Source organism: Lampetra planeri, chromosome 8 (genome assembly GCF_965212315.1).
Source record: "Lampetra planeri chromosome 8, kcLamPlan1.2.h2, whole genome shotgun sequence".
In the NCBI taxonomy this organism is placed as follows: Eukaryota; Metazoa; Chordata; class Hyperoartia; order Petromyzontiformes; family Petromyzontidae; genus Lampetra; species Lampetra planeri.
The window spans coordinates 7,623,251-7,684,198 of record NC_136114.1 but is presented as its reverse complement, the minus strand read 5'-3'; the positions used below and the strand labels follow the sequence as shown (position 1 = coordinate 7,684,198).

Here is a 60,948-nt window from a genome sequence, read left to right as displayed (position 1 = left end):
TGCTTCAAATCGCTTTAACCAATTGTGATTGTAGTGCGTATTTAATGTGGCGCTGCACTCTGATGTTGTAAGAGAAAACATTTATTAAAAAGTCTATTTAATTAAGTAGAACGTGTTGTCTATATTTATTTAAAATTGCGCATTTTGATGTGACGTCACATTTCTCACCCCGCCCCCCTCGTCACACATCGTCACAAATGTCTGACCCCCCCCCCCTAGGTGCGTGACGTCATTTATGGACGGCCCCCAACAAGCGAAAAGTTAACGCCACGCGGCTGACATTTTTGACATTGCTGCTGCTGCTAATGCTGTTGTGGAATTGCGACCTCCCCCTCCAATCGCCTGATTGACAGGAGACTCAACGGCGCCTATAATCGAGTGCATTAGATTTGTTACATTAATATTCTTTGCGTCTTTCGGTAAAGTCACGTAGATAGGTTTGTTATTTTCTTTGAACCTATCTACGTGACTTTATCGAAAGACCCAAAGAATATATCACTACCAAGTAACGTTTAATACATCAGATGATAACTAACAACAAGAAGCATTTATAATGACTCGTCAATTAAATCAATTAGGATTGTATTAAATTAATTACATATAAGACAATCGTACTCTTAGGTTTTTTCGGTAAAGTCGCGTAGGTAAAAATATTCAAAAAAAATAATAAATGAAAATAAATCATTTAAATAAATTTGTACTATTTTATTTTATTATTATTTTTTACCTACGTGACTTTACCGACAAAACCTCAGAATATGAATCCTTGCAGTCACGAAAGCTTCAAATCTAGAATTAAGCCAATCGTGTGATTTCGATTCCCAGATTTGGAATCTTTCTTGGGGCTGGAATCGACTCCATTCAGGAAGAGGGAATCTATTGTTCCGGGATCGACTCTCCATCCCTACTATTCATGTGCTATGAAGAAGGTCCATTGCCAGAAACGTCTTTTAATTTCTATGTAAATCCCAATACAAATGCAAATATGCGGACTTTTTTGTAATATAATTTGGGTATAATTCTTTTGTTTATATTTTAATGTTTTCCATAATAGAGGGTTTGGGTTAGATCGCGTAAATATATAAATGTGTCGTTAAAACCCACCACCACCCGACACAGCCAACTAGTAAGGGTTGTCACGTAAACAGAACATGCCAATTCGTCACTAGTACAAAAAAAACCTCTATTATGGATGATATTAGTCGCGAAAGCCTATGTGTTAAACTTTCATATGTTTATATCGTGTTTATTTATGTATGTGTCTGTCTGCTGGTCGAATCGCCCTTGAAGAAGAGCTGCATAGCTTAATGGGTAATTTAGTCGGACAATAAACTTCCGGTTATGAATCCTTTGAAGGTTACACACAGTGTTGTTGAATTATTTTAGTTGCGTTTTCTTGTCGTACGGCTGATGTAGACGCAGAACGACAGCTACAATTTCACATTCAGGTGGTCAGGCCAGACAACAGCGTCAAGAGCAGCGGAGTGGATCTCCCTGATGTCTCCTTTGCAAGGCCGTAGCCATGGAGTCAACATTGGGGGGGACCAAATCTTCCAGGGTGTCTGTGGGTCCCAACCCAGAAAAATATCGAAATTTGAAAACTTATTTCCTGCCTAAAATATTGAAAAATTCACTAACACATGGGATGGACTTTTTTTATTTTTCACAATAATGTTTAATAGTGTATTGTATTACATTGCTCTGTTTTTACTTTTTTACCATTTCTTGATGCATTGTATGTAATGGCAGAGATTATGGATTAATAAAGTACAACCATAACCACAATCATATAAACATAAATCTATGCATTGATTTATATGAATACAAGTCCAGATATTGTGGCCAAGGTCTGGCAAATAGTTGTTTTTATTTACATAGCATAGCACATTTATTATAGCAATATATTGGGGGGGGACATTTTGAACATATTTGAATATTGGAGGGGATGTGTCCCCCCCAATATATATTATAATTACGGCCTTGCTCCTTTATATTTGTGGATCAGCCATTGCGTCGTTATATGTTGTGCGGTCTGTTTTGGACTGACCACAGTTGCATACTGGATAGTTCTTAACTTTCCATATTTTTCTTCTTGGTTCTTTCGGTAAAGTCACGTAGAAGGGAAATAATAAAATAATAAAAATAAAACATAATAAAATACAATTCTCACGACGTTTCGGCCACAGGCCTGTTCTTCACCTGAGGATGGCTGCTTGCGTTGTGGCCGAAACGTCGTGAGAATTGTATTTTATTATGTTTTATTTTTATTATTTTATTATTCCCCTTCTACGTGACTTTACCGAAAGAACCAAGAAGATGAATCCCTGCAGTCACGAAAGCCTTAAATCGAAATTTCCATATTTTGTGCATCGGGTTTTCGCACCTGCCATAGAATGTTGTTCAGTGGATGCGATTTCGGCTGGAGCATGAGCTTCGTGGAAGATCAAACCCAGAGGCATCTTCTGCGTTGTGTCTTTCACATGGTGGCGTTATTTTGAGTTATTTTGAACTCCATTCAGCTCTCCAAGCGTCATCGAGGGTTGAAATCGCATTCTGATAAAGAGCTGTACATCGGAACCCCTCTTAACGACGGAAATTGATTTCAAGAAACCGGTCATTAAGTGATTCGGTCATTAAGCGAGTATAAGAAATACATGTTAATTGATTACTTTGTTTTGATAGCATAGAAAGTTACCCTTTTTCACCTAAAAAATATACTTTTAAATATTTAAACAATGGATATTAATGCATAAAGATACTAACAGCATTAAAAACAATATTAAAAGAAACAGCGATTAGTCGTTAACAGGGGTTGTCGTTAAGAGGGGTTCTACTTTACACAAGTTTACACTAGTATACATTACACTATACACTACTATACACTGCACTATACACTACACATTGGGCTCTCTGGAGGCCCCGTTGTTAAGCGATTAGTCGTTAACAGGGGTGGTCGTTAAGTGGGGTTCTACAGTATAGCTCAGTGGGCCTTAGCTGGTAACATTAAACAAATCGTAATCATAGAAGTTAAGCGCATGATGGGTCAAAGTGCTTTCAATTTTAGTGCTTTGCAACGAACCAATAGGCGCCGAGAGAGATGGGGGGGGGGGTGCAAGGGGGGAGGGGTGAGAGGGGGTGAAAGGGGGGAAGGGGGTGAGAGGGGTTGAAAGGGGGAGGGGTGAGAGGGGGTGAAAGGGGGGAGGGGGTGAGAGGGGGTGGGGGGGTGAAAGGGGGGAGGGGGTGAGAGGGGGGAGGGGATGAGAGGGGGGAGGGGATGAGAGGGGGGGGGGAGGGGTGAGAGGGGGTGAAAGGGGGAGGGGTGAGAGGGGGTGAAAGGGGGGAGGGGATTAGAGGGGGGGAAAGGGGGAGGGGGTGAGAGGGGGTGAAAGGGGGGAGGGATGAGAGGGGGAAGGGGTGAGAGGGGTAAGAAAGGGGTAAGAAAGGGGTAAGAAAGGGGGGAAGAGAAAAAGGGGGCGTGGTACTTGCATGCAAATGAGGCGAGGTCGTGGGCGTGGTTTCCCCGGACCCGGAAGCGCGTGTATTGCCGGCTCCGTGGCGACCCAGGGCGAGGTGAGGGCACTTGGTGAGCCGCTCCGCGCTTTGAGCGAGCGACAGACCGAGACGTTTGATTTTGCGCTCTTTCTACTTAGGCGATAATAATTAAACAAAACCCTACACAGATACAACGGCGAATGTCATCTCGAGAGTGCCAGTCTGCTCTTCAAATAGCCTGAAGTAACTTGAGTCTTCCACCACCCCCGTGTCTCTCCTTTTCTTTCTCTCTCTCTCTTAATGAACGAGATCTGTGCGAATTCGCGTGCGATGGTTAAATTGGCGAGGGCTTGGGTCGAGACGCCGCACACACGCTGCTGTTATTGTTATTGCTGCCTTTGTTTACGTTACATGCTTACGAATCCCGCTGTGATGCTCGGAGCGATATCGAGTGAAACAAGGCAGCAATGTCATCGTTTAGATGTTTTTCCTTGCGGTCGTAATTGTGCGTCGCCGAAAGCGACGTTGTTTGTCATTGTTGATGGGTTTGCAGACTGCGCGCCCCTTGACTCGAGGGCTCTGCGCTTTTGTTCCGTCTCCGACCGCTTTAATTCCGTCACCCTGGGCTGGAGTTTGGGTTCAATTTCGTGTGAAATTGACCGCGTTCAAGGCATTCTCGTTTGACGCAGTGCGCACCAGCGCATTGTGCCAGCCGGTTCGCAGTGGCCAGGAATGACAAAATGTAGAAGGAAACGGGACCCCGTTGGGAGAGAAATTCATCCAGCAGTGGATTGAGAATGGTTGATGACGGTGCCTTTTGGCCATTGTGAGTGGGTTTTTTTTAAAGCTGGTATTCTTCTTACACATGGCTGGATTAATAGCGACGTGGAAAGTCTTAAGTCCAGATTAGTTGGCCAGGAAAATGGCTTTCAGTTGATGTGCGGCGGTGGATTCATTGAATTCCGTTTTGAATTCAGAGATTCACTGCTGTGCAGTTAGTCCATGGTCTCGTGTTTTCACAATTGCTCACCACGCTTTCTTTGAATGTCCACTTGTGAAGGTTTTGTTTGGGAGCTGTCGTGAAAGTCGCGGATATTAATTCATGTGGACCATAGTTTTTTCAGGGTGGATTCAATCCTGAAGCCTGCTTCTTGGGATTCGTGATCAGACCCTTGTTACGGATATTGGTGTTCGCCAACGTTCTGGAGCTGCTGATTGTGGAGATGAGAGTTTTACTGTTGCTATAAACACACAGGTTCGACTCGACATCCACTAACCAAACGACCAGCAGCAGCAGCACCACCAAGGCAACGAGACGAAGCTCGCAGCAGCATGCATTCGGACAAGTCTTGCATCCGCCTGAGGGTCCTCACTCTTAACTGCTGGTAATATGAACCGTGAGCGTGATACGAAACAATGGCTTTGTGTGCTATGAAGAATATACATTGCCCGAAACGCCCCCTCATGTGTAATTTTTCGTTCAAGATAGTATTATTGACGAATGAGTTGAGGTTTGTTATTTATGAACAATGAAGTACTTGTATGTAAATAACAAAAGAGTGCATTTTAAATGGCTCTTTGGCACTTGCTTTGCTGTTTGCTTCGCTTTCTCCGCTCAACAAAGTCATGAGACCATGTCTTTGTTGAGTAATCTGGATGCTATCTAACCTTGTTTTTCTTAATTTATTTTTTATAAAGTTAATGCGTTGGCAGAATGTCTTGCTGACCTATTCAGAGATTTGGTGGGTGGAAGTGGTTTTTCACAACGGCACTCCAAAACAAGGCCACACAACCGACTGGTACGCGTGTATTTTTTGTGTTTTCCCATGTACCCAGGTCAGCCTGCGTCTTTTTTTGTAGTTGATAACATTTATTTATTATTTACGTCCATTCCTATTGTGTGAGATGAAAGAACAGGCTGTTTGTTTTTAATCTCTGAGATAAAAATTACATGAAAGGGGTGAATCGCGTGTTCCTTATCAAAACAGCTGTATATGTTTTTTTTTTAAATACCAGAGTGATTTTCAGTTTCATCCTTAATGGACTCAACTATAAATAGTTAACATTTACGTGCCTATCAGCAATCATCTGTGCATCGCATACAGAATTGCCTTCCAAATCAATAGCTGAGTTGCATGTAAGAGCGAAGGTTGAGGAACCACTGCCATAAAGCACCATCAGTGACCTTGTGACTACAATTACTCTGTACGTCATTGCATGTACAGCTATTCAATTTAATCATTCATATCAGCGTTTTTCATTTGACATTGTTCATAAGTGGGGGAGGACAATTTGTTGAGTTTTATCACTGTGTGTAACATCGTGCAGCAAATTAAAATGTAAATCTTGTGTCGAGGAGTACTATGGGGACCCAACGAGGGGCAACAGCGGGAAGGGGTCCAAGCAGAAAGGGGAGTGCCAGAAGGGAGAGAGAGTGGAGGGTAAGTAGAAAGACCCCAGGTAGGAGAGCCAGGTTAAAGGGAGGAGCCGGGCTAAGGGGATAAAAGGGGAACCTGGACGGAAGGGGAGGGGAGAGTGAGAAAGGGGAGTTGGGGAGAGAGAGAGGAGGCACGTTTCAGGGAGAAAGGCTCCTGGGCCGGAGAGACAAAGGAGGCTAGGGGTGGATGAGTAGGGGGGTAGCCTGGACGGAGGTCGAGGGAGTCCAGCGAGAGGGCGAGAGTCGGGGAGTAGGGGCTACTCGCGACAGGAAGAAGTGTGCGAACGTCGGTGTGAATAAACGGCAAGCAGCCCTGAATATTCGACCCTGGTCTCCATCTGTAATCACGAAGCACGGCTCGACACTTGTATGAAATCCATTCTTTCTCCGACAGGGGCATTCGGTACCTAAGCAAGCAGTGCAGCGAACGCTATGACCTCCTGCAGAAGCGCCTACTCGCCGAAAAGTACGACATCGTGATGCTGCAGGAGGCAAGTTCTTTGTTGTCCTTTAAGTCGGACGTCGAGCCTATCTAATGAAAGCACCGTGTGGGCACAAGACGGTCTGGGGCACCTTCGTCACTCTGAGTTAGCCTAAACTCTGCCTTCATTTCTGTACAACAGGTGTGGAGTGAGAAAGATTACTTGCAAATAAAGGACTGCACCAGGGAGACCTACCCACACTCGCATTACTTCAGGAGGTAACAATTACAAGGGTTTACTTTAACCGTAGCTTGCGTACAGTTGTGGTGGGAAACCTACATGTCATCTTTGTGTGTTTTTTTCCTATTGTATATATGTGGAACTTCTTTCGCACAGTACATCGCCAACCATGCTAATCGGAGGTGCTATTAATTGCTATAATGAGATTTACTGAAAACAAATTCTAGTTTCGGATACGTATGGAAAATGGCAGATGCATTTTGTATAATAGCGAGCAAAGTAGGAATGAGTTTCTATTAACTACCTCTCTCAATCAGTCTTATGTCTTGTGTTTAACACTCCGAGGCCCTGTATGACATAGTAAAACATGTTTATGATGCTACGATGTTTTTGCACAGTGGAGTCATTGGGAGTGGCCTGTGCATCCTCTCCAAACACCCGCTCGTGGACACCCTGCTCTTCAAGTATTCTGTCAACGGCTACCCATACATGGTAACCTGCATTTATCAATCACACTTTATGCAAAAATGGAAAAAGAAACTTGCTGATGTCAGCATCTGCACTGCTGCCAAGTTTTTAAGAAGCAGTTGCTCAGTGTGTGTCCGCTAAGGCAAAGTGCATTGCAGCATAGCACTTACCAAATTAAAATGACAAGGTCCAAGGACCTGCCTTTCAGTGCCCTGGGGATATGCATGATTATCACCAGCTGTGATTACCCCACTGCAGAGGTCGCAATCGGGTACCCGATACCCGTACCCTACCCGATACCCGATACCCGTACCCTACCCGATACCCGTACCCGTACCCGGCTGGGTACGGGTACCCGTTTGCGACCCTGGTGTGGCCGGGTACGGGTAGGCCGTGAGTCACTGGTGAGTAACCGTTTGTCACTCATTTCCCAACGTCTTGTCTCTTCTCACAATTCAAGTTCCTAGAATCAACCCACCCGCGCCTGCAACATGGCTTCATCCCAGAGGTCGCAATCGGGTACCCGATACCCGTACCCTACCCGGCCGGGTACGGGTACCCATTTGCGACCCTGGTGCGGCCGGGTACGGGTAAGGAATCAAAACCCGTTTGCGACCTTTGCCCCACTGCTAGAAGAAGGCTTTGCTAAGCTGGGGTCCCTTCCATGATCGTCTAGCTGCTGCACACGGGCTGGTTTCATCGTTACACCTCCGCGGTGAACATCTTCTCGGGCACGTTCTCTCCTTTGGCTGCCACTGTGCTTAGTGTCTAGGCCAGTAGCCCTTAATATTCCCCCGTGATGTTGATCTGCCCACGTGCACTTACTTCTCTTTACAGACAATATGAAACCTGGCTTGGGTATGTTATCTGATCCTATTTTAGTCACTTCATGCTGGTTGTCCATTTTTGTCATCATATTACATACAAAAACAATAAAAGATTTAGCAATTCTGGGGACATTCAATTAATCTCCTTTGCCAAATTTCATTGGGCATGACTGTTCGTGGCATTAACTATAATACACCCTTTATCTTGATTTATTCTTCAAATAAAAAGATTACATGTGTAGAAAATATATGCCATGCCATACCTTTCCTGTGCTTAATGCTGGGTGTGGGGTCACCAACAGGGAGCAATGCAGAAATTATTTCTTGGATTTACCTGGACAGAGCTTTGAGTGTCCTACCCCTTGTGATGCAGGTTCTGTCTTGCTCTTCCAGTTTTCCTCCCACAAGCCAAACTACTCACAAATAGAATTGGCCAAACAGGTCAATGCAGAACCCTCTTGCAAAGCAGTTGAGGCAGTGAGGCTTCGCCACATGATTGAAGGGCATTAGTAACATGCATTAAACTGTGCCAATGTGCACATGGTGTTGTGTTGCAGGTGAACCATGGAGACTGGTTTGGAGGCAAAGCCGTTGGCTTGGCTGTGATTGACATTGGAGGAATCACCGTCAACACTTACATCACACACGTAGGCACTTTGTTCATGTCGCGTTGTACAGTTCGAACGTTCCTTGAGTACTGCTGTTATGCAACTTTAAAAGTAATACATAGACATGGTATGTTTTATTCTATACGTTGAATTGCCGGGTTTTTGTCAACTAAAGGCACACTATGAAGGCTAAAAAGAATGCATCTCAGGTTGATGATAACCCACTTCCTTAGAACTGCTTTTTGTGTTTAGTTTGTTGTCCTTCCCCCGCTCCTCCAATTAGTACAGTCGGCTACGTATGGAACCAAAGAATTTTAATATACATACAGTAAAACCTTGGATTGCGAGCATAATTCGTTCCGGAAACGTGTTTGTAATCCAAAGCACTCATATATCAGTTGTGATCACGTGACGCTCGGCAGACAAAGCGTATACACGTACTACTCGTATTGCAAGACCTCGCTCGTTTATCAAATTAATATTTATTTAAAAAATGTGCTCGTCTTGCAAAACACTTGCAGACCAAGTTACTCGCAATCCAAGATTTTTCTGTAGAAAGAATAGCGTTTGTCTTTTAGATACTTATCCCAGGCTATCTGATACATGTTGGAAGCTTCATTAGTGAAGACTTTTGTCTTTTGAGTTTCCTCCCTTTAAATCTCCACATCTGCTATGGCATGGGCAACACGCATTCTATCGATATTTGAGAGAGTCCAATGTGTTTGCCATCATCTCGGCTGTGATGGTTTAAAATGCTTTTGTTATACGTTGTTGAAAACCATCGAAGCTTTTTGTTTGTTACCTTGTGCAGAAAGAATACGTCACGAACATTTCAACCACACTTAACGGTCTATAGTCTTAACTGATTATAATGCTTTAGTACGGTCATGAATTATACCGTTATAGACACCCCTGTAAGTAAGTTTAAAACTCATTTGAGACAGCCCAGGAGTCGAGGTATGTTTCTAAAAGAGCTGTTTGTTTTGAGTACGCATTTATTTTAAGTAGGCGTCTCAAATCTCCAAAATACTTGTACAGTTGAGTTTTCATTCTCACAGAAGACCGCTATCTGTGCAGTTCTTGTACTCTAATTTATGGCCATTTTTAAGTTCCTTTAGGTTCCTTTTGCCTAAGTGTAACTCACAAATCTAAAGCACAGGCTATCTTTGTCACTTGATGTAACAAGTCAACATGAACAGAGAAACAAAAAATGTTAATTCATCGTGAATTTCCCCAAAACGATGGTTGTACCTGAAGGGATAGATTAGTTACCTGGTGATGTATGTATTTATATTGAACTCCCTTGCTTTATTGTTGTCCCGGTGTTCTTGGTTGTCATAGCTGCATGCAGAGTACAACCGCGAGAAGGATGCCTACCACCCACACCGCGTGCTGCAGGCCTGGGAGCTTGCCCAAGTCATCCGGTACATGCCACACACCTGCTCCCCATCGCACACTGTCACACAACCTACGCAGTCACTAGCAAATAACAGGAAGATGCTAAGTTAGCAGCAGACTTTGGTGCAAAAGGTATAAAGACTTTCAAAACGCCTTTGATTTGGACGTGTGGAAATATAACAGGCCAAAAATGTACCATCAATATCCCTTGCACTGTCACATGGAATGAGCGAGAAGTAGAGACCATTCACACAAGAGGTGAAGTGGTAGAAAAAAGGACGACCTAAAATATAACAACGAAGGTGTATCGGAAGTAATCGCTGTGGCCAAGGACGAGCAGTGCAAGAATTATTGCAGCCTCATCGTCAGCCTCCATGTGGCAACTAATAGATGAGGTAGAAAAAAAGAAGTTGCTGACTATATACTGAACATCAGTCTGGGTTGCAGATGACAATCAATAAACATAACCTTTTGCGATATTCATTTGTACCTTGCTGCCCTTGTTTTAGTGTGTGTTGTAACGTAAAAATTATTGACGTGAATTGGCACATTTACCCTTTGTTGCCTAAAAGGCTGAAATGTGATGCTGCAAATGTTTGGGTAATTGTAATTTCACATTTGCAGAAGTCCTTTACATCAGTTTTTCTAGCCTGGTTAACAGTTACAAATTATCGATTTTAAGCATTTGCAGTTGTGCTTCTTCTTTGGATTTGTCAACTGGCTTTGTGTTTGCTGCTGAAGGAATTCCAGTCCTACAAGGTCTCGGCAATTCACTCCATTGCTAAGAGTTGGAGTTGAGGAGTTGTGGGGCCAATTAAGGCAAACATCCAAACAACACTGGATCTGGTCTCGTGCACATGTGGCTCTGCAATGAGAAGCGGTAACAGTAGCACTCACAGCCACAGTCATTACTTATCAATGAGCAAGTGATAGTTTCCCCATTACATAGGTTCGATTTCACCAACATGTCAAATAATTTATAAGTCTGTTGGCCAAAGTCCACTCAGGTGTTCATTGTGTTTAATCAAGGGATTTTAATTCCAGGCAATGTAATAGGATAAGTAACAGCATATTAAACAATCAGAGACTATGATCTAATCAACCAGAATGCACCCAATCTCAGCGGATCTTCGAAGCGGCGTTGAGCCTGGATAGTGCTTGGAAGGTTGACCACCATAAACAAACAGAGGTCATAGGAAGTGTAGGGCTATGTGGTGGGTATAAGAGTGAAATGTAGCCAAATCCATGTTGTACTGTACTTCTATGCTGCCACATCATGCTTCCCACATTCACAAGCCCGCACTTTCTAACATGATAAAGTATTATTAAGCAATGGATGAAAGTTGGGGTTTTTAAAGCTGAACCTTAAACGCCTGTAATGTGTAAGTCATTGCTTTAGCAACAGCACAGTAACTGCATATATAGTCATCATTTTGATAATATGCTCCATACACTTACAACCAACACACTAATGTAATAATTTCATACAAGTTGGGCCTGTTAACATATTTTTCACAGAGCTACCTTCACCCCCAAGTACATTCTGTATATAAAATGTACTAATTTTACCCCCCCCCCGTCACCGCCCACCGCAGTCACACGTCGCACGTGGCCAATGTGGTTCTCCTTGGAGGAGACCTCAACATGCACCCGGGGGACCTGGGAAATCGGTTGCTACGCTCGGTGGCCGGCCTCACCGACTCGTATGAGAAGGCCCAAAAATACGAGGCAAGGCGGCCATCTTCCCCCACAACGATTGTCTACTCCCCAGACTGGCCGCCATTTAAATAAAATACTCAGAACCCAAGTTAAATTCTATGTAAAGGTTCCCAAGATATCTGCATATCCGTGTAATCTACTGGGTTTACTTTATAATAGGCATGCAACAGTACATAGATTAATTGATGAAAAATGTTGTTACGCTTATGATACATGTAGAATATTTGGTAGTCAATTATTAATATTTTTTTTGCAAATTGTATGCTCACGTTATCTTAATGTTAATGAAGTGAACAACAAACATTGTGTTTGTATTGTTAAAATGAGACGTATATTTCTGCATTATATTGCCACGATGATTTATCACATCTCTGTGTGAGGGGTTCATTATTACATGCATAGTTTCTACTGATGTGGAACCAGTAAAGTTGTTTGCACATATCTGTAGATTTCTGCAGTACACGCTTAGGGGCGGAGAGTGGTTTGCATTCAGTAGCTTGATTTAGGTTTACCTGTATGCCAGGTAATGAAGAACTACAAATAATAAGAGTTGAAATGTTTGCAAAGGTGCTGTTGTTCAATGTGAAATGATAACTGTCTCATTGTGTGTTGTAGGGGCCACAGGATGGGTGCACGCTGCTGCCTCAGAACTGCTTTACCTGCAAAAATGAGCTGGCTGCCTTTCCAAATGGAATTCGCATCGACTACATTTTGTACAAGGTGTTGCCTGCCCGCATGACCACCCATTCAGCAGCCTGTCCTGAATTCCACATCGTTGCTCCAAGCTGTAATCATCCTTACTTAAATGCCTGCAGCAGAGCAGATTTTTAACAACTACTAATGTGGAAAGTATTAGCTGTGTCTGATCTGTCATATCTCTCGATGACTTTCATAAAAATTTACCAATATAAATCACAGTTTAGTTTAAAGTTCCATTCCTATGGGGAAATTGCCCTATAGAAAGCATTTAAATTGATCAAAGGGTTTCCCAAATTTGTCATTGTGTCATTTGTAAAAGCGTTTTTGGCCAAGGTGCCGTCACATTCCATATGCGCGACTCATCTCCCCACAAGGTTACGCGCCGTGTCACTAAATGCATCTCATTTTTAAAAGATGAAAATAAGTTCCATGGAATTTTAAAGGGACTTTTATTCAATATTTCATAATCCCCATTATGTGAACTTGAGTGGTAATGGAAAATAAATGTATTCTGGTATTTTATTTGGCATAAATTGTATTTTGTATAGTTGGGAAAATATTTTTAAAATATCACTTATCAATATGGCCCTTGCCATGTGAGTTAGAACCTCACCGTAGTTGCTCTTTCCTCTGGCACGGCACGGCAGGGTGTGGCCGGGTTTTCCATGAGCTGTGAAGCCGTCCACACGACCACAGGGATAAGCATCGATGGACAGGGGTTGCCTCTCTCGGACCACGAGTCTGTGACTGCCACCCTGCTCATAAAAATTCCCGATCCAAAACTCGCCAACCCATCTCCACCAGGTGAGTACAGGGGTTGGGCAAGGGCCAGGTTCAAAGTGGCCCGTGTCATCTTCTCCAATGGCTGCTGTTGCATTTTGACCACTTGTGCCTCTTGTTCTAAATTTAAGTCTCATAGATAGCCTATATTTACATTTTTTATTACAATATAGATATATATATCAATGTTAATGCACATTCTTCAGTCATATCTGCACAAGTGATAACTTATAAATGGCAAAGTAAAGATTATGCAGCTTAAATTTCGATTTAATGCTGTCGTGACTGCACGGATTCATATTCTTGGTTAAAAATAAAAAATAAATGTCATCGTTGTATTTTTACTAGTTTAGTATTTCTCTTGTACGTGACTTAACCGAAAGAACCAAGAATATTGTGCAGCTTGTTTCGATGAATATTGTGCAAAGTTTTCTTGTGACCAGTTTTCAAAGTTGTTAGACCACGAAATGGGCAGTTAATAAGTATAACCCGTAAAAACGAAGTTTTTCACTATAAATCCTTTATATGCGTGGCAGCGAACTTAATATAAAGGATTTAAAAATATATTCGCCTGTGGAGGACGCGGGGATCGATCCCGCGACCTTTGGCATGGGAAGCGAGGGCGCTACCAACTGCGCTACTCCGCCACGGCCTGTGGAGGGGTTACGCTCTGGGCTCTTACACTGTGACGTTCAGCCAAAGCCATGAATGCGTTCTATTTGAATATATGTAAAATAATGTTTTTTTGCCTAAAAAGTGTAAAATGTTGGGAATTTTTTTTCATGAACATTAATTGTCTCGCACAACGAGTCTGTGTGGAAAATGTCAGCTCGATTGGATCACGGGAAGTGGGTTAAAAAACGACCGAAAGATTTGCACGGTCGTAAGCAAGCAAGCAAGCACGCAAGCAAGCACGCAAGCAAGCAAGCGAACTTAATATATAGGATTTAAAAATGCAAAGTTCTGTCAATTGTGACAAGAATGGTCAAGCAAGCTTATTTAAAATTCGAATTTAATAATATTCAGAAAGTCAACTTGGGTTGCTAGAACATGTCATAAGAAGAGAGTAAAACTACAGAAGAAAGGTGGTGAACATGAAAGCAACAGGGTGGAGACCGAGTGAGAGACCTATAAGGAGGTGATGTTGGATTGTGGAGTGAACATGGAGATGGTGCAGGACAGGAATAATTTGAGAAAGAGGACCAGGATATATGGGGAAAATGCCAAGATGTAGAATTTTGACTTAAAGCTTTCGTGACTGCAGGAATTCATATTCTTTGGGTCTTTCGGTAAAGTCACGTAGATAGGTTCAAAGAAAATAACAAAAAGCTACGACGTTTCGATGGCAACACGGGCGGTCGAAACGTCGTAGTTTTTTGCTATTTTCTTTGAACCTATCTATGTGACTTTACCGAAAGACCCAGAGAATAGTTAGAATTTTATTAAATTCAATATGGTTTAAATCATGATTGCCGAGTACAGGGGTCCAATGGCCCAACAAATGGCCAGAAACAAACAGCACTTGAAGATTTGAGGGTATAATAGATAAAGAGTGAATACATTTCTTGAATTGAGCAAGGTTATACAGGTAGGAACAACAGGTTCCACACTGCCCACCAGGGATTATTTGTCTATCGTGCATATGGGGAGGGGAGGGTGGGGGGTGGGAGGGGAGGGTGGGGGGTGGGAGGGGAGGGGAGGGTGGGAGGGGTGGGGCTGGTTGGGGAGGTGCTGGGTGGGGTGGGGCCGGGTGGGGCCGGGTGGGAGGGGTGGGGAGGGGCTGGTCACCCCGTGGTGCCCTTATAAAACTCAACGTTTAACCTACACGCTACACTATACAGGAAACGATACACTGCACTTATACAGGTAGGAACAACAGCTTCCACACTGCCCACCAGGGATTATTTGTCTGTCGTGCACGAATGTGCTGTCCAACCAAGTTCCTACCTGCCCACTCCGAAGGAACGTGTTAAAATATTGGGAAGAGAGACGATGGGAGATAATTCCAAAGTCGAGGCGTGCGAGGAATGAAACAAAGTGAAATGTTTTAGCCTGAAGCATGGTGATTGAACACACTACGGATGTGATAAAACAGTCTGGTAGAGTCCTCGACATGGGTGGACAAATCGGTGAGTGAAGTTATCATCAATTGACCATGTAAGATTAAGCTTTTTGTATGTATATTGAACTTTTCCCACACCTTACGTAGGCCGACCGTGCTAATCAGAGGTGTGGGGGAAGGACAACAAACTAAACACAAAGCAGTTTGAAAGAAATTAGTTTTCAATATCGATTTAAAAGTCCATGGCTACAGTGGCTTCCTATTATCAGAAGGAAGAGCAGACACCAAACCGGCAAGATGTTACAGTTGTCTTATATTTGGAGTACTGTCGCACGTCCACACCTCACATCTTTCTCGCAGCCGAAAGCTCAGAGGAGCAGGAAGTGCTGGAGGAGGCGCGTGCAGAAGTGGCACGGGGCTTCCGCCACGCAGAGCGCCGCCGCACTCTGTCGGCGCAGCTGGGCTCGCTGTCCGGTGGGCTGCTGCTCCTCCAGGTGGTGGCGCTGGTGGCCTCCACCCTGCGGTGGATTCTCATCTCGGGCTCCCAGCCGGACGACCCTGGGCTCTCGTCAACGCTCTTTTGCTCGTCGGAGTTGGGCATGTGCGCGCTGGCCACCGCGGTCGTCGCGCTCGTCATGTACATTCTCTTCTCGGCCGAGAGCAAGGCCCTGCGCGGTGCCGAAGAGGAGATCAAGACCAAGATGAGTCGGAGGGGGGCTGATCCATAAGGCCTGAAATTTTGTGATGAAGTAAAAACACATTGCCGAACGATGTAGCGGGTTGCGTACTCGCGGCTGAACCTGCCTCGTATTTAAAACAAGCATCGCACATCATGAGTTAATAGAGTGGTACAAATTTAAGAGAATGATGACATTCCATAGGCAAGCAGCAGCAACATTAATTATGCACTGCTGTAACACATGCTAAAATATTGTGTTCTTCTGCTTACCCATCATACATATATAGTATACTTACGTAGAAAACGAACATTTTCCCCATTTTGCTATGACATGTACTATTGGCGAGCGCCTATTTAATGATGCCTTTGTCCGTGCTCTACCATTAACGTTGCATAACTCTGTGCTTGGCCGTCAAGGCTAGCTTGCCGAGGTTGTGGTGCAGGGAATTCACCACCATCGCCACTTGCCCAAAAGGGCTGTTGTCTGCAAGGGCGATTGCACATGTATAAATCTGCATGCACAGACTCTAATCTTAAGCAGCTAGAGATTATGGTGTACTTGTACATTTTATAAACCAGGAAAATAAGTCACCAAATATATACATTTCAGATATACGTATTCAGCTGTTGTGCATTCATATTTCATTCACATATAGACCTTTGACATGAAAATAGACGCAAAATGCATTGCGTATTTTTTGTGTGGAAGCTTATTAGTTGTTGGAGGCTTATCAATTACTGTATTCAGTTCAGACTGAAACTAGACAGAATATCTTGACTTCTTGATCTATAATTTTGCATTGACGAGCAAAAAAATATTTTAAACTATAATTGAGGTTCGGTATACTCAAATGATGTGACATAACTAAATTATTACACTCCATTAATGTGCAATAGCCTGAACCAACATTTAAATATACTCTTGGTTAGCTCAACATTAAGGAGCTTTCGACTGAAGGGTTTTAACGAAGGTACTTGAAATGGTTTAATTGCACTTGAAAAATCTGAATAATTGTCTCTGCTGAAGGTTTGCTGGTATATGTCTGTGTCTGTTCATATGGAAAGACTGCCTTTTAGAATAGTATCCTGTTTGAAGCATGTCGAGATTTATGAAATCATTTCTTAAAAACCCTTTGTCGACCCACCGATGAATGAAGGCCTTCTCATGCCATGTCGGTCCTGAGGATTGTTTGATTATACTTCACCATGCTGGTCAATGTGAGTTGATGAAGAGGATACCCAGGACCAATTCAGGTATCACTCCCCATGGATGTTAGCCATAGCTGGGAATCCACTTCATTTTGCCAGGTACATAGTGCAGTGCGCGAATTGCAACACAACGCTCCATCGATAAAACGTTTATCTGTATGGCGATGTATTTCAGATTGAATACATTTAGCTGCAACAAAAGACTTTGGGTGTGACCTGATAATACAAATTTGAAGCCCATTATGTATATTGAAAGTGTAGAAGAGCGTTTTAGATTTTCAATATTGGATTTAATTTCATGGAGGGGAAAAAAAACACCAAATGATGGGAGTTGTAAATATTTGGGGGTTGCACTACAAAACCCCGTTGAATTTTTCAGCTCTCGTTAAAAACTGAAGATGTACAGGATCCCTGAAGACTGCACCTGGTTTTGTTTAGGCCAGTAATTTGTCCCCAAAATATGTTTCTATCAGTGGAAATGTTAGGGTGGCAACAACAGCGTTTGAATTATTACATTCAACAGATTACCACCAAGTTCAATGCGTGAAACTTTATAAATTATTGGAGTTGTTAATATGGAAATGCACATTTTACTGTTAAGTATGTTGCTGTATAATTTAAACATTTGCAAATTAAATTGACCGTTGGACTGGACTTGCGTGGATTGATGTTTAATCTTGTACGTTATATCTAAGGGTCATCTTGATTGAGCCTCAATGAACAGCACGTTAGACACTGCGTTTAAAACAGAAAATTATATTCTGTATTTTTGACGAACGTGATATTATTGTTTGTACATATACGGCCATTTAGTCCAGAGGTGACGTTGAAAGTCATGGGGGTTATTTGACCATACTTCGCCACGTTGGTTACTGTGGGCTGGTGAAGGCGGGGGGGGGGATCACGGCTCAGTCCAAACAATGTTTTGCTGCACCCGCCCTCTGCTGCACAAAACGTCCGACAGAATCCTTGAGAACACGATTTGTTATGCATGAAAGTTGCTCATCCAAGAACTAGTATTCAGGCTCCAGCCTGCTGAACCTTAAGACGTGACGACTTCGAGGTGACTGCGTGATTTGTCATACGAAATTATATTTGTGCATTATTATAGTTGTTTTGTAGAGTGATATTCAAAAGCAAGATTTGTGGGGAGTTCCCTTTGACAAGTCACCAGTCACTTCCCGTGGACTGTGCAGGGTCTGGTCATCTGTATTGCACTAGGTGGCGCAAAAGTCCAACTTTACTCCGATGTTGCATGCATCACCCATGATCCATCCACTGATGATGGCTGGTGTTCATTGGTTACAATGTAAGTGCCATTAAATGGTGTCCGTTAAAATAATGACTCGTGTAAATTTCGATTCAAAGTTTTCGTGACTGCAGGGATTCATATTGGTTCTTTCGGTAATGTCACGTAGATAGGAAAAAAAAGTGAATTAAAAAAATTATCACGACGTTTCGATTGCAACACAAGCAATCATCATCAAGTGTGAAAACCACAGCAAGAATTTTTTTTTTAAAAGTGCGTTTTTTTTTTTACCAGTGTTACGCTGATTTTAATCTGCCAGTCGCTCTTGTAAGGCAATTCTCGTTTTAAATTCAAAAAGCTTCGTTTAAAACTGTTGTATAGCATATATTTGTGGAAGCGGTGGCCAATTACCACGACAAAGTATAAACATGGAGTACTATCACAATAATAGTTGTACGCATATGATAATCCTGTATTGTCCTAACATCCAGTTTGCAAACCACGTATGTAACCGCTGGTACAAACAGTAATTTATACTGGTAGGAACCTGGTTACACCAGCCCACAGGGAATTATTGTGTCCGTCGTGCAGGGAGGGGCTGGGTGGGGAGGGGCTGGGTGGGGAGGGGCTGGTCAACCCGTGGTGCCCTTATAAAACTCAACGTTTAACCTACTCACGCCGGCTTGTGCCAGCCCTCACAGTCGGGCATATTTGCAGAATACACCACGCCGCCGTTGACCCTGGCCATTGACCGAGCAACCCAACGTTCCTACCAGCTCCCTCCGCAGGAATGTGTTTGGTATAGTGGCCAATGCGATATTGGATGCAGACCTCAAGCCACAGGAGTTCATGATCCACCGGTGCAACGATCCACACCAAACTAATGCCTGCCTACAAGCTGATTCCATCACTCTATTCCCTCAATTCATGCGGACTTGAGCAGGTTAAGACACCACCATCGGAATTCCCATCGATGGTTCAGCACTGCAGACAGTTGAGCACCACCTCGTGATTTTCAGCGTTTGCCAAGACCATCGATATTGATCATTGGTTTTTTACCCTTATATCTGGCAACAAAACTGACACCTTTTTTACAAGGAGTCATGTTTGCATTGACCACAATACCTGCAGTCGGAATGCAAAACAAAAAAAGACAACTCTGATAATGTATGCACTGTCCTTGAAATTGATTGGTCCACACAGCTTTTCTTAGAGCCTCGTCTCACATGGTGTTGGACCAGATGACGCCAAAAGGCGCACAACTCAAAGGCAATGCACCATCAGAGTATGAGAGCTCGGGTGAAGCATTTACACCATTGGAACCTCCTTTGCCAGTCGCAAAATATAATTGGTTTTTTACCCTTTAACTGGCAACAAAACTGGCACCTTTTTTAGAAGGAGTCATGTTGGCATTGACCACAATAGCTGCAGTCGAAATGCAAAACAAAAAGACAACTCTGATAATGTATGCACTTTGATTGGTCCACACCCGAGACAGCTTTTCATAAGAGCCTCGTCTCACATGGTGTTGGACCAGACGCCAAAAGGCGCACAACTCAAAGACAATGCACCATCAGAGTATGAGAGCTCGGGGTAAGCATTTACACCATTGGAACCTCCCTTTGCCAGTACCAAAATATGATTTTAAAACATATCTATTTTCTCAACTTCCCGACCCATTCAGACTCGCTCATCAATAACCACTTGTCACTTTCATCATTAATTCACACATCGTATTAATGTACCACCATCCTTCTCATCAACTCATCTTACTATTCTGCTGTACAAATTGTTAATTCTTTGAAGTGCCTTAATTAAGGTGCTTGTACATTAACAGGACAGTATTGCAAGTGAATGTATGAAAAAAAGATCACGCATTAGTGTGGTTTTTAACTAGTTTAATGACACAGACGCGCTCAGATATTCCATTTCTTGCAAAGGGTACAGCAATGCAGATTACGTCCTTGGGTTCAGCCTTATGTTTCAAAACGTGTGGGCATTTTCCACCACATACGTCTAGCACAGTTAACAGTACTTATAACTTTGTGTTGCATGTAGTTACACAGAGCAAAGCACAGCCAGTGGAGAGCATTAGTCAGATGTACTCAAAAGACTGCACAAACACATGATAACAAGTGCACATGCTCAACCAGTGGTATTGCAAACACTGAATGCGTGAAATATACTGACCAATCACATTTAATTACTATTTCAAAATGTTGATCACATGTATTTATTTATTACGATGTTAAGCTTATCACATTGGACACATTGACAAACATGAGTAGGTTTAAAAAATATGCACAGCCATTGATAAATGGACCAAAGTTCATTGCAAATTGGTGATTGATTCTGTTAATTGGATAACTATTTACGTTGGCGTGAGAATGGCAAGGTCTAGAACATTGATGCAAACTTTGTTTCCAGTACAGCACTCAAATAAAGTTATTGAAAATGTTCAGACATTTAACGTTTGTGTCACTACTTCTGCTGTTACAAGGGCACACAAGGTACACACATCAACATTCAAAAGGTTTGTGGTGACAAACGATTACACTGGAAGCCTAACACACAATGTGCAAAGCTGTGCTCACTTAGGCTTAGGGAAGTATATATGCCTAGCAGTGCCAAAGCCAGAAATGTTTCCTTTCTAGATTCAAATGCCCGACGCTCAACATTATAGAACGTCGAGTTTGCGACTCCCGTTTTAGAAGGTGAGCTCTTTCTGCACATTCCAGAGGGTCTCTGCACTCTTCTGAACCTGAGCCTCCTCTTCTTTCTTCAGGGTCTGGTTGATGATGTCAGTGATGCCCTCGGAGCCGAGCACACAGGGCAGGCTGAGGAAAACATCATCATGGACTCCATGCTGACCCTGCAACAAAAAGTGCAAACGCGTATTGGATATGGCAGCACTCGAAAGAGGTCTAAGACATCCAGATCACATAAATACATCTATCAATAATAATTGCCAACATAATATAAAAAAACAGCAGTGTGTGTAGTTATACTGGTAGAAACCTCCTGGTTACACCAGCCCACAGGGGATTATTGTGTCCGTCCATCGTGCAGGGAGGGGCTGGGTGGGGAGGGGCTGGGTGGAGAGGGGAGGGTGGGGAGGGGCTGGGTGGGGAGGGGCTGGGTGGGGAGGGGCTGGGTGGGGAGGGGCTGGTCACCCCGTGGTGCTCAACGTTTAACCCTCACAGTTGGGCATATTTGCGGAATACACCACGCCGCCGTTGACCCTGGCCATTGACCAAGCAACCCAACGTTCCTACCAGCTCCCTCCGCAGGAATGTGTTCATGCAATTGCTAGTTTTGTTCTCACTTAATGTGCAAAACTAACAAACTCCGATTAGACAATTAAAGTGTCCTTATAAATTCCACATGCACGTAAACAAGGCAACCACATGAGCAAAGTTTAAGGAGACACTCAAAATATTACATCTAGTGTCTCTGGCACAGCCAACGTGGCTTACACAGAGGTGGTGTGTGGTGCCGCATTAATTATATGAACATTACCTTGCAATGCGTGGAGACGGGGTGCACACGGCGCAGATTCTTCAGGATCGACTCTGCAAGGTCGGCCACGCTCAGGCCAATGGCCCAGGAGGTGTAACCCTTCAGCTTGATGACCTCGTAGGCACTAAAAAAACGTCATAAGTGGTCAATATGCTGTGCACAAAGAATCACTCGAATTTAAATATTACTCAGCAGAACATACCTTTTCAAACATATCCTTTATATTCTTAGGTTTTTTCGGTAAATTCACGTAGGTACCGAAAAAACCTAAGAATATGAATCCTTGCAGTCACGAAAGCTTCAAATCTAGAATTAATATCCTTTATACATTCATTACATTTTGACAGAAGTCATAAATGTTATACATGAACATAAAATGTTACCAATTTATTCAAGTTTTTTAACTGCATATTTTATAGTCTTTGTGTGTGCATCATTACATGTATAGAATTTTCAAGCACACGGATGTTAAATGTGCATAGTTAGCAGAAGCTTACCTGTCCACCACCTGCTTGTGCACAGACTTCCAGTCCTCACCATCCTTCGGCGTGCCGATGTCAGGGTTCAGGGACTGCAGGCCAACCCCGGCCACGTTCACGCCACTCCAAACAGGCACTGGCAGAACACAAGCAAAGCATGCTCACAATTATTACATACATATTGAATCATTGTAATATTCATAATTCAATGAATAGGTGCAAAGGATGGCATAAAACATGGTCGAGATTGTGTTTTCTTCTCTTGTATATTAAAACTCACAAATTTTCATGCAAAAGTTGTGACATTAAGTAATCTAGATGGGGGGGGGGGGGTAAACACACAATCCTAAAATCAATATTAGCTCTATCACAATGAGCCTTATTATAGCCACACAAGAAATCAAACTGTACAACTTTACAGCCCTTTATCAATTCACTGCTGGACAAAGACATCCCCACACCATGGACGTTATTTCATCAAACTTGGAGGGGTGAAGTGGGGGTGGGTACCAAATACTGGTTCAGATGTAACTGCCACAATAACGTTCACCAGTTCCAGGAATAGAACCAGGGTGGCCGGGCTCCAAAAGGTAGTGCACTACAACCACTGTGCCACTGCTCCTAATAATGAATATAAAATGTAATTGCTTGCTTGCAGTTGTGGGAGAACGGCCATTTTCTTACCGCTGGAGTCACCGTGCTCGCCGATGATCCAGCCGTGGCAGCTAGCGGAGTTGACGCCCAGGCGCTCGCTCATCAGGTAGCGGAAGCGAGCAGAATCCAGATTGCAGCCACTGCCGATGACGCGATGTTTGGGCAGCCCGCTCAGCTTCCATGCCACGTAGGTCAAGATGTCCACTGTCACGCACAAGGGAGAAAAACGCTGTGAACTCCAGTTGAAAAAAAAAATGTACAAAGACTAACCGCTTTACTCCATGGTGATCATTACGCAGTGTCAAATCGTGATCGCAAAAACTTTATCGTGTAGGATTGTGAAAACAATATTACTCGTTATCCTACCTCTTGTGACTCAAAGCAAAGGAAACTAAAATCAATAGCTGGGTACAAAGAAACAAGTGAACAATTTACGAAGAGCATGAGGTTGCCATCTCGCCACTCTTTGTAGGGCCTCACCGGGGTTGGAGACGACAAGGAGGATGCAGTTGGGGCTGTACTTGACGATGTTGGGGATGATGAACTTGAAGATGTTGACGTTGCGCTGCACGAGGTTGAGGCGGCTCTCGCCCTCCTGCTGGCGCGCACCCGCGGTCACGACCACGAGGCGGGAGCCGGCCGTCACCGAGTAATCTACACAAGCAACCGCAAGTGTCACTCGCAAATGCCTGGTCCATCAAGGAATACAACCTTGGCAAATATATATTTCATTTAAAAAAACACTGATAAAAAATATATACATTCAAAAGCAAAACATTTGAAAACCCCTTTTTAAAGTAAAAGGTTTTTAATTGCACTTGTCCATCTGTGAGGTGCCCAGTGTATTCTGGCGTCTGGTCACAATTAATACACACCCTTGTCAGCCACAATCTTTGCCGTCTTGAGGAAGAGGCTCCCGTGCAGCAGATCCATCATCTCTCCCTTGAGGCGGTCTTCGACCACATCCACAAGGGCCAGCTCGTCCGCCAGGTCCTGTAGTGCGTCACAACCGTGTCCTCAAGTCACCCTCAGTGTGCAAACTCACCACCGCCCACAATGCCAGAGGCAATCACGTACCAAGCAACCTTAAATATACGACACCCATAAGAACTGAACGCATGCCAACATTTTTAAATATAGCATTATGTCTATGAAGTACCAACAAAACACCATGACACATCTTGCACCAGCTACAATTTGGCTTATTAAAACGCTTTGGTGGCAAGTATTTACAATACTATAAAGTATTTTTTTTACATATAAAAAAAATTTTGGTCAAGTATCATATTTAAAATGGAAAAAGCTTGCTTCGAAACATTAACTATGAATCATTTTCAAGGGATTACTACAGTGGGTCACTCCTAGTGTGCATGACTTCCATTCACTTTCTGTTTAAGTGATACAAGGAAATGTGACTTTTACAAGGACATTCCTAAACAAAGTTACACAGAAATATAGACCTCAAGTCCATTTACAGATAATGCTGTATCTTTTAAAAGTATTTTCAGCAAACTCATAGCTCAGCGTGAAAAGGAACTTGTTTTTATACACATGACAAGCTTAAGCATGCAAACAAAGAAGCAGGTTGCTTAGAACTGCAAAAACGTTTCCCTGAGTACAGATTGTCAGGTCAGATTTGTAGAGACCTTGTAAAAAATATTATTCTGTACAACAGGTACAAAAGACCTACGTTCAAAGCTTTCATTTGCAAACACTACTCGATTCATAGCTAACATTATATAAATGTATTTATGATTATCACCTATATGTTTAACATCGCCCATTGCCATGCAAGTTTTAAACACAATGTGCATGTAAACATCACCAACAATTTTGAAGTGCATTGTGGTACTCTGGTCTTAAAACACCATTAAAATACATTTGAGCAAATGTGATCGATTGACGGCAAAAGTGATTCAGTCAGACAACTGTGGACCAATTTCCTCATTAGGACTCATCAGCACTTCAAAAGATGCTGATGGTTTTTGCATAGGTTGTTTTAAACGTAGGTATTTCCATCATTTCCAGATTTGAATATCACACGAAAACCAGCCTTACATTTTCTATTCAAATAATTGTTGGTGTGTCAAACAGGTTCAGGGACAAACTCTGATTTGCCCTTTGCATGGGTGGGATAAATAGCCGACAGAAATATCTGAGGTGCAGAAAGAGGAGCCATCTCCCAAAAATAGCCAATACGATTACCTCCTAATACAGCACCAGCAAGAAAGTAGAGTGAGAACATAAAATAGACACTGTACCACATTATAACCGACAAAGTATACCACTTTCACGACCCTGTTGATTGTCAAAGTAACACAATACAAGATGCAAAGCATCCCCTTAAATTGTAGATGCAAAATACTGCTAATAAATACAAATGTTTTGTTAAAAGTACACTTTTTTAATCAATGGCCCGTTTTTTTCAACTACAACTTAAGCATGGGTACTGCATTGTGTAAGAGGCCTATCATAATTTAGCAGTTGTGACTGTGGGCAGACTTCATGGAACAAGGCGTCGTGTTTATGCAGGCATTTGGCTGTTTGCCAGTCAGTGACCTCTGGTCGGGAAAAAAACGGATCACATGAGAAGAGCAGAACAGTCCATTTCACCAAATGGAGACGTATACAGTGCATGCAGTACAAATATAGCTACGTGAATAGTTACTTTATTTGTAAACGAACATACTTGCTCATGTGCATTATTAGAACTAACCTACATTTATTTCCTCTATGCTATGGCTGCTCCTACAAAATCTGGTTCGGTGGCTTTGTAGCTCATGACTACAATCTGTCAAACATGATTTACAGACACCATTGCAGCAGTACGATTAATATTCAACCAAAAGATTAGACTTTTAACCCATTTCGAGCATTTTAATATCAAACTTACTCGCGTTTGCAATATTCTATGTGCGAAGCACGGATGTAATGTTATAACATTTATGAAAATATTTATACAATGATAATGTTGTTTGAATGGTTTGTTTGAAATGGATAAGGGGACAATGTTTGAAACAGCAAGGATTAAACAAAAGCAAACAAAAATGGGGACAGATAAAGGGTTGCTAAAGGTCCAGATAAAGGCAGATTAAGGTCCAATATTGTACAATAGGCAATGAAATGTATGCCATTGTAGTGCGTATGTTTAGTGCATACAGATTCTTGGGTGAGAGCCCACAGGCAGCTGGCAGTAAAGGTCAAATTAAATTTAGGCCACGTTTGAAGCCTCTGGGGCCTCTCGTACCCCTTGGAATTCGTGGAGAGAAGTGGTCCCTTGTGACTCGAGTCGAGTTCCAAGGGACCACTTGTTCAAGGATCAGCATGGTAATGTTAGGGGTCGAAGTCTGAGGGTGTTGGTGTGTGTGGAGGTGTCCTTCTCACCCTGAGCAAGACGCTGATGGCAGCTGCCATGCCGACTTGGCCGACACCAACGATGGTCACCTTGCTGTGGGGAGGATCCCTCTCCTTGCTGGGCACCATCTCGTGGATCAGCTTTCCCTTGGTGGATGCCATGGTGTCTCAACTAGTTCTACAAAGACACAACCGGAGCAGAACTTGATTACAAACGCTTCGCACATGCATATACAAATTGTATTTATATACTGTACTATGCTTATCGATGCCTGTATCATTGCGTCCAAGGACAAGTGTTCTGCAAATCCTGTGGATGTATGTTTCCACAACCTCTAATCTGCAATTGCCGTGGGACATTTGTGAACGTGCACCATCATGCTTTGGCTGTACAAATTAGACGATTAACAGTGACATCTGTAGAAACTAAAATACCAGTGGCATGTCATACAATTAATGTAAGTTTTTTGCAGCTTTTCCAAGGTTGTGAAATGTGCATCCAAATAAGAAAATGTTAAATGCTTTACATTTTTGGTATCAAACTTCACAATATGCAATGGAATGTGAAATATGCATGCATTAAGAATGTTATCCACTCTCTAAATACTAGTGTAAGGGGCAGCTTTATAATTAACCCAAATTGAGATTGTGATAGAGTACTTGTATGTATATAGACAACAGTGACCCATATAACGATCAACTATTAATTATCAAGCTAAAAATTCCTGCATATAGGATCTTATTCATTCAAATGAAGCATGGACAGACAAAAAAAACTTGAGGGCAAGCCTTTAAATTGGATAACCGGTATTAAAACGCTCATACAGCGTTTTCTGCAGTGCAAAAATTGATCAGATGAACAAAGCAAAATTTCTGCTTACTGGTAACAAGACGTTCAGTACAGTGCATTGACAAGCCTGGCTTCTGTACCATGAACAGTGCCCTTACATTTGTTTTTTGGTCACATGCAATCTGCACAACAGTTGGTGTGACCGACAAGCATATATTTAACTTGCACAAGACAAAAACAACCGCAGTAATCTTTGGGGACACAAGCAGTAGGTTATATAACAACAAAAAAACAGTGGTCTGCTTGGTAGTCATTTTCTCTCTTGCCTGCCATGAATGATTACGGCTTCTGCTGCACGTACACCAATGTACAGTCAAATCAACTCCTACTCATGGGGCCAGTGACTCAATTTCCGTTATGACACAGCATGTAGACGTCAACTAACGATTAGTAACTGACAATCCAGGGAGAAAGCTAAAAATATTGCAATGGCTAGGTCTACATTTTTCACAGCATAAATGATGAATTAACATGTAACTTGCACAATAACTCGGTTAAATGTAGTAGTACATGTAATAGAAACCAAACACCCACTGTGCAAACCAAACCTGCAGTCATTGCGTGTTGCTCTGGCAAAGGGCCTCCATCACAATCAGTGGGGGGGCATATAATTGGCATCTGGTATTCAACAACAATCTTCAAAGGCGACAAATGTTGGGGGCCATATATCTAATACAATTACAACTTTCAAAATATTGTAGTACATTAGTATAGACTTGTGGAGGTAGTAATACATCTTGCTGGATAAAACACAGGTTATATAAATGTATTCCCTCGACTTATTTGGCACCGAGCCACTCCCTGAAGGTGTGTCCTTCGTATGGAATGTGGTTGTAACCTTTAGGGGACATGCTTATGGAAGCAAGAAATCAGCAAAATAGTAACACTTTCCACGTACCATAAAAACTGCTCCTACGCTATTCAAGCTACAAGCAAAGATAATACCCTAAGCCCTAATTATGTATGACGATTAGTTTCACATAATGGTAGGTTTTTACCCTTTTAACTGGTACAAAACTGACACCTTTATTCAAGGCATCATGTTTGCAATGACCACAACACAAGTAGTCAATAAAGCAAACAAAAAGAAGCAACTCTGATAAGGATAATAATATGCACTGTCCTTGAAGTTGATTGGCCCACACCCGAGACGGCTTTCTTTAGAGCCTAGTCCCCATTGGTGTAGGGCCAGATAACTAAATGTGCAAGCCATTAAAGTTACATTAGACAACCTCTTTGTAATATTTTGTATTGATGTTTCTACCAATCTGTTCCAAAAGTGCACTTCTCTTTTTTCCAATTTTAATTCTTAACATTTGCACAATTACACAATCTTATCTTATTGCAATATCACAAATATTACATGCACAACAAATGGCAACATAATTTTTTAAAGTATCTTGCACATACAAACTCTTCTTGATGGATTGATTTACTCAATTTAGGAAAAAAATTCCGATTACAAAAAACAATGTGCATATGACTTGGGTTTACTGAAGTACTATACTGATGATTTGACATTTAAGTCCTGCATGAATCCACTACTAAAATATGATTTTCCCACGCCATATAACCAATGGGAGTTGTCTGGCCATACTTCACCACTCCGGTCAGTGCGAGTTGGTGAAGGCGGGTAGACAGGACGGGGGGGGGGTCAGATATCACTGGCCAATGATATGAGTCAAGCAAATTACTCAGGGCGCGGGGTTCACATAGTTGCCTAAGTATCGGTGTGAATTCATTTAGTCCTCCAGCAAAAAGCATAGCCCAACCAAATAGCACAGGCCCTTCCCTTGCCTACGTGGCCAAAAAGGTGGGGTGTGTGCTTTTCAACAAAACTGAAATTCCAACAAAACTGAATTTAGACATGAATATTTTACATTTTATAAGTCTATGCAAATCAACGCAGGCAACGTTCATACATTTTTTTTATTCACAGGCAATGTTTAAACTCATACACAAAATTATATTTAAAATTCTGCTACTAAACCAAGTGTATTTACTTAAACCTATAAAAAAAATTCCAGGAGGAAAACACACCAACAGTAAAGTACTTGCAATGTACATCAAAATACAATAAAAAAAACTCAACTTTCTATTACATACAATTATTGTAATTATTAGCGAGGCAAAGAATATAAATTATCCAGTATTCTATTTCGTGATAGAACACAACGTAAAAAGAAAGTAAGCCGAAACATTTTCCACAATGACCAAGTGCCCACCCGTGATGTAAAAGATAACTAAATAATGAATAACCCCGAGCGCATAGAATGCCGGCTGGTCTGACATCCCACGCCAAGGGCGTTTATAACCCAGACGCCAGCTTGCAGCCTGACCTCCGGGAAGACATTAAAAGTCTAACATTTAGACTTTTTTGCGGAACAATTTAATCACCATTCCAGGTGTAAATTAACACTCTTAACATGACAAAACACACCCGCAAAGTCTTCATAGCAAATAGCTAATTAAGGGCTGCACAATGCTTAAGTAGGTCAACTCGTGCCCGAAAAAAGCAACTCTAGTGCACCTATATTTTGCCTGTTACGTTTCACTGCACATACTTTCTTTTAAGATTTATAAGAACGTATAGTCGGGACTTGTTTCGAACATCAACCTTCCTCCAACGTGGCTCCATTTCGTGTAGGTGGTGTTTGCTCAACCATCCTCCACTCGAAATTGTTCGCTGCAATCGACAATTCTGAAGTGCATGATGCACAGGACAATCCACTGCTAGATGAGGGTCTCCTCAAGCTGTGTCAGTCCTCGGGGCTATTTGACCATACTTCACCACGCTGGTCAGTGTGGGTTTGGTGGTGGAGAGGTTAGACGTGAGCGCATACCAATACAAAACAATGGATTATCTTCTTGGTTCTTTCGGTAAAGTCACGTAGAAGGGAAATAATAATAAAATAATAAAAATAAAACATAATAAAATACAATTCTCACAATGGATTATGTTTCACTGTCCTTATTGACATATCAAATGTGGCCCTAAACGAGTCAAAGTGAACCCATTTTTTTAAGGAAGACCTGGGTAACAACATAAATTGTGCGTTCCAATTAAACCATCGCCTTTTTATCGGAAGGCTCAATTCAACCAAATATATGGTTGTACCCCTGAAAAAAAAGCTTCATTGCTCATCGGATTCCTCCACTATAAATAAATATTCTGATCGCTGCAGGAGAAGCTAATGCTGGTTGAGGGCTTCCCGGTACGAGGCCACAACTGCAGCCGTGGTGACGATCTGAGCGCGATGCAACAGGACAATCATCGCAAGCCATCGCATAATTACACATTACCACAACTAATCGGCCTAGAAACGACGCCTCTCACCACACGCATGGCAGGCAGCGAGGTTGATTAAACAGGCACGAGTCAATGAAGCCAGACTTCACATAACGGGGTTGTTTCCTCTCTGTCACCGACAAAGGGATGAATATATAATAATTATTGTTGTTTTGCGAGGCGCAGAATGAACATTCCTTTGCGCAGAATCAGCCTCACAAAGAGACAAAAAATATACATTCGTTACTCAACGACGATGTGTGTGCGTGATTAGTGATTAACGCGATATAAATAATAACGCGGTGGCCGCTTGCTACCGCCCACACGTACCGGGGAACACGACGACGGTGAGAAGCAGAGAGGAGGCGGCTGCAGGCGGCGGAGCGGGGACGCGGAGTGCGTCAGAAGCGGGGGCGCGCGCCCTCCTCTAGCCCCGCTGACGTCATCACGCACGCGGGCGAGCCCCTCTCCCTCGTCGTTCGTGACGTCATCACGCACGCGGGCGCCTTCCTCTCGCCCCGCTGACGTCATCACGCACGCGGGCGAGCCCCTCTCCCTCGTCGCTCGTGACGTCATTACGCACGCGTGCGAGCACCTCTCCCTCGTCGCTCGTGACGTCATCACGCACGCGGGCGAGCCCCCTCTCCGCTCGTCGCTCGTGACGTCATCACGCACGCGGGCGAGCACTCTGCGCGCAATTCCGCTCAGGCCGTCATGACGTCATCACGCACGCGTAACCCCTCGGCCTCCACCGCCAACCCTCATCCAATCACGCGCGCGCAACTCTACCGCAGCCTTCGACCGCTTGACGTCATCGCGCACGGTGGGAGGGGGTGACCGCGCGTTGCCCCTCCCCCCCGCCGCCCCCCACCGTCGTAGCGTCACATCTCGCGTGACGTCACCGCGCACGCTGTCAATGCGACATACGTACGCCTGACGTCACCGCGCACCCTCATCGCACTGGGCTTCGTCCGCCGTTAGTTCGTGTGACGTCATCACGCAACACTCCCACCCCCTTCTTATCGAGCGTGCATCCACTTAGTGAAATAAATAGTGTCACAATATATTAATCTCCACATAAAAAAAATAAAGGCATTTCTTACACAACCCATTAGCCGGACGACCTTCTGGGAGTGCGTTTATGTTTTTTTTCATGTGGAAAGGATATGTGGAGACATCGCTTATTTATTTTGTAATTTATATTCTCGACAACGACAAACTACTCAGGGAACCAACGCTACAATTACATAACTTAAGCAATGCCTATACGGTAATGCATTGTAAAATTGTAACAATCAAACTGAAATACCATTCAAATGAACGATTTTGGTAAGGTGGTAAAGAGTAACAATTTTCCAGCCCAATGAACTCCACATTAAATTAATTCAGTACAGTGTTAGATGCCCTGGTGACATATTTTACCGTTCCCTTTTCATCTGGTGTATAGGTTGGTATCATGTTTCATGATGAATGGCCCTCACTTATCGAGCAAGCGCCTTCTATTCATATGGTCCACCTGTTTTCAGCCATTACATTTTTGTTAAGTCATTGCCCATTGATTGTTTCCTCTAGGGGGCCGTCCATAAATGACGTCACGCACCTAGGGTGGGGGGGGTTCAGACATTTGTGACGATGGGGGGGGGGGGAGAAATGTGACGTCACATCAAAATGCGCAACTTTAAATAAATATAGACAACACGTTCTACTTAATTAAATAGACTTTTTAATAAAAAAAATTCTCCTACAACATCAGAGTGCAGCGCCACATTAAATACGCACTACAATGACAATAGTTTCAAGCGATTTGAAGCATGTTTTGTTTTTTTTGGGGGGGGGGCAGAGCTTTGTGACGTCATATTTGAGGGGGGGGGTCCTGACTTTTTGTGAAGCCGTGTGACGAAGGGGGGGGGGTAAACAATCGTCCAAAATCGAGTGACGTTATTTATGGACGGCCCCTAGCCTGTAAATCTAGTTTTTCGAGCAGCCACATTGCAGGAGCATTACTCCATCCTGACGCTGAAGGGGCATTGCTGATCCATTGCCAACTCAGTTTCCACAATTGCATCAGGAGTTGCAGCAACAGCGGCCTTATACAACCGCCGCCTACTCACGATGACAAAACATGTTCGAATTAATCAAACATGGAATGAAGTGCGTGGCTGTGTTTAATTTTTCATATAGGTTTTTGGGTTAGATCGCGTAAGTATAAATGTGTCGTAACCCTCCACCACCCGACACAGCCAGAAAGGTTTGTCACGTAAACAACGCGCCAGTTAGTTACTACTACAGACCGCCGGTGTGTTGGAGAGTAAATCCACAACATTTTCAATTTTAATTCGACGTTTTGCTGGTAATTACATCAACCAGCATCAGACGAGTGAAGCAATCCCCCTGATTCCGGTCTTATTCCGGTCTGGAAGCGTATTATTAAGTAATACATCTAACAACTGCATTGCTTGTAGAGGAAACACATGCTAATTAACTGATTACTCATCTTACATATAATTACAATAACCCCCCCCCAACCTTCTTCGCCTCTGACCTCTGCACCTGATGGGGTCAGCGGAGATGTCATTTTGCTCAATTTAAGACCCGAAGCAGGTGGATTTAATAATTGGTTTTTTACCCTTTCATCTGGCAACAAAACTGACACCTTTTTTACAAGGAGTCATGTTTGCATAGACCACAATACCTGCAGTCATAATGCAAACAAAAAAAACATAACTCTGATCATGTATGCACTGTCCTTGAAGTTGATTGGTCCACACCCGAGACAGCTTTCCTTAGAGCCTAGTCTCACATGGGTTGGACCAGATGACGCCAAAAGGGGCACAACTCAAAAAGACAATGCACCATCAGAGTATGAGAGCTCGGGGTAAGCATTTACACCATTGGAACCTCATTTTCCAGTAAAAAATATGATAATTGGTTATTCACTATTCTGGCAAATCGCCCGATGATGCTGGTTGATGTTAATTACCAGCGAAACGTTACGGTACTCAAATTGTAAATGTTGTGCATTTACTCTCCAACACACAGGTGGGCTGAAGTAGTCATTAACTGGCGCGTTGTTCACGTGACAAACCTTACTGGCTGTGTCGGGTGGTGGAGGGTTACGACACATTTTTACTTACGCCATCTAATCCAAAAGCCTTTATTATGAATATTGGTCGCGAAAGCCTACGTGTTAAACTGTGTTTAATTTATGTAATAAATTAAAACCATTACGCAGAAAAAAAAAATTTAATCGTATTCCCTGCCATGACCCCCTTGCCCTCCAATGCAGTCCATCACCTTTTTTTTCAGGCGTATCGAGATGTGGTTGCACTTCGATGCTAACTAAATATAAATAATTAGAGTCGTTTGTGTTAAGGATTTCTTATTTCGAATGGCTGATGTAGATGCCGAACAGCTTCGTGGAAGATCAAATCGAGGGATATTCTGCGTTGTGTCTTTCACAAGGTTAATGACCGATATGTCGATAGAGTTTGATTAAAACAAGTTAGATTTTCATTAAATAGAACCACAGCCAGTGTCCATCACATCTGAAGCACACATGTATACGGTACCATATGCGGTGTTTATTAATATTCAAAGAGTTAACAACCTTGGAAATATCGAGGCCACATCCAATTGGGTCTAACACCGACTGTACGGTTCTTGACTGCAGCTATACACAGACGACAGCTCCCAAAGCCGAAATGCGCAGTGGTCCAAAAATAACCTGAATGCGCCATTCACACTGGGGCAAACCAACTAAGGTGCTGCAAATGTACTGTATTAACAATCACCCTATACTCTTCAACGTTATCATTCTAAAAGCCAAATACGTTTTTTGTATCAGCCATGTGGATAAGGGCTGGGTTATCGTTAACTATAGCCACATAGATGTTTAATGAAATGGCAAATCTTGGGGTTTGCTAAATGCCAGTAAAGAGATATTAAGCCCTGCTCTCTTTTAGCCTCGCCGCAGTAGTAAGGAAGTCACGTCCGGCACGTAAGCCGCTGCGTGTGGTTTGCGGCTGACACTCCCCCATGCTCCCACGTCGGCATGACGCACCCACAATTGCTGCCCGATCTCCATCCACCTCCAGCACAAAAGCCACAATGGAACGTGGTGTGGGCCACCCCCCTCCCTGCCAACCTTTTCCAAGCCACTGTGCCTCCCACGGGGCAAATACAGTTTGGTTTTGGTAGCAGTGAGTGCAATGGTAGCGTGGAGGGTGGACACGATGAAGGGCATTGAAGGTTGGGGGCTGAAATCAATAAAATTAAATAAATATGGTCATTCACGCTGAACCTCTCTGCGTGCTGTTTTCACCGCACGATTTTATTTTTCTAAGCCACTGTGCAACAAGAAGGGGTGCGTGCGACATCCATCGGCCAATTGGACCGAAAGCCTTTCATGAATAGAGTGACACCCACAGCACAAGGAATGCACACAAAAAAAGAATTGGATTAAATTAGATTTTTTTTTCACTGTACAAGGGGTGGCAATGGCTCAGAGAGGCCTCCTCCAGCAGTAGATATATCCTTGCGGACATTACTAGTTTAAAACATATTCCTGCGTAGGGAGCTGAAAGCGCTTGATGCAGTGACCATCTTAATTTGATCGTTAACCAAAAGCCGCTGCGAGGATGGCCAGATTTCACGTGATGGTTTATGCTCCTCGACGAGATCAGCAAGGTATTGTTTAATTTGTGGCAAGCACTTTGTGTATAATTATTGCGACCTTATAATGTATTCATTCGATAACTGGAAGCCAATGCAGCTCAGCGAGCAATGGACGGACATGGCCACATCTTGCATTACCCATCACGACACGCGCCAAAGAGTTTTGTACACGATGCAGATTGGTAATGTTTTTGCCAGACGTCCCATACAGTAGTGAGTTGCATATAATCGAACCTTGTTCATACTATGCTACACACCACCGCGTGGGCCGTCATGACTCACGTGAATGCGTCGTAGAGCCCCGATATGAAAATTGCAGGACCTGACCATGTTTTGCACGTGGTAATCAAATGACATATTCCGTCTTGATCTGAACCTTTCGTGACTGCAGGAATCCAGACTCTTTGGTTCTTTCGGTAAAGTCACGTAGAAAAATAATAATCGATCACGACGTTTCGATCGCCACACAAGCGATCGTCCTCAGGTGGGATAGAGAAACAGGCTGCTGAAACGAAGTCCTTATATATGTAGGGGTGTCAGGCGAAGGATTCCCACCAATAGGAGGGGGAGTGGGACGGTGACAGGAGAAGGGGGAGGAGCAAGCGAGGAGCTCTAAGGGAGAGAACGGGCCGGAAGAGGGAAGTTTGACGGGAACGAGATTGAGACGGTGGGGGACAGGTGTGGATGGGAGAAAAGGAATAAAAGACGAACCCCCTGCAACCTTGTGTCGGCTCTCCTTTACATATATACGGGGGGGGGGGGGGGATAGCCGCATCGGGCAAGAGGATGGGGGCTAGAGATTGTGCCTAAGCGAGTGGGAAATCCAAAGATGGGAACCGAGATGGGTGCGAGTCTTAGGGGTGGCCATTGTATTGTGAGAGATTAGCATGTCAATGCAAACGAACCAACGCAAACATATATGCTGGTTGAGTGTGGTGCTGAGCCTCTTATAGATGAGTTGAAAACTGAATCCTGCAGTCTGCGACCGCCACACCTGATCCTTCCACGAATGTTTGCGCCTGGGCCTGAGTGCCAACCAGCAGAACCTCTGATTGTTCTGGAATAAACAGAATTTTGTTTCATGCAAACCACACGTGCACCGCTCGCATGCCATCTTCAAGGTTACCGAGGCTCTCCATATCTTACTTTGATTTCACTGCGGTGTACAATTGTGCATCATCAGCATAATGATGGAACTTGATGGCATGCGATGAGATGACATCCGCGATCGGAGAGACCAATGTTGAAAATATGAAGGGCGTGAGGATGGACCCCTTTGGTACGCCAACTTGACATGGCATAGGCGATGGCTGTTCGTCACCCAGCTTGACAAAAAAAAAGACAAACTGTGATCGACCATGCAGCTATGGCTCAATCCACCCCAGTGTCATACCTATTACACCAAACCTTGACCTTAGCCGTACGATGAGTATCTCATAGTCGATGGTGTTGAAGGCGGTTGAGAGATCAAGACCAACCAACGCTGCGGCGCACCGGTCACCCATGGTCTTGTAGCAGTCTCAGTGCTGTGGAACTTCCAGTGGGGCAACTGTACTGGGTTGAATCTGCCCATCACAGCAACGTGGGGAAGTGACCGCTTCAGATAAAGGCGCTCTACAACCTTTGAAATCGTACTCAGGTTTGAGATTAGGCAAGAGTTTGCGAGGCCACTATGGCTCAAGCCAACTTTTTTCAGGAGCGGTGTTGCCTGCGACATATTGAACAGGTCTGGGAAACGGCCATTACTGAACGAAATATTTTACAGATGGACAATCAGCGGTGCAAAAACGTCCGAGCACGATTTGAGAGTCAAGCGGCAATGTCTTATTTGGCAACCGTGCGGTGAACATTGACACCTCTGCAACCGACGTTAGTGCCAGGGTCTCGAGTTTTGCATTGGTTCCAATTTGATCAAACTCAGATGGCAGACTCGGAAATTAAAATAACAACCATGGATCTCAGCATGAATAGCAGACCGAAGTAGATCAAATTTTAATTCAAATCTAGTTTCTTTATAACATGTTGCACAATGAATAGTGGCATACAAAACAGCAAACACGGGCAAACAACAGTATCGTATTTCATTGCAAATTATGCAATGTTTACACAAGCTCCAAAATAAGCGTCTGGCACACAATTAAACACTCATCTACATATGTTTTGCTTTCATTCACACAAAAATATTTTCTTTTAAAATTGTTACGGGGGGGGGGGGTATTTTTGTTTGACTTTCACAAATACGAATTGACAAGGACATTTTAAAAATCGTCAAATGTATATTACAGCTGAATTTATAACTACTGTTGAAACGTTGTGGCTTTGCTCTCCAACACACCGGTGTGCTGTACTAGTAACTAATCGGCATGTTCTGTTTATGTAACAAACCTTACTAATTGGCTGTGTTGGGTGGTGGCGGGTTTAACGACACATATATATTTACACGATCTAACCCAAAAAACCTGTATTATGGATATTCGTTGCGAAAGCCTACGTGTTATACTCACAGCTCAGTTTTTATGAAGATTTTATGTTCAACCATGTATTTTTTAGTTGGAAGCCCATTATCACCAACTCGTATGAGTTATATATTAATTCCACACTGTAGAATTAATTGGATTCTATATCTATGTACATGTATACATTATATACAATTTACCCCAAGTCGACAAATCTCATTGAATGTTTCCCACTTAAATAGGACATTTCATTTGATATTTAAATAATTCAGAAAACATCTGCATGTATCCCAAATACGGTACTGTATGTGTTTTCTAAATGATGATTTTGATACCTGGCGGGGGTACGTGGTGCAGTGGACAGCATACTGCACTGCAAACCCAAGGACCAGTGTTTGATTCCCGGCCATGGTTAACAGCAGTGATGAGTGATGTGTGAGTGGGTATTGGGCGACTCCCTGAGCGGGTCCTGGGAGAGACCCCCTTTACCAATCCCCCCTGGGCCTGTGTAGTGAAGTATAGACAAAACAACCCTCGTGATCAACAGCACCAGATTGGATTGACAAAAGGCTGAAGTGTATTATTACAGTATTGGATACCATATTTAACCTAATTCAGTGCAACAGTGAGTGTCCTTTGTGTGTTATTTGCCACGTCAATCTAGAGGAAAGGCTAGAAACAGAAAAAACACATTTCCCGAATGTCAAATAATGAGGGCAGGGGTTATCCGCTTGGAATTTTGGGTACGTATTAATATGTTGCGCAAGCCTACATTGCATGCTCTATAATTTTCCATCAAATTGGAGTTGGAGATTTGCAACAAAAAACTGTACAAAATGAATGCATTGGATTTAACACAAGCCATGTGGGCGATTCACTCGTTTCTCTTTCATCTCACTAATATGAATCTCTTTGTCTTGGCAGGCCATAGCTTCGTGGGCCAATCCAACAGCCTTCCCAGGCCAAACATATGCCAGAATGGTGTTCTTTGTTTTCACGTTTTCTCAGTGTTATATATTGCTGTGTTTTAAGTACAGTAAAGCAATTTCCCCCCACAATTATAAATTGATTATATTGCAGTTTTTATATCAGATCGAGCCATGAGTACATTTTATTTCGAAGCATAACAATAATTGCCAATTTTGTTGCAATTGTCGGCTCAATTGCTGCATGGAGGGCGTATTCAAGAAATGTTAAAGCACCCTTCCAGACGTCCTCTAAAAAAAACAGAAACACGCCGAATGACAGCCCTCGCACGCACACCCTCCCAGAGTCATCATGAAGCTGTGCGTGGTGTGCACGGCGCACAGCGCTCGCACCAAGGCCATGTGTGTGCACTCGGCCCACGGATGACAGTCAAGCATGCATGCATGGCCAAAGCCACCTCGCTCGCAGCAGACAACCCGGCAAACTCAGGCGCAGTGGCTGGTTTAATTGGTTTTAATTGCAGAACCGCACTTCGCCAACTTCTCAACGATGGGCTTCATCCATTCCAAGCTAATGAACTCACTGGCGCCCACGATTGTGGAGAAGAAGCTCCTCGTGTTCATCAAGACCAACCTGCCCGCCGCATTCTACGACTACCCCGTGCCCGACGGCCCCCCCGAGTACGATAGCAGCACCGACGAGGAAGCAGCCTAAGCCTTGGATCAGAGTTTCGTATTCATTGCCACGTGCTCGCAAAACACAGCTATCGCAACGCTCAGAGCAATGCAACGGCGTTTCGGTATCTTCTTATGAAACGCACGTTTTTCACAAACAACAACAAGAAGTCTATCGGGACATGTATCCTACCATCCACAATTAAAATCCACATTTATTTATGGTGGATAAGCGGCGTAAAATAGCGGGTAACTCTCGCAGATAATACGATCCACCAAGTTTTGTTACCCTCCACATCGTCCCAGAGTTCTGTACACAGGTGCAGCCAAACGTGAAGGCATTTATAATCAAATTGTCCCGTGTCCTACAAAGTCTGTCATAAAATGCAGTATTGTAACAAACACAAGCATTAACCTTTTTATATGCACCATATAGTTCAATGTTCACTTACTCTCAACGGTTTCAGATACGCATTCGTTTTCTCTTGCTCCAAGGGTTCAGCCGATTATTGTGGAGTTTTTTTTTCGTTGTTGAGCCAAATGCCACACCGCACATTTTCCTTTGGGATTTTTCCAGGTCACGTACAAACTTTCACAGGGTTTATTCTTAATTCACAGTAATTTATTAAATGATGCTAATTTTAAGAACGGTTTTCTTTAGCTTGCGAGACGTTAACATGAAACCTGCCTGACCTTTACATCAGTTATGGCCCAGACAGGGGCTATAGTTGGTGTCGTGCAGCCTCGGTGTATTTATAACCATGCTGACTCAATTAAACTGGAAGTCAGTGTTTTTAAAAGGTTAACATTTGAGATGCCAGCTGCGTCCTCTACGGTTGTCACCTGCCCTCGAATTCCCGACGATCATTTTCGTTTTGAAGTAGCTGTCCTGGGAAATTTGTAAGATATTAAAAGTCCCGTTTTTGTGAATTGCATAATTATGCTCCACCCAAGACATTGCATTTGCATGTGGTTCTCCACTGTTATGGTATTGTGGGATATTCTTCTTCCCATCATATCCCCTGGTTTGTGGTACCTCATAGGTGGCAACCCAAGCCTCATGTGATGCTCCAAATTCATGCTATGCTGTAAACTGAAACAAAAACATACAGCATATTGTACTGCATTGCAAATACGTTTGTTTAGTGTAACTCACACAACATGTTAAATAGCAGAGTGCATCCTGTGTCAGGCCATCATCCTGAGATCTACACCGACAGATATTTTACTTACTGTAATATGTTGAACAAATGAGAGGTTGAACTCGGTACAGTGTTGATAATACAGACCTGCATTCATCATTTACAGCCCTCTGTCAATCCTGAGGGTTGTTTGACCTTGCTTGACAATGCTGTTCAATTTCCAAATGAGGTTTTTCTTTTTAAATAACATTAAACCACAACATAACCTACTAAAGACAGTCTATGGGATATAATTAAACTACTTAAGCCACAATCTATTAATATAATAAAGGACTTTCGGGACAAGGGCGACGATGATGAGCGAGGATTATATCTGTTTTTTGTGGCTGGCACGTTCTGACTGGATATACAGTGCCGCCTGAAGTCGTTGCTATTTATCCGTGGAATTATTAACCACTTGTTTGAGGCCACTGAGACTGGAGGAGGCGTTCACTTGGTATAGGGGATGGGATTGAATCTGTGTTCCAGCAATTGGAGTGCAGTGCAATGGTCAATATGCAACCTACGTATTCATCTGATTGATACATTCTGTCAAATGAGCATGCTTTCAATGGCCTATTATAAACACAGTATGTAGAAAGACGTTGGGTATGCCTTGCTCCTAAAAATAATACATAACAGTATTATTGGAAACAAATTAATAATTAATACACAAAGTTATTTTTTTTTTTGCAGCAGTTTGACACAAAGGGAAACATCACCTACCCATCTTAGCAAATAATACTTTGACCCCAACAAATATTTGGAAAGAAACGATTTACAATCCTATATTAACTATCCTGTAACAGCATAAAAATAACCTACTCTTGCAAAAATCTACATGATCGTTAAACTTAGAGGTTTGTGTATGTAAAAAAAGTTCAACCTTCTTAAAGCATGCATTTACACGCAACACGTTTATGCATTCTGCTTTTAGAGCATGCATGCTAAGCTTCGATAACATTTCACACGGTCTCTCATTTCCGCACAATCAATTGGCAAATGCCATACCTTTTACTGTCCAGTATTGCGTTTAAAGATTCGGTGCATGGCGGGTGAAAGAAAGTAGAGATACAGTACTGTATTAACATCTTGGTTCTTTCTGTAAAGTCATGTCGATAGAAATTTTTTTTACATCATGCAGACTTCTGCGGACGGTTTGCCAAGGGATTCCTGATGCTATTTGTGTCCTGTAAAATTCCACAGGGATGCATTCGCAACATACAGCAAATAGATGGAAGGGGGTGCCTTTTTTTTAGTAGTTAATGAAAATAATAGTTTGTATTTAAGCAACAGCACCAACAAAAAACCTCACATTAATAAATAAAGTAAATAAAGATGGAGTTAATCATAAGAGTTTGAGACTGCACTTTACATCATCAGGCCTGATGAAAATTACATTTAAAAAACGTTTTCTGACGACTAGTTATAAAACTGGTATATGAAGTTACCTAATAGTAGCTGTTGTATAACAGACAATGCATTCAATCATCAAAAAGTATCACTAAAATATACTCATTTATATTAAAAGTAAAATTCTAACATGTCGCTGACATTGCATTGTGGAAAGACCCGTCCTTGTGAATGAGGCACAAAGTGCAATCCATATAACAATATGCTGAACTAGTTTACTGCCTTAATTGTGACCTGATGATAGACACAATGACACGACACCTCAAAGTTTTCGTGTGGAATTTGAGCTTAATGACATGCAGGGCACGCAATCACAACCTTTGGTCAGGATATGGTTATCTCTTTACTGGGTCCAGTGAAAACTTGCATTCACCCTAACTCTTAACACTAAAACAATCTACAGTGCTATACAGGACACCGATGCTGGCTAGAATTCACTTCTTGGCCCAATACGGAAATGGCGACTAGAGTGACAGCTGTATGACATATTTTGCAGATGCAGCTCAAGTGTGGTGATGGTTTTTACAGTTTGAGCATATGGTCATCACATACAATACCGTACTATATAGTAGTTCGGAGACCACATTACCTATACAAAAACCCCAAAAGCTGCAACTCCATACATTTGTGTAATGCAATGTATGCTCCTTATCCGGAGTGATGTGGAGGAGGGGGGGGCAATATTGTAGATTATATTATCTTTATTTTACTCCACTTATCTGCGGATAATCATGGATAATAGAAATAGGGATGTGAATAAGAGGAGTTTTTGCAGACCCTACAGCTGCCACGGATAATAAGAGTCGTGGACAATAGGGTTGTGCACAAGAGGAGTACTGTAGTTTAGCAATCAGAGCTGCCTTTTTATAAGTCGATAACATAGCCAACACTAAACACTGCGATTTGCCGTAATTTCTTAATCATTGATAAACACCCACGTTGGTTTATTCAGCATCAGGTAATGAGTTCTCGCTTTAAAACAGTCATTCAGTTTATTTTTGGTCGATTGAGCTAGGAAGCTATTTTTTAAGCACTCAATCAGTACCCAGAAGCACAATAACAACACATTATATATTTGTTTCATTTAAGCTATGGAGCCATGCACACCAGGTCAATAAATGGTTAACAAGATGCATTCGTTCGTTTCCCAGCAGCACTTGCAGCAGGGAGCGTTCATTTCAGGCTGCAAGTGACCTTGGGCCAGGCCCTCAGAGCCTGCAGAGGGCAAATGAAATGGTTCGTGTTATTGGAACAGTTGCACAGTGCGGCAGCCACCCCGTGACTTTCAAAGTAAACCAAGCCACCCCAGTTGTAGTGACAAAAATAACGGTAAATAAATAAAGCAATGTTGGATACACAGCCTTAGGAATTTAGGTTATTAGTTTAGCAGGCAACAAGGTCATGTTATTAAACAAATATGGCCAATACATTAATGGGTTTCCATGTTAAGTGGTTGCACTGTGAGAGATTTACTGAGGTAATGCATTCATAGTAACATTGGATACAAAGTCCAAACATGGAATGTCTATAGTTTGTAAATAATTACATAAGAAACGTACTATTTCCTTTCCCACTCCGTGCAAAGATAACTTTTAGGTGTGCAAGCAGTTGCTCTTTATTGTTATTATGGTGCAGTTTAAGGAGCAGACCTTTTGAGGGTTATTGCAAAGGCAGAGTGGACAAACGAGAGGCTTCACTGGGTCAATAAAGCTGTTCTGTCAACCCACATGTGGCAACTTGGCTGGCAAGGCAGTGGCAACTGGAGTGGTTACAGTGCTTCATTGTCAACTGTGACCACATTGCACCGAGCGTCAACGTGTTAAAGAACGCATCACTGATTGGCGAGACTAAGTTTACACAGTGCGACGTGTCCATATTGCTCTACTGCCAAACTGGAGTTTATTTAAAATAATCGACTTACAATCATGACACGTCTCTGAGAAACATTTCACGTTGACCACGTCATGTCAGTTCATCTGTGCGAGACGTGTGCCCAACGCTGGCAATTTGCGCTCGGTGTAATTCAATATCAGGCTGCCAGCAATGCAAAGTTTGGCCCTCTTTTAGCACCAATGTACAGGCAACCCAAAGAGGCTGTTATTTCAGCCTGGTTGACTACCAGCAGCATACCGTTGTCCTTGAGCCCTTTAAAATGTCAAACACTTTCATTTGCAACTGCGGGTAGCAACAACACCGCCACCGCCAAAACGAATGGAACAAGCATCTGGCTCTCAGTGAACTGCAAGCATAATGCATAACACGTGCAAAGCACGGGTCATTGCTTTTTGCAAGCCATTACAAATAAACAAACAAACCCATTGACCTTCAGAAAAATCACTGCCATAGCTGTATACGTGCAACAGGAGAATGTAGCTGACATTTGACCCCCTAAGTCACGTGTGTTTGTGATCAGTACATCAATTACTGTCGATGATTCCGTGATGTCATAAAATATATAAATTACTGGGCACTTGTTTACGTATTGAATACTGTAATACACTATAACATTTAGTCACACATGCCTAATATTCATGGTATCATCATCAGCCATGATCAAACCACTGCTGGATGAAGGCATCAAGCCACTGTTAATGTCACGCGCTTATATAAACCATTACAATAATAAAGTAAATTTTGATTTAAAGCTTTCGTGACTGCAGGGATTCATATTCTTGGTTCTTTCGGTAAAGTCACGTAGAAGGGAAACAATAAAATACTACAAATATAAAACAATAAAATTCTCACGACGTTTCGACTGCAACACAAGCAATCATCATCAGGTGTGAAATCCACAGCAAGAAAAATAATAAAGTACTATATACTTCACATAAATTTACGTACTTGTTAGACTCTTGTCTCAAATAAATTGTACTTACCAGAAACTCTTGTTTTCCCTATTACATCATGTACATAAAAGTGCTGTAATCGTGAAGGCCGTTACAGAGGTGTGTAGCCAACACCAGACCGCATGACCACATCTGCACTCTCCACCAAGAATTGAAATTCCAGCAGCAACCGCGCATTTCAAAGCAAGCAAATCGCCTGGCTCTAGGGGTGTTGCACGTTTGGTTCCTCTTGTGATTTCAGACCATTGCAGCTAAAATTGTACCTTGGGTCAGTAGGTTGATGTGCACAGCTACTGCACATGTTCAGCATATACATATTTCGTGATGCCAGTGGTGCACACGTACAATTAATAATAAATGAATAAAACCGAACACATTAGTCAATAACACCACCTTCAAGAAGACAAATATAGGGGTTTTTTTAGCAATGGCCCTTCTTCGTCGCACATAAATGTGAAGGTCCATTGCCTGAAACGTCGCCGAATGTGGTTTCCTTTTGAGGCAGCGTTATTGATGAGCATACACTACCGCATGTGCACTAGAAGTGGACGTTCATACAACATTCTTACTGAACAAAGGCCAAGCCCTGAAACCAAATGAACTAATCTAAGCAGATTAAATGGCTTGCATTGCAGTTGACTGTTTGACAGGGTAATCTAAGCCGCTTTTGGCAGAGTGACAAAATTCAGCAGAATATTAAAATGTCCTTTGTATGCAGAGACCTGTTGCTCGCTGGAATGGCAGCACGGCATGCCCCTTTTCCAGTCAAGTGATCATTGCTTTACTATTTTTGTCGTCCGCATTATCTGACCTTGTCGAAGCCACTGAGCCATTTTGTGGCAATGGCTTGAGACGTGAATTTGAAAAGCTTGACGGAAATTTGAACCATAAACACATTTAACCTGTTTGTCCTCTCGTTTGACAAACTCTTTTCATTGTTCATTTAGACCAAAATGAAGATCAAACTATTTACATCTTGCTTATATAGTAGTTGAAGGACATTGCAAACCGAAATTCAAGGGAGTTTGTCTCACGTTCAGTAGTTTCTAAAATGCCAGATATGTTATTTACATGTATCAAATAGTTAATACGTCAGCCAACAGAAAATCCTGCCGGTACAAGGCACCTCATCCCGTTGGGAACAAACCCTCTGAGGACTGCACGAAACAACCAGAATATGAATACTGGTAAGAACCACCTGGTTCCACCAGCCCACAGGGGATTATTGTGTCCGTCCGTCGTGCATCAAAAAATGGGAGGGGTCGGGCTGGGTGGAGAGGGGAGGGTGGGGAGGGACTGGGTGGGGAGGGTGGGGAGGGGCTGGGTGGAGAGGGGAGGACGGGGAGGGGCTGGGTGGGGAGGGTGGGGAGGGGCTGGTCACCCCGTGGTGCCCTTATAAAACTCAACGTTTAACCTACTCACGCCGGCTTGTGCCCGCCCTCACAGTCGGCCATATTTGCGGAATACACCACGCCGCCGTTGACCCTGGCCATTGACCGAGCAACCCAACGTTCCTACCAGCTCCCTCCGCAGGAATGTGTTTATTTATCCTGGATGAATTCGATGAGCTACGAAGCAATTTTTTACAGATGTCCAGTCGGGGCGGGACAGAACGTGACAACAGGAAGAGCACAGGAGTGTCTCTTTGGTCAGATCGTTACATTATGGATGCGAGTGATTATAATCAGTGTTTACATATTCACGAATGTGTCTTACCTGTCAACATCGCTCAGGTTGTATATACTGCCTGTCACAACCACGTGTTATTTTTAAAGATACATTTATGATGATACTCATTATGTAGGAGGCCAACAAAACACGAATTGGAGGCACTTTTAAATATGCAATACTACATTGTAGGAAGATTGTCTTTATATCCATACTGTGTATGCGTACACAAATGGGATACCAATATGTATAAACTATTCCACTAGAATTACACTTTTGAACGTCATATTGCAATGGGCACACAGCATCAAAGGCTTTATAATTTGTTTTCATAAATGGGCCACATTTTAAATGTTTCCCATCCGGGCATTAAGCAACCCAAGGTAAGATTTCGTGAATTATTGCAAGGCGACATTGTGCAAGACAATACGTTTAATCATATAATACTATCCATATAATAACAAACTGGGAGTCACATTCATCATCAACCATGATCAATCCACTGCAATATGAAGGCTCATTAAACTGTCGCCATTCCTCATGATACTTGCAATGCAATAATCCAACTGGAACCTGCACTAGAGCTGATCGAGTCACCTCAAGTCCAAAAATAAACATACATTTTCTTGGTTCTTTCGGTAAAGTCACGTAGAATGGAAACAATAAAATAATAATCAGACGCTGTCTTCTCGGCAGACCTGTTCTTCACTTGAGGACGGCTGCTTGCGTTGTGGCCGAAACGTCGTGAGAATTATTTTATTATGTTTTATTTTTATTATTTTATTATTTCCATTCTACGTGACTTTACCGAAAGAACCAAGAAGATGAATCCCTGCAGTCACGAAAGCTTTAAATCGTAATTTAAACATACATTGTCTCGATTTGTGCAATATACGATACTGAAAGATGAAGAACTTGGTCAGGGCCACAGCTAATCAGCATTTCTCGCGACACCACTGGACGTCTGTGAAAAAGAGCTGCATAGCTCATCGGATTCCTCCTGTCTAAATAAATAGTCTGATACAACTTTAGCAAGATGGCATACACTCTTAAACAGAGAAAAACACATACTCTTAGGTTTTTTCGGTAAAGTCACGTAGGTAATTATTATTACTTTTATTAATTTTATTTGATTATTTTTACCTACTTATTTTTACCGAAACAACCTAAGAGTATGCATCATTGCAGTCACGAAAGCTTCAAATCTACAAGAGATAAACACACACCACCAAAACACACTGCCATCTCCGATGGGGTAAAAATGTGGTCCCGAAGTGTATATGACCAAATAAGTCAGAGCACGACTTACAGTATAGCAGTCACAGGCTTACATAACTCTGCACCCATCAGTGGACTGGGAATGGATAAGTGAACCTCAACAGAACAGCTGTCTGTAAAGTCTTTTCAATGTGTAATCAGGCGGAAAACCCACGGCACTTTGAGCATTCGGCAGCCATGAATAATGTAAAATGTGCTGGCTCTTTCGTGTATGTGGATGTAGTGCTGTACAGTGGCCACGCTATTCAAACAACACCATCGTTATCACTGCTAACCTTCCTTGCGCAACTCATTGCGTTTCAAGTTTTCTTGTAACGTGAGCAGTGTAGAACGTTTAGCTCTTTAAAAAACGGGCAACTTGTAGGGCTGTTCGTTCTGATGGTGCATCAGCCCCGCCTGGTGATTAGCGCGAACAATGTTGACGTTTATTTCTGCCACGTAGATAATGATTCTTGTTTTAAAGCCACAGTCTTCTGGACGAACGTGTTGAGTTTTATGTTGATTGAGTCTCTATTGCCACCTGGAGGTCGTAGCAAAGCCCTGCATTTTGCGTAGCAATACTGGTGAGTGTCGTTGTTATAATACGTCTTCATATATGTCTCACCACGTAAAAAATAAAAGCAAAATTACCTTCCACAAAATCCATCATACATCCTTATTTGTGTACAAACGTGTTAGGTTAACCTTATTTTCTGGCACTGTTAGACTTCTGGTGTGGTCAATATTCCCGTATAAGGGACTGATCGTCGAGGATTATGGATAAGCAAATGCAGTACTGCATTCCAATCTGTGTCCACAATTCACATACATAAAAAAACTGGTTTATTTTTATTTTTAGCCCATCCGCCTTTGCTTTATTGACATTTCGGACCAACGTTATCGAGCAGAATTTGTCTAAGCAAGCAAATTGTGGACGAGAGGCTTGCGACCTTCAGTGACTCATCAGCCCAGTGAGGCTGATTAAACAAAACGCTTCTGGATGCTAGCGAGCTGCAGGCTCATTAATTAGAAACCGATTTTTGCATTTGTCTGCGACAGTTAACTGAAGCATTGTTGATTACAGCAACCTTGGACTGCGTCCGATCACAAAGGCTGCTCAGGGCTGTTTTGCTGTACGTTCCTCTTTAGTTTTTTTCGGTAAAGGCACGTAGGTAAAACAATAAAATAAAATAAATGAAAACAACTAAATTAAATCACGACGTTTCGGAGGCAACACAAGCTTCCTTCATCAGGTGTAAAAAAGGGCACAGCAAAATAACTGTAGCGAGAGTTCTTTATTTTATTTTATTGATTGTTTTACCTACGTGGCTTTACCGAAAACCCCAAAGTATAAATCCTTGCAGTCATGAAAGCTTCAAATCTAGAATTGCTGCACGCTGTTTTCAGCAGAGGACAATTTGCGTACAGATCTACTATTGTACGGTGCTTCTATGCTCCAACCTGCACCCACCAACGTGGTGAAGTATGATCAAATAACCCCCTCCCCCCCAAGCTGAGTTTCAAAAGAGCTGCACATGTACCCAATAGCGTGGGACGCAACATAAGTGGAGCAGAGGAAACTAATCATCAGTCAAATCTGAGGAGGTGCTGTAGCTGTGATATGGTAAGTGATCTTCGTGTGAATCAAGAAGCCTCGGAGTCCCACAATAATGCCAACAACGATTGCGTATCGTGGTAACGTCGATTTGAAGACCGATATTCATTTGATATTCTCAACCACAACACCCACATTTCAACAGAATTCTGAAGCTGTGGCCAGTTGTGAATTGTTTAGCAATTTTAACTTGCTCTTTCACATCTGTTTGATAAATGTATATTAATTATCTTCTATACATTTTCGTAATAAAAAAAAAATGTGATTCACAGATATAAATTGTGATTTATTGTTAAATAAAATGTATTGTTAAATAAATCACAACTGGTCCGCTGCAGGTTACAATTTGTTTGTTTGAATATTTTATATGATGTGGTTGTGAATATCAAATGAATATCGAACCTTAAACCACGAAGCGGTGATCTTATATGGCTATGACACTTGGACTGCAGTAATGACTACACGAAGCGTGTTCTGCTACAACGATGTATCGAATGTCAGGTTAGAATGCAAAAAGCATCACAAACCACTGTAGATAATCGATAATAGAAACTACCCCAAAGAGATTTGCACGACTGCCCAGTCACGTCTGAGAAAAGGAACTCATGAGAGCATAACCCAACAATGTACACACCTAAACATCGGTGCCGTTTATTACGAACATAAACAAGCTCATGCTGGGCGTTATATAATTCTGTATTTCGTGTAGTTTTTCAATTTAATGTCTACTTTGTTTTCTGAACGTAACTTTCTTCTCAAGAATGTTGGTCTGCTCATCGTAAAACTATAGTTAAAAGTTGCTAGGGCACTTCCCATTGGTGGAAACATGTAGATGGATCGATGACTTTGAGACAGATTATATTTATTAGCGGGTACAAGCCTTATAATAAGGCCATCGGTATAAACAATTAATATTGCACCGCACCTCCAATTAGCACGATTGGCTACGTACGGTGCGAAATAAGTTCAACATACATCATCATCACTAGCACCAGTTGCACTTTACAGCTTGATGCTCATATCATTGCTTATAATGATATACTCTCTTTCGACCCATCTTACACGTGCATTTATGATTATGTTGTTGTTGCTCCATTTCCCTTTGCCACACAGTGATACATGCAGTGACCAATACAAGCAGAGCCACAGTACGTGAAATACGACATGGAATGAAAACCATCCTTAATTAGCGTGTTCGTTATGTATGGCACGTTCAAGAACCAATGTTAATAGCAAGTTCCCACTGACCCCCAATTGCACGAGCATACATAATACAATAATACACTGCTACAGTGCTGCCGTTTTTAATTCGCGAATAGTGCCTGTCAGGAGATCATAGTCCACTAGAGGGCAGTGTTTAAACATACACCTGGACATCTTGGGACCTCTCTTGCCAGTATCAAAATACAAGAATAGGTTTTACTGGTAGGAACCTCCTGGTTACACCAGCCCACAGGGGATTATTGTGTCCGTCCGTCTGTCCGTCGTGCATCCAAAAATGGGAGGGGTGGGGCTGGGTGGAGAGGGTGGGGCTGGGTGGGGGGTGGGAGGGGTGGGGCTGGGTGGGGAGGGGCTGGTCACCTCGTGTTGCCCTTATAAAACTCAACGTTTAACCTACTCACGCCAGCTTGTGCCCGCCCTCACAGTCGGGCATATTTGCGGAATACACCACGCCGCTGGAAATAAAATAGGTGTTACGAACTTGATTTCAAGCTTTCGTGACTGCAGGAATCCATACTCTTTGGTTCTTTCGGTAAAGTCACGTAGGTATAAAATAAAATAAATCACGACGTTTCGGGTGCAACACAAGCGTCCGTCATCAGGTGGGAAAGCACATGCGACCAGAGCATGTTTTGTATTTGCATGTTCAGACATGATTCATTGCCAAAGCATGCTTTCCCACCTACGTGACTGAAACCTTTTGCAAGGAATCATGTCTGCATTAACCACATATACTTGTGGTGAACATGCAAACAAAAAACATGCTCTGGTAGTATATGCATTGTCTTTGAAACGGATTGGTCCACACCAGAGACAGCTTTTTAAATCCTTTATATTAAGTTCACTTGCTTGCTTGCTTGCTCGCGCTTACGACCGTGCAAATCTTTCGGTCGTTTTTTAACCCACTTCCCGTGATCCAATCGAGCTGACATTTTGCACACAGACTCGTTGTGCGTGACAATTTATTTTCGTGAAAAATGTTTCCCAAAATGTTCCACTTTTTAGGAAAAAATGTTTTTCATATTTAATTTCAAATACCAATGTGATAAAAATGAAACTCTTACTCAAGAAAAACAGAAATGAATAATAAAATAAAACCGATGCCACGCGTATAAAGGATTTATAGTGAAAAACTTTGTTTTTACGGGTAAATTTTTTTAGAGCCTCGTCTCAAACCGTGTTAGACCAGGGTGAGTTTCAAAGACAATGCAAATACTACCAGAGCATGTACTTGTGTTCACCACAAGTACATGTGGTTAATGCAGACATGATTCCTTGCAAAAGGTTTCAGTTTGGTGTTGAACATCTTAACACCTGTTTTATTGCCAGAAAGGGTAAAACCTATTCTTTTACACCTGTGCCTGAACAAGACTGCAACTGAAAAAAAATGTTGGAGATAAAGTACTGCCTTGGCAGTCGTGCAAAAGAATTGGAGACAGCGCTTGACACTATGCGGCCTGATAATAATTAAACGTAAAAAAAAACATCTTGACCAATGAACAAGTTTTAAATTTGAATATTAAGTGTTATATATTAATAGATTATGAGCAAAATAATTAAATATTCCTGGGACATTGCATTATGGGTGGACCTGTTGTAGTGAGGTCAATGGATACACCATGAGCACGATAAACTTAGTGTCATTTTAGTCGAATTAAAGAAGCTCTCAAGGGGGCACTTGCAAATGTTTAAAATTCTTTAACATTTTAAGGCAATTACTAAGATCAATTAGGGAATGTTCAAGAACACTTTTCTTTACCGAGGTCCAAATAGGACTTCCAAATTTGGGTTGTTACAATTAAGGTTTTTTTTTCATTCTTGTTAATCACGTGAAAAAAAACAACTATAGATAAACTCGTGAACATTTAGCCACATATACAGTTATAAAAAAGTAGATTTTTGTTTACTGAGAAACCGGGAGCTGCTTTGGTGTTGCACACCGGACTTGCATCCAGAGGTAGCCGGTTTTATTCCATCCCCCCTCGGAGCAGCAGTCTAGCAAGTTTCGTGTGGTTGGGGTAAAATGTGGGTACTTCCACCTTACACGTGCCAATCGGTAAATTCACAGGAATCAGATTAGAAAAACGACTACCGGTTTGCTGGTTATCGTTTAACCCGCTTTCAAATACTTTTGCGATCAGCCACGTGGTTCCATATGAAATTAAGTTACATGCCTTGGGGTCCCCACCTCTGCATGAGTAACAGCAATATAAAATGTCTGTGACGTCATAATCTATAACCTACACGTGTTAAATTAAAGAACACCATTACCCAAATTGGCACATCGGTATTCTAAATGATGTTGATCGATTAACTCCGAGACATCTTGTTGTGCATGTGTTTGCAGTTGTGCTGTATAGCTATATGGGTGTTCGACATGATGTCGGCATGACGTCCAACGTTTTTCTCCGCATGATGCGAGCTTCTTCAGGAACTGAAAGTTAATTGCCCTCCACGAGCTGGGAGTTTCCTCGGGAGGACTGCATTTTCATTTTTAAAAAAAACAGAGGGCTAATTCCTGGACATGTTTGTATTATTTTATCAGCGAGATGCATTCAGGTATTTTTTCTGTATTTTTAGTATTTGGTTAATAACATGATCATTCAAATTGGCCTTCTGAAGCTGTCGTCCTCTGGTACAATAATTGGACAATGGCTCACAGAGAAGAGGGCCCTCTACTCAGTACCTGATGCCACTCATTCACAGTAATGAAGCCATTTTCTCAGGAACCAATTTCGACGCCCGTCCACACGCAATTCTGCGCGTGGAATATTATTCCACTCACCGTGCTGCTTAAACGCTTAGTTTACTCACGAGACTTTAAAAAATGTAGATTTTATGGAACTGCCTAAGTGGTATTTTTTTACTTAAAACTTTCGTGACTGCAGGAATTCATATTCTTGGTTCTTTCGGTAAAGTCATGTAGATAGAGAATACACATTTTAAAAACGTCGTGGATTTTTTGCTTTTACTATTTTCAATGTATTCTTTTTTTTTGAAATGTATTCTTTTCATTTTCTATCTACGTGACTTTTCCTAAAGAACCAATAAAATACTTAAGTGGTATTCTTTTACCAAGTTGTATACCTACATCGTTATTGTTAGCCACTGACTGACATTGCTATGACGACGCAATATGCATCTTTGGATTGTAATGCACCACTCCTCGTGATTTGCACTGCACTACTAAACATCAAGACCCATAATAAATGTGAAACATCTGTTTAAGACCAAGAGCCGGGTTCGGCGTGGGGTTGTAGTTGTCAACACAATGTGTTTTCTGTTGTCCCCTGGCGTTCCATTAGCAGAATAGATTATTGTAATGACTGCTTCGCATTTGTGATCCGATATTTAATTCAATAAAGACATACATACTGGAGTTATAACGCATCACACAAATCAAACACACGCATAACTTACATACAAATTGTTATAAACGACAGTGTGTTTACGTATGCAAATCCAAATAATGTGCTGTGGAAATTTAGAGCATGCTGTGCCTGCTACAAGAACATTTATACAAGAACATTTATTTAGCAACGTTGAAACATTTTCTCAGTTCAGGGTAACATGCTGTATTTTGCATAATACAAAAAATAAAGATCCCCCATATAGCCATAACAGACTTGTGTGGCAAGTGCTGTTAACGAGCATCTATGAAGGCCGGTACGGCAGGCGAGGAGATGGGTGGCGGCTTCCACTACGCCCGGTAGCTTTTGTCTCTCTAGTGCTGAATGCTGATCCACTGCACCAGGTACTCATTTGAGTCTGAGTCGACCTAGGGGAGTTCCAGGACAGGTTAAGATATTCGCCACTGTTATTGGTCGTGAGCTGGACTCGAACTCTGCTTGTCTTGTTCGTAGCGGTGCGCTCACCACTGCGACGACGCCCCCAACACACACACACACACAGACTTAATTAAACATCGTTCATTAATTGCCCAGGCGATCTGAAATTACTTCCTTGAGCACAATAACCATCAGTGGCAAGTGGTATCTGAAGAAGGCCTTAGGAACCCCCTTCACTCACACACACGGAGCAGCGGGATGAAGTATCACCAAACATTCTATATTTGAAGCTTTCGTGACTGCAAGGAATCATATTCTTAGGTTTTTTCGGTAAAGTCACGTAGGTAAAACATCAAAATTAATGAAAATAAAATAAAATAAAACAAAAATCACGACGTTTCGGAGGCAACACAAGTCTCCGTCATCAGGTGGGACCGTCACAGCCGAATTAGCTGCATCAAGTGAGCAGCTAATTCGGCTGTGACGGTCCCACCTGATGACGGAGACTTGTGTTGCCTCCGAAACGTCGTGATTTTTGTTTTATTTTATTTTATTTTCATTAATTTTGATGTTTTACCTACGTGACTTTACCGAAAAAACCTAAGAATATATCACCAAACAACGCATGCGACTAATACAGCAGCGGGAATCTTTCATTCAGTATTGGATTTACGAAAGCCTGTGAGTTATTATTATTATTTGCACAGGTAAAGCCTTGAGTCTCAATACTTACACAAATAAGCAGTTCATACAATTTTGTGCAAACGTAGATTTTTCTTCATGGAATGCAAGCATAGTAGTTTGTATTGTTTTTTACTTTTGTAAATCTATGACAATCAAATTTGGCAGATGAAGGTAGACCCCTCTTTCCCCATGCGAGAGTTCATGTTCAGAAAAGCTTGGCATCAAAACATTGCAGGGATTTCCCTATTGTCCACAATCAATACATATCAATTTCCTGGACTGGTTGAGAGCATCCATCAAACGGTCAGCCAGCGATTTCCACTCCCCAGCTTTAAACAATTCCATGCAGGCATTTCAGTACAATTGCTGCTATACAGTGCCGATAACAAAATTACCTGGGATGCACCCAATTTCATCAGCTCTTAGAATCTCAGAGGATCGAGCCTGGATAGTGCCTAGATGGGCGTCCGCCATGCATCAAACCGGTATCACAGACTTCTTGAGGACTACGTTGTCGGCCAATGACAGTGCTGCAAAATACAATGAATGTACTTTTTACCATGCTCCAACATCTTTGTTCTCCACTCTCACCAGCCCGCAATGACCAGGATGGTAAAACAAAACCTCCACAACTAACACAACAAGTAATTATTTTAAAACGCCCTGAAAAATAAGAAAACATTGCATATACGCTATTGGACATAGTTTAAAGATTGCTATTAGAAACATAGCATTTGGGAATGAAGTATTTGCTTCATACTTAAATATGCAATTTGTTCTACATTTCCTTGGGGATACTCATAACTATAAATATTACTTCAAGATTCAGCTAAATTTGTATTAAATATCTATCCCGCAGTTTGCAGCGATTTCTGTTACATTGCAGACATTTTTTTAAATTGTACATACAAGTACATCCATACTGATACATCCATACTGATATGTGTGTAATGTAGTAACTCGGCGGGAGACGACTTCACGGGTAACACACTCTTTATTTTATCATACTTGGTTACAGGTGACTAACACCTACTTTGTATCTCGGGTGACAAACACCCACTTAGCTACTTGGCGACTAACGCCCACTGAGCTACTCGGATGACCAACATCCACTTAGTACTCGGGTGACGAACACCCACTTAGCTACTTGGCGACTAACGCCACTGGGCTACTCGGATGACCAACATCCACTTAGTACTCGGGTGACAAACACCCACTTAGCTACTTGGCGACTAACGCCACTGGGCTACTCGGATGACCAACATCCACTTAGCTACTCGGCGACTAACGCCACTGAGCTACTCGGATGACCAACATCCACTTAGCTACTCGGCGACTAACGCCACTGAGCTACTCGGATGACCAACATCCACTTAGCTACTCGGCGACTAACGCCACTGAGCTACTCGGATGACTAACATCCACTTAGCTACTCGGCGACTAACGCCACTGACTAAGTCTTCAGCTCCGTCTTCGGGTCTTCAACTGGGTAACTCTCCTCGAGTGCTCTCGCGCGTCCCCCTTTATACCCCACCTGCGGACGTCGCTGCGAGCACCCACTTATTCGACCAATCGCCGGGCGCTGGCTACGATCCTCTTTTCCCACATCTCATCGTGCCTCACCACTCACGCCGCGCCGCCCCGTCATCTGTCACTCCCGGCGCGCGCGTCCACACCACGCCCACAACGCGTGCCCAACCCCGCACCCCGCGCCGCCCCGTGATCCATCACTGTCACAGTCGGCGCACGTCAATACCACCACTACATCACCCCCTACCACATAGCTCGCAGCCGCCCCGGCTGCTACAAAAATATACAAACCCTCCCTGTGTGCCCCGTAACACAACACAACAACAAGAACAACAACTAAGCTAACAACACAACACGACGCGAACACCACCATCCGCAACCCTCAACCAATGCCACCGCGACAATAGAACAATATATACAAACCGGCGAGTGACAATAGCAATGTGTATACAAAAAAAATAAATGGAAATTTTTTTTTTTTTCTTTCGACTCGTGCAGTGTCCCCTTTTCTTCCGAGCGTCCCTACAACGGGACATTACCCCGGCAGAGGGGAACACCGGGCGAGCTCGGTGTAGAGCACAAAAAAACCGTCCTCATGAAAATTGTTGAGACCTAGCCCGAGTCCGCCTTGCCGGTCCGTCGTACGGCACCAGACGCGGTTGAACGTCCGGTGGTGCCGGCGGTTCAGGAAGACATCGGCCAGGCATCGAGGACTCGTGCGTGCCCCGGGGTTCAGGCTCTCGACGGTCAGCAGCCGTCAAGCCCGAGGCACCTGGGGGTGGGTCAGGTGGAGACACGTGAGGATCAGCCTGCGACACCTCCCTCCCCGAGTCGACGGTCACATCACACGCCCGGTCGTCACGGCACAGAACGGGGTCACACGGTGCCGCATAGGGCTTCAGTCGGGAGGGGTGCACATACCAACGGCGTTTCCCCCATTTAATCTGTATACTCTGGGGCCGTGCAACCCGCACAATTTCCACCGGTCCCCTCCAAGGTCTCAACAACTTGGGGGACGTAGCCAACGGTGCATGTGGACAATGCAACCAGGCCTTATCGCCTGGTTTCCAATCATGCGTATGCACCCTCCGCTCATGCAATTTCTCGTTTGCAATTTGCCGCGACCGCGAATTCAACCTTGCCCCCTCCCGCGCTTCAGTCAATTTGGCGATATTAAATTTGATGTGGTCTGCCAATTTAGATTTTGCACGTGGCTGGGAAATCCCCAGTTGGACGTCCATGGCCGGATCGGCCTCCCGCCCATACATAAGAAAAAATGGGGAAAACCCTGTCGCCGCATGAGGGGCCATTCGATAGGCCGCGAGTACCCCCGGCACCTGTAAGTCCCAATCAACCTGATCGTCGCAGACCTGTTGGCACAACATAGACGTAATCGTTCTGTTCAGACGCTCAACCATCCCGTCAGTCTGCGGGTGGTAGGGGGAAGTACGCACTTTCTTTGTACCCAACAGGTCGCACACCTCGCGCAACAAAACGCTCGAAAAATTCTTCCCTTGATCCGTCAGCAAGCGTTCGGGGGCGCCCTTGTCCAACACATAACCCTGGACAAAGGCGTCCGCCACCGCCGCAGCCGACTGGTTGGCGAGCGGCCATGCCATAGGCCATCGGGTGAAGTATTCCACGCCAACCAGCAGGAACCTATTTCCCCTTGGTGTAACCGGAAAGGGCCCCAAGATGTCCAACGCTACCAATTCGTTTATACGCGAAACCTGAATGGATTGCAGCGGTGGATTAGCTGCCAATGGTGGCGGTTTCCTTTTGGCGCACCCTACGCATCCCTTAAGAATATTCGCCACGTCGTTACCCATCCCCGGCCAATAATAGTCTCGCTGGATTAGGGCGAGCGTTTTGTGAAAACCCAGATGCATGAGCCGTTCATGAGCTGCCAGAACAACCCTACCCCGCATAGCAACAGGCACAACGAGCACGTGACGCCGGGACATGTTGTCCCACCTCATCAACAGGCCCTGTCTGCACACCCAGGAACCGACCCGCGCCTCCCCTTGTTCGGGAGCGCCAACTTTCCGACGCAGCGTAAGTAGGGAGCTGTCGGACATCTGGAGGCGGCCCCACTCAATGAGGGGCAACGACAACAGCGAATCCCTCCCCGTGGGGGCGTCCTCTCCCGGGGTGTCAGTGGCGGCGAGCGCAACTCCCGGGGTGCCGGCGACCGGGGGTTTGCACCGCGCTGATCCCAACAAACATGTGCAGTCCGTGCACGGCGGCAACCGCGACAAGGCGTCCGCGTTTGAGTGCCGCAACCCCTTGCGGTAAATCGTCGTGAATTGGTAGTCTTGAAGGACCTCCAACCATCGGGACAATTGGCCCGATGGCTGCGCCACGCGCATAGCGTATTGTAGAGCCGCATGGTCCGTCCGGACCGTAAAATGACGGCCGTAAAGATACGGCCTGAATTGCTGTGTAAAAAACACAATGGCTAACAATTCACGACGAGTTACGCAATAGCGTTGTTCCGCGGGGGAAAGAACCCTACTACCGTAGGCGACCACCCGTTCAACCCCCCCGACCAACTGTGAGAGCACCCCCCCGATACCCGTATTGCTGGCGTCCGTGTCAAGCAAAAACGGTTGTGTGAAATCGGGGTAACACAAGGGGGGAGCCTGCACCAAAGCGTCACGGAGGGAGCAGAACGCATCCTCCTCCTCTGCCCCCCAGTGAAACCTCACACCCTTAGCCGTCAAAGCATGCAGGGGCTTGGCTATGGTGGCAAATTGCTTGACAAAACGACGGTAATAGGAGGCAAAACCAATGAAACTACGAACCTCCGTGACCGAGGTTGGCGTTGGCCATGAGCTGACGCAATGCGTCTTAGCAGGGTCCGTCGAGATCCCTGAACGACTCACGATATGGCCCAAATACCTGACCGATTCCCGAAGCAGAAAACATTTAGCCGGTTTAAATTTAAGCTTAGCGGAACGCATCCTGAGGAACACCGCTCTCAGTCGCTGGAGGTGCTCCTCGAAAGTCCGACTAAAGACGATAATATCGTCAAGATAAATCAAACAGGTATCCCATTGGAGGCCCGACAAAACCAATTCCATGAGTCTCTGGAACGTGGCGGGAGCGGAATGTAAGCCCATGGGCAAACGGTTGAATTCAAAAAGGCCCCCAGGTGTCCGGAAAGCAGTTTTAGGTTTAGACTCGTTATCGAGTGGCAATTGCCAAAATCCAGAAAGCAGATCGAGTGTGGAAAAAAACTGCGCTCCCGCCAAGGCATCCAGCGACTCATCCATCCTGGGGAGCGGATACGCATCCGCCATCGAGATTTTGTTTAAGCGGCGGAAATCGACACAAAACCGCAAGGACCCGTCCTGTTTCTTTACTAGGACAATAGGAGCACCCCACGGACTAGAAGAGGGCGAAATGATATCGGCCGCCAACATATCATTAACCGCCGATTGCACATGTTCCTTCTCGGCCGGGCTGAGCCGGAAGGGATTCTGACGAATAGGGGCCGCGTCCCCTGTAGCTATGTGGTGGCGCAACAGGTCAGTGCAGCCGATATCGTACTTATGTTTGCTGAACACGTCAGCAAACTCGATGAGCAAACCCCTCAATGCTCCCAATTGCACCCCGGACAAGTTAGCAGAACCCGCACACAGCGAGTCCAACCACTCAGTCCCCTCATCACTTTGAGGATGCGACTCGACAGTAAAATCTGCTTGAGCCACGAGCCGTTCCTCAACGGGCAGCGGCGCGGCGTGAGCCAGCACCGTTCCCTGCGCAATTACGGCCGGCCGCGACCCCGTATTCAGGACCATTACGAACGGCTCACTGTCCCCTCTCACCACGGTTTGAGCAACCGCTAAGTCGAGGCCCTTACTGGCTCTGTTTGACGGCCCCAACAGCACCCCCTGTGCCTCCGCACCCACCTCGAGTGGCTTCCTGAACCGAAGGGGTACTAACATTTGCGATCCCGGGGGTACCCGTACAGTGTGAGTCGCCAGCGCCTGCACCGTCGCACAAACCGTGCGCACTTTGATAGGGCTCGACAAGAAGGCAACCCGCCGACCTGACGGAAGCTCTATGCAGGCCTGATCAATAAGAATTTTGATGGGCATTTTTGACAAAAAGTCCGTACCTAGCAAACAGGGAACGGCCAGCGATGATGATACAAAAATAGGGCCCGCTAATTTAATGTCCCCAATGCAAATAGTCGCCCGAATCTGGCCGATGATCCCCAGGGATCCCCCATTCGCCGCATAAAATGGGACGTCTACTGGCAGAAGGGGTCTACTTTGGACGGGAAGAATGTTATAAATAAGGTCCGAGATGATGGTGGCCGACGCACCCGTGTCAACAAGCACCCGGACCTCAACCCCGTCAATGAACCCCGTTACCACGGACGACCCGGCTGACGCAGCCACGATCCTGTGGGCCAATTCGGACCACTCGACTGCTTGCGGGCCGCGTACGGACCCCCCTCGCCGAATTGAACCCCCGGCACCCAGCCGCGAACCCCCCACCGCGAAGCGGCGACCCGAATGTGCCGTGTTTGTGGACCGAACGTGTGAGGTGCCGCGACTTGCCGGGTTTTG

At 43.6% G+C, this 60,948-nt stretch overlaps 2 protein-coding genes and 1 long non-coding RNA gene across 7 annotated transcripts; 1 reads left to right on the top strand and 2 right to left on the bottom strand.

Annotated features, from left to right (window-relative positions):
- Window positions 1-3,487: 3,487 nt before the first annotated feature.
- LOC144720256 (sphingomyelin phosphodiesterase 2-like) lies at window positions 3,488-17,694 on the top strand. Of its 5 annotated transcripts, none has more exons than XM_078596845.1 (11): window positions 3,488-3,570; window positions 4,748-4,877; window positions 6,324-6,420; window positions 6,553-6,629; window positions 6,990-7,083; window positions 8,444-8,533; window positions 9,836-9,918; window positions 11,488-11,620; window positions 12,227-12,331; window positions 12,958-13,114; window positions 15,513-17,694. In XM_078596845.1, exons 2-11 carry the CDS (start codon window positions 4,825-4,827, stop codon window positions 15,878-15,880), a joined length of 1,257 nt encoding a protein of 418 aa, XP_078452971.1. In that variant the 5' UTR covers window positions 3,488-3,570; window positions 4,748-4,824; the 3' UTR covers window positions 15,881-17,694. The 5 variants fall into 5 exon arrangements, with proteins under 5 accessions (XP_078452971.1, XP_078452972.1, XP_078452970.1 ...); XM_078596846.1 differs by having other exon boundaries at window positions 3,501-3,583; XM_078596844.1 differs by lacking the exon at window positions 3,488-3,570 and adding an exon at window positions 3,591-3,735.
- A 2,478-nt stretch (window positions 17,695-20,172) lies between these two features.
- LOC144720258 (L-lactate dehydrogenase) lies at window positions 20,173-30,928 on the bottom strand. Its single transcript, XM_078596848.1, has 8 exons — window positions 30,765-30,928; window positions 26,326-26,473; window positions 23,817-23,934; window positions 23,422-23,595; window positions 22,972-23,145; window positions 22,306-22,423; window positions 21,809-21,932; window positions 20,173-21,161 (listed from the first exon to the last, which is right to left on the bottom strand). The coding sequence occupies exons 2-8, from the start codon at window positions 26,455-26,457 to the stop codon at window positions 20,997-20,999; spliced, it is 1,005 nt and encodes a 334-aa protein (XP_078452974.1). The 5' UTR covers window positions 26,458-26,473; window positions 30,765-30,928; the 3' UTR covers window positions 20,173-20,996.
- A 6,138-nt stretch (window positions 30,929-37,066) lies between these two features.
- Window positions 37,067-44,227, bottom strand: LOC144720257 (uncharacterized). The gene is made up of 2 exons (XR_013585736.1): window positions 41,358-44,227; window positions 37,067-40,258 (listed from the first exon to the last, which is right to left on the bottom strand). It is a non-coding gene; the product is annotated as an uncharacterized LOC144720257 (long non-coding RNA).
- Window positions 44,228-60,948: the final 16,721 nt, after the last annotated feature.

What these genes read in the sequence shown, in the direction of transcription:
- LOC144720258 (XM_078596848.1), bottom strand. Translation starts at nt 26,457, where the DNA reads ATGGCATCCACCAAGGGAAAGCTGATCCACGAGATGGTGCCCAGCAAG. An exon ending in CACAAGCAGGTGGTGGACAG is followed by an intron (nt 21,933 to 22,305) that starts GTAAGCTTCTGC and finishes ACGTTTTTTTAG; the next exon opens with TGCCTACGAGGTCATCAAGC. An exon ending in CCGTCTCCACGCATTGCAAG is followed by an intron (nt 21,162 to 21,808) that starts GTAATGTTCATA and finishes TTTTTGTTGCAG; the next exon opens with GGTCAGCATGGAGTCCATGA.
- LOC144720256 (XM_078596843.1), top strand. Translation starts at nt 5,194, where the DNA reads ATGCGTTGGCAGAATGTCTTGCTGACCTATTCAGAGATTTGGTGGGTG. An exon ending in ACATCGTGATGCTGCAGGAG is followed by an intron (nt 6,421 to 6,552) that starts GCAAGTTCTTTG and finishes TCTGTACAACAG; the next exon opens with GTGTGGAGTGAGAAAGATTA. An exon ending in CGCCAACCCATCTCCACCAG is followed by an intron (nt 13,115 to 15,512) that starts GTGAGTACAGGG and finishes TCTTTCTCGCAG; the next exon opens with CCGAAAGCTCAGAGGAGCAG.